General features: G+C 49.8%; 2 protein-coding genes across 2 annotated transcripts; one reads left to right on the top strand and one right to left on the bottom strand.

Annotated features, from left to right (window-relative positions):
- Positions 1 to 31372: 31372 nt before the first annotated feature.
- VPS18 (VPS18 core subunit of CORVET and HOPS complexes) lies at positions 31373 to 45404 on the bottom strand. Its single transcript, XM_054161497.1, has 5 exons — positions 45270 to 45404; positions 37377 to 37518; positions 37114 to 37205; positions 34490 to 36360; positions 31373 to 33451 (listed from the first exon to the last, which is right to left on the bottom strand). The coding sequence occupies exons 1-5, from the start codon at positions 45358 to 45360 to the stop codon at positions 32723 to 32725; spliced, it is 2925 nt and encodes a 974-aa protein (XP_054017472.1). The 5' UTR covers positions 45361 to 45404; the 3' UTR covers positions 31373 to 32722.
- An 11112-nt stretch (positions 45405 to 56516) lies between these two features.
- On the top strand, positions 56517 to 61608 carry RHOV (ras homolog family member V). Its single transcript, XM_054162173.1, has 3 exons — positions 56517 to 56839; positions 60276 to 60334; positions 60671 to 61608. The coding sequence occupies exons 1-3, from the start codon at positions 56644 to 56646 to the stop codon at positions 61109 to 61111; spliced, it is 696 nt and encodes a 231-aa protein (XP_054018148.1). The 5' UTR covers positions 56517 to 56643; the 3' UTR covers positions 61112 to 61608.
- The last annotated feature ends 9053 nt before the right edge of the window (positions 61609 to 70661 follow it).

The raw sequence follows: 70661 nt of genomic DNA, 5'->3' as shown, positions 1-70661 counted from the left end.
TTTCTACTGGGATCACCAAAACACTTTGCACCACGTCTGCACAGTGATTTTTCTGCATGTCAGACACTGGAACAGGTTGCCCAAGGAGGTGGTAGAAGCCTCATCCCTGGAGGGTTTTAAGGCCAGGCTGGATGTGGATCTGAGCAATCCGATCTAGTGTGAGGTGTCCCTGCCCATGGTAGGGGGTTTGGAACTGGATGATCCTTGAGGTCCCTTCCAGCCCTGATGATTCTATGATTCTATGTCCAGTGCATAGCTGCCTTTCAAGTGCTGCACCACATGTGTGCCTAGATACAGCTCTGTGCGGCAATACCAGACACAAAGCTGTGTCCCACCTAGGTTCTCCACTTGGGAACTTCAAAGGTCCTAGCAGCGGCAGGCAGCCAGCAGGAACTTAGCTTGGGAGGGGTGAATGAGCTACAGAAGGAGTGAAGGATTTCCTACCATGACACGGCTGCAAAACGTGCACCTGAGCAGACCGAACCAGGGAGGGCATTGAAGCTGGACTAGGCTTGAGCTGCAGAGTCTATAGGCCCAGCTGCCCCTGCGGCAGGTGACAAGTGAGGCAGAGCCTGGGGTATTTTGTGTGCCTGTCAGTCGTGTGCCATCGCCACCGGAGCAGATGGGACAGGCACGGCACGCAGGGACCTGCCTGTGCGGCGAGTAAATACACAGCGCTCATTCAAGGCGCCTTCCCTGAACGGCTGCCTGCTTCACCCGCAGCCCAGTCCCGCCTGTGGACAGTCGGCAGATTTGGCCTCAGGCCCAGCCTTGAGGCTGCTCTTAACATGCAGCGTGGCTGCGGTGGCAGCGTCAGCTTCAGCCCCGCATCGCTCCGGCCCAACCCGTGCGCAGCGGCGCCGCGGGCTCCCGCTCTGCGGCCGCGCACAGGTCCCTCCGACCCAGCAGCTCTCCAAGGTATCTGCTGCTCGCTGCTCACTCCTCAGAGGGTCGCAATAGCGGGGCAGAAGGACCTCAGCTCCTCCTGACAAAGCGAGCCGCACGCAAGCAAGGTGTTAGCTCCCCCCAGCCCGTGCGTGCCTTCTGAAGAGGCAGACCTCGTCCCGGTGTGTTTATACATACAGAGGATCTGCACCAACATGCCACATGTCTAAGCACATGGGCTCAGCCATATGCACCCATGGATGCAGGCACACTCCCTCCCGTGTGCGTGTGTGTGTGCAGCCCTCTGCCAGCACCAGATTTCTGGCAGGCAGCTCCTTCTGCCCTTGCCCCACAAACAGCAGGCACTAATTCTCCCATCTGCAGGCTTCACCCTATTCCTTGCCTTGCTTTCTTGCCTGCCAGCCAACGTGCACTCTCTTTACCTACTCAGTCTTGCATCCTCCCCACCGCTCCCTAAACCGGTGCGTGTTCATCAAGCAAGCTCTCTGCTGAAGCCTGGTGCCACCACGGGAAGAGGTGGAAGGACTAAACACTGCAGTGACCAGCCAGCATGATGTGCCAAAGCCCATTCACACCTCACCACTGACCAACATCCCAGTGGCTCAGCTGAGCACACCTAAGCACCCCAGAACCACACAACCAGAGTGCACAAGTCCATTTTGCACTGCCTTGGCTTACAGAGGACTGCACTGCATTGAACATGAGCCAGCAGTGTGCCCAGGAGGCCAAGAAGGCCAATGGTATCCTGGCCTGCATTAGGAATAGTGTGGCCAGCAGGAGCAGGGAAGTCATTTTGCCCCTGTACTCTGCATTGGTTAGGCCACACCTGGAGTACTGTGTCCACTTCTGAGCCCCTCAGTTTAGGAAGGATGTTGACTTACTGGAGTGTGTCCAGAGAAGGGCAACAAGGCTGGGGAGAGGCCTTGAGCACAAGCCCTATGAGGAGAGGCTGAGGGAGCTGGGATTGTTTAGCCTGGAGAAGAGGAGGCTCAGGGGTGACCTCATTGCTCTCTACAACTATCTGAAACATGATTGTAGCCAGGAGGGAGTTGGTCTCTTCTCTCTAGCACCCAGCACCAGAACAAGAGGACACAGTCTCAAGCTGCACCAGGGGAAGTTTAGGCTGGAGGTGAGGAGAAAGTTCTTCATGGAGAGAGTCATTTGTCATTGGAATGTGCTGCCCAGGGAGGTGGTGGAGTCACCATCCCTGGAGGTGTTCAAGAGGGGATTTGATGTGGCACTTGGTCTAGTCATGAGGTCTGTGGTGACAGGTTGGACTCGATGATCTTTGAGGTCTCTTCCAACCTTGGTGAATTCTATGTATTCTATATGATACTGTGATACTGAACACAATAGCAGTGCTCCTCTTGCCTAGGGAGGTGGTAGAAGCCTCATCCCTGGAAGTTTTTAAGGCCAGGCTGGATGTGGCTCTGAGTGACCTGATCTAGTGTGAGGTTTCCCTGCCCATGGCAGTGGGGATAGAACTGGATGATCCTTGAGGTCCCTTCCAGCCCTGACAAATCTATGATTGCATAATTCTAAAAAGCTCACAAACCAGGGTGCCAAATCTGCTGAGTTCTCTTTGCCTTTTGTTTTCTGCATTTGTCTCTTCTTAGGTGGTTGTAATTCCACGAAGCACAGCGACGCTTTGGCTCGAAGCCAAAGGCAGCAGTGTTCAGAGGCAGCTGATTATAAGGTTAAAAAATTGGGTTAATACCTTTTAAAAACCAGCTTCAATATTAGGTGGTCATCTGCTTTCCCTATCAGATCAGCCTTCTTAACCTTTAGCTATGCTATTTAGCTGTGTCCTATTCCTGCAACTTCACAGTTCTTTGCAGACCTGAGTTCATCCCAGCTCTTCTCTGTTACGTGCTTCAAGAGACAGCGTCACCCACTGCAAAGATTAAACCCTCACAGAGGACCGAATTAGGTCTGATTGAAGTGGAAATGCAGTTACATCTTCTCTTCCTGACTCTTCACCTGAGATTTTTTAACTACCCTATCACAGAATCACCAAGGTTGGCAGAGACCTCAAAGATCATCAAGTCCAACCTGTGGCACCAAGTGCCACGTCCAATGCCCTCTTGAACACCTCCAGGGATGGTGCCTCCACCACCTCCCTGGGCAGCACATTCCAATGGTGAATGACTCTCTCAGTGAAGAACTTTCTCCTCACCTCCAGCCTAAACTTCCCCTGGTACAGCCTGAGACTGTGTCCTCTTGTTCTGGTGCTGGTTGCTAGAGAGAAGAGACCAACTCCCTCCTGGCTGCAACCTCCCTTCAGGTAGTTGTAGACAGCAATAAGGTCTCCCTGAGCCTCCTCTTCTCCAGGCTAAACAACCCCAGCTCCCTCAGCCTCTCCTCACAGGGCTGTGCTCAAGGCCTCTCCCCAGCCTCGCTGCCCTTCTCTGGACACGTTCAAGTGTCTCGATGTCCTTCGTAAACTGAGGGGCCCAGAACTGGACACAGGACTCCAGGTGTGGCCTAACCAGTGCAGTGTACAGGGTCACAATGACTTCCCTGCTCCTGCTGGCCACACTATTCTTGGTGCAGGCCAGTATACCATTGGCCTTCTTGGCCACCTGGGCACACTACTGGCTCATGTTCAGCTTACTGTAAACCAGTAGCCCCAGGTCCCTTTCTGTCTGGCTGCTCTTCAGCCACTCTGACCCCAGCCTGTAGCTCTGCCTGGGGTTGCCATGGCCAAAGTGCAGCACCTGGCACTTGGATTTGTTGAATGCCATCCTGTTGGACTCTGCCCATCTGTCCAGTCAGTCAAGGTCCCTCTGCAGAGCCCTTCTGCCCTCTAACAGATCAACATCTGCTCCCAGCTTGGTGTCATCGGCAAATATGCTGATGACTGACTCAACCCCCTCATCCAGATCATCATTGATGATATTAAAGAGGATGGGGCCCAGCACTGATCCCTGAGGGAGACCACTAGTGACTATGGGTCTCAAACTCAAGCTGGGGTGGATGTTTGCTAGGGATGATGGCTCACTTTGTGCCACGTCCAAATGAGAAGGACAAACTTGAACCCAAGTTCTGCAACGTTTGTTTTGACAGCACTGCTGCATTCAGAAAGCTTGAAAGGCCATCCTGGTGTCTGTCCAAACCACCTTTGTGTAATTGTATATAAATCTTTCTAGCATCTCCTCCATAAGAAAACCAATTGGACAAAAATGAGAGGCAAAAGGGAAACAGAGCATGTAGCTGAGGGTAAGTCTGCAATTTTGACTAAAAGCATTCTAACAACAAATGCAGCCCCAAAGCTGGCCAGCATGTCTCTCCTACATGTTTTATCCCTCCTAAATCCTTCCTAGGTTGTGTCATTTTAAAAACCTGCAAGCTGGGACATCAAAGAGAGCCTGGGCATAGGAGGAAAGCAAGCACAGAGGCACTGTAAGGAATTAATACACAAAGACCTGTGGGATTAGTGGCTAGAGATTTAGGTCTGCACACACACAGTTACAGAGAAGACTGTGCAGACATAGCATGCAAAAAGATTTGCCTTGAACATCAGAATTTCCTGGCCAAGTGTTTTGCCAGCTTTGCCGTGCAGAACAGGGAGGCAAAAGCAGCACAAGCAGACCTGTGCTGAAACCACAGCTGAGTTACTGCCCCAACAGCACATCCTTTCCTCCCAGCCAGGGCTGTCACACAGGCTGGTGTGGCTTTGTTGGGGCAGGTTGGTTTGGGTTTTTTGGTGGTTTGGCTTTGTTTTTATTTTGGAAGGATGCATCCTTGTCCCTGGGATTATTCATTGGGTTTGGTTTGGGTGTGTTTGGTTGGACACCCAGCGTTTGGGGCGATGCCACAGATTCCATCAACGCGGGAGCCGGCTGCGCCTTTCCTTTCTCGCCCGAGCGCCCAGCCTGCGAGGCCAGCACGGTGTCTCCTGAGCCTGCCAAATCAAATTAGGAAACTGGGCTGGGCCCACCGGCATCTGCCCTGCGCCGCACGGAGCAGCGCTGCGCAGAGGGCACGTCGGCTGGGGAGACAGAGAAATGCAGTTTCCTCCCTGAATTAGCTGTGCCACGCTGGCTCCAACAGGGGTCGAAGGGAGAACAAGAGAAGAGCCACTGTCTGGTGAAAAGACCAGCCCCTGACTCACCAAAGGAAGCTGGATATCAGGCCACGCCGCAAAACCCTGTGACAGCAGCTCAGGGGATTTGCTCAGTCCCGTTTCCTTAGCTCAGTTTTTACGGGTGCCTTCAAGCGAGCAAGGAGCCCTCTGCTCCTCTGAGGAGAAAGCGAGGGGAGGATAGACCAAGGGGACGGAGCGGAGGGCAAAGCAGGGCACGGGGTTGTAGCCCCAGCTCCGTCGGTGCCTAAAGTGACCTTGTGCAGAAGCAGGAAGGGTTGGAGGCCGGCAGAATGCAATTACTCCGGTTGGAAAGCCGCCAAGCTTGTGGCATTAGCATCCCCACCGCCTGTACAAAGTGCCACAGGGCCAGAACTATAGATTTCTCCATTGCTGGAAAAACAGCACTGAAGAGGCAGAGGAGCCTGCAAGCTTTGTGGGCAGCGTGAATTGGGATAGTGGGGGTTGCAAATGCAGTTAGGCTTCCCAAAGAACTCTCTTAATTTAAAAAACATGGCTACATTAGAGGGAAACAAGTGGATGACTCCCCCCCCAAGCCCCCATCTAGGAAAGAAAGAAGAAATTCCCACAGAATTGTGGCAGGCACATTCTGGTGCAAGAGCACACAGAGATTATGTGTGCCTGCACCAGATTATTTTTTTCCCCCTCCCCTCTCTTCCCCCACCCTCGTTGCCTTTTGCAAATCAATCTCACCCAGGACAAAGTCTATAGCAGACAGAACAACACGCGATGCTAGCACCCATCCTGACACCAGATAAAGGCTGAGAAAAACAAAAGGTGAAGCTCCTTTTTCCAAGCACCTCCTTCTACTTTGCTGCAGCTCAGGGGAAGCCACGCTGAGCGCCCCACACTTGCCCAAAGCTTTAACAGCCCCCTCTGTAGAGCAACACCCCAAAAGCAGAGCATTGGGTCCTGCTGGCTGGAGCTTCATTGCAAGCAGAAACAGTTTGTACCACCAGGTGTAGATGCTTCCTGTTCAGGCCTTCCAAATCCAAGGGCCCAGAACGTTGCCAGAGGAGGGGAAGGGACATGCTAGCACAGCAGCTGTACTGGATTATACTCACAGTTCTCAGAAACACTTTCCAGCATGCGATCACTTGCGTTTCAGGATTAGTTTTGAAAAGGCAGAAGCAAACACTTCCCTTTCCTGGCACTCTCCCCCTTGTCCCACAGGGGATCAATCAGCTTGTAAACTGCAGAGGAAAGTTTGCACACAATAAAGATTCATTTTCAGATACAGCATTTGGCAGGGGCTCGCTGGGGGGGTGGGGTGGGTGGCACTGCTTTAGTCAGGGAATGGCATTAATTTTTCTTCTTGCAAAAGGCAGAGCATATCACTTACACAGAAACAGGCATGGAGGTTTGAGGAGTGGGGGCTCCCACAGGCAAGCCTGAGGAACGCCTGAGCCACGTGGCACCATCGGGTACTGTAGAATCATAGAATCAATAAGGGTGGAAAAGACCTCGAAGATCATCAAGTCCAACCTGTCACCCAACACCTCATGGCTACTAAACCGTGGTTTCAAGTGCCATGTCCAAGCCCCTCTTGAACACATCCAGGGATGGTGACTCCACCACCTCCCTAGGCAGCACATTCCAGTGGCCAATGACTCATTCTGGGAAGAACTTTCTCCTCACCTCAAGCCTAAACTTCCCCTGGCACAGCTTGAGACTGTGTCCTCTTGTTCTGGTGCTGGTTGCCTGGGAGAAGAGACGTGGCTACAACCACCCTTCAGGTAGTTGTGGAGAGCAATAAGGTCTCCCCTGAGCCTCCTCTTCTCCAGGCTAAACAACCCCAGCTCCCTCTCCTCACAGGGCTGTGCTTGAGGCCTCTCCCCAGCCTCGTTGCCCTTCTCTGGACACGTTCAAGTGTCTCAATGTCCTTCTTAAACTGAGGGGCCCAGAACTGGACACAGGACTCAAAAGAGAGAGGCTGAGGGAGCTGGGGTTGCTTAGCCTGCAGAAGAGGAGGCTCAGGGGAGACCTTATTGCTCTCTACAACTACCTGAAGGGAGGTTGTAGCCAGGAGGGGGTTGGTCTCTTCTCAAGCAACCAGCACCAGAACAAGAGGACACGGTCTCAAGCTGTACCAGGGGAGGTTTAGGCTGGATGTTAGGAAGAAATTCTTCATAGAGAGACTGGCCGTTGGAATGTGCTGCCCAGGGAGGCAGTGGAGTCACCATCACTGGAAGTGTTTAGGAAGAGACTGGATGGGGTGCTTGGTGCCATGGTTTAGTTGATTAGATGGTGCTGGGTGATAGGTTGGACACGATGATCTCGAAGGTCTCTTCCAACCTGGTCTATTCTATTCTATTCTATTCTATTCTATTCTATTCTATTCTATTCTATTCTATTCTATTCTATTCTATTCTATTCTATTCTAATTTGAGGTCATTTCCTCTTGTTCTATCACTTGGTACTAGGGAGAAGAGACGATCACCCAGCCTGCTACACTCTCCTTTCAGGTATCTGTAGAGGCCTTCCCCATCTTCGTACCCAAGTCAGATGAAAGAAATGTTTGCACAGATATTTGGTGGAAGCACATTTCCTGCTTTTTGTAACAAGAGAGACCAGGAGCAGAATGCCAAACAAAAACAACTGCCAGTGACTCACTAGGTGCTTTTTCTTGTGTGGTCCCAGTCCTCACAGCAGAATCCCTCCTTCCGCTGTCTTGACTCACTACAATTGCTTTTCACCTGTAGCATCAGCCTACACTGAAGCACAAACTATTGTGTATGCCAGAGAGAATAGTTCTACTGGACAGATTTGGGTGGGGGGAAAGAGAACAAAAGGCAGTCATGAGATGCCTCAGAATATGCAAGATGGTGCCATGCTGTAAAACAAAAAACCATCCCAAGGAGAAGACAAACAGAAGCTCGAGTGGACAGGGAAGCAGCAAAAACTAACCACAAGCTTGTACTTCTGGGCTGGGAAAGGGAGCTGGGCTGGTGTGGCATTTCAGGACAGACCAACATCATTGCAAGCACAACACATTGTAAATGATGAAACAGAACACTTCATGGAAGCTCTGCCTTCCTTAGAGGCACTGTGTAGGTCCACTGTGCAGGCTGCACAGCAGCAACATAGCTCCACTCTGAACTCCCTAATCCATAGCTGAGGGCAGTTCAATAATCACTGCAGGAGAGGTGCTGCTGTTACAAACAGCAACGTTCAAGGACTTAAGCACATCATGATCAAGAGGCAGATATGCCATGCATCTAGGGGAACAGCAGCAGCAATCCATGAGACACTGAATGGGTGTGCTGTCCCAAGACTGCAGCCTTTCAAGCACTTCTCAGTACCAGGGGAATGAAAAGCTACAGGAAGAGCAGCAAGAAAGCACTGAGGTGCTCACAGTTAAGGTCACTGGATGGCAATGTGATGCTCCCACTGGAACAGCAGGAAAGAGTATTTTCTGTTTTAGAATGCCCACAGACTGATTTTCTGGCCTCTCCATGCATGATTGGAGGTCTCACATTTCTGGATGATCTGGATTAGTGTGACTTTAATCTGTTGCAGCACTCCTTCCAACACCAGCTCTGGCAGCAATCCAGGCAGAGGACTGAACACTCCATCCCCCCCCACCCCCATGCTGTCTTTGGGAGGCTTCCTTTCCTCATACCCTTCATACACTCAGTGACAGAGCTTTTTCTGACTCAAAAACAAGCCTGCCTTATAGTCCTATTTCCTCTGAGAGCCTGAAGGAGTCATGCAGGCATCTGCCACAGGTATCATTCTTCCCATTTTATCACATCTCCATAGATCCATTACATCACTTGCAGCCCAGAAGGCCCATGGCATCCTGGGCTGCATCAAAAGAAGTGTGAGCAGCAGACTGAGAGTGGTAATTCTGCCACTTTACTCTGCCCTGGTGAAACCTCACCTAGAGTACAGTGTTCTGCCCTGTAGCCCTTAGCACAAGGACACAGACCTGATGGAGAAAGTCCAGAGGAGGACCACAAAAATGATCAGAGGGCTGGAACACCTGATGAGGATTGCTGACCTGATGTCTCAGCTGGCAGTCCTCACCAGTGCAGCTATCTCAATCTGCTGCCTATGCATTAGCTGCATCATCCCTGCTCTGCATCTTATTGTGCTTACCCAGAGCTTCTGAGCACTGAGAGGCTTATGGAGCATCCTGCCTCACCCCAGCCTGTTCAGAGTGGAATGCTTTGTCCAGAACCCAAAACCTTACACCATTAGTCGAGGCAATGCTTCCTAGCTCTTAATGAAGAGAAAGATTTGCCCCTGCAAGCACCCAGTCCTCTCAGAATTACCCATCATGTCACAGACAAAACATACTCAGATGCATTCCAGAGCTGGGGCTGCTATGAAAGAGTCCCTTTAGAGATAAACTAAAAGCTTGCCATCTGTAAATAAAACAATCTGCACCTATGAAGCCAGACATCTTCACTCAAGCCAAAGGCAATAAAATACCTCAGTAGGACTGTTGGAGTTTAAATTCTGCCTTTGAAGTACCACACAGGACTGTTGTTATGTGTGCTAATGAATAGCTCAGCATTCTCAGACTAATTAAGCACTACAAGGAATCAGAGGTGCCATGTGCCAGCCACTATTTTCTGTGGAGCCACTGGCAGTGCTTTTGCTGTAGTTTGACCCTCTGAAGCCACAAAAATGGCATTGCTGAGGGTTTCCACAGGAGGAGGGAAGAAAGAGAGTGGGAACAGGTGTACTGGGAAAAGAATGAAACCTCTGCAGTTTATTTCTGGGGAAAGAATTAAAAACTCTGCAATTCATTTCTGAAGGGTGCTGAGTACCAGTTGCAGCAGCAGCTAACTCAAGTCTTCAGCAGCACTCTGGGATAAGCACGTGGCAAATGAGGATCAGACAGGGGCATGTTAGAAATGTGAGGTATCTATCCTCTAACCCCTCTTGCTCCTCTTTGTTTTGCTCATTTGAGAAAGCATTTAGGTGTACTGCAATCAATAACAAACAATTCCTGTTGAACATAAAACCCTGCACCTCTATGCTGTCTGAAGAAAACAGACTGTACAGGACATCTTTCACAGGAGGTGCAGGCTATAACCAGGTGGATCAAAGCCAGGAGCCAAAGCCAGGATAACAGCAGAGAGAAAATAACTGTGATAAGCTACTAACAGCAGCTCAGTGGCTTCTAAGCTTAGCCTCACATTTGCCAGCAGAAAAGGTTCTGGAGACAGCTTCATTGAACGTGCTGCCTTAAGCAGCACAGCCTCATTCATTTGAGCATCTGCTTCACCTGCTAAAGAGCAGCATTTTGGGTCTTGTATGGGCTTGAAGTGACATCACACTACACAGCAGTCTTGAGAACACCTTATGGAGAAGGATGTTCCTAAAGATACTAAAGCCCCTCTGCTCTTGTTTCTTTACTCTAGAGGCAGTTCTCTTGCCTCCTAAATGAACCCTCACTCTCCATTCCTTGGCTTGAAAAGCTTGTGAAGCTTTTGTGAAGCACTGCAACTTCACATCTTGTGAAGCACTGCAACCAGAGGGACAGCCTCAACCTACATGTGGTCCCTAAGAGTTCAGTGGCAGGAACTGCCCTGCTCAACCTCCCTCAGCAGGAACCAAGCTCAGTAGCTTTACCCTCTACCAGCAGTCAAGTGCCTCAGCTCTACCAGCTAACAAATCCAACTGTCTTTTGGAAAGATGGACACAGTTCAGATTCCAGCTCTTCCCCTCAGAAATCCTTCCTTCCACACACACAACCTAACCCAGTTAAAGAAGTTCTCTTTGAGAACCAGGGGTACTGCTCCCTAGTCTCTGCTCTGCAGCCTGTGCTGTTGCCATGTGCCAGGTGGCCTGTGCAGACTCAAAACAGCAGCGCTGCTGCAGGGTGCCCCAATTTCCCATGGCACAGCATAGTTAACCCTGCGGCAACTCTGCACCTTGAAGTCTGCTGATTACCCAGAATCACAGCACCACAGCACAGTAGGGGTTGGAAGGGACCTCCACAGATCATGGAGTTCAACTCCCCTGCCAAAGGAGGATCACCCAGGGTAGTCCACACAGGAATGCACCCACGTGGGTTTTGAACATCTCCAGAGGAGGAGACTCCACAGCCTCTCTGGGCAGCCTGCTCCAGTGCTCCATCACCCTCGCTGTAAAGAAGCTTCTCCTCATGTGGAGGTGAAACCTTCTGTGTTCAAGCTCGTACCCATTGTTCCTTATGTTATTACTGTGCACCACCAAAAAGAGCTTGCTCCCCTCCACTTGACACCCACCCCTCAGATATTTATAGACATTGATCAGATCCCCTCTCAGCCTTGTCTGCTGCAGAACTGCACCGGGCACGTGCCTGGGTAACAGCAAAGAAGGAAGAAGTATTAGCACACACTGCTCCTTGGGAGAAATGTAAAAACTACAACAACAAAAAAACCCCAGCCCCCCCTCACCCCCCACCCTCACAGCCTTGTTTGTGCTTACACTCTGCTCGGTTCCAAGAAGTCTGTTTTTCACCCAGCATGCTGCTGTCAGGACACACACAGTCTCACAGTCGACTCCCATTTGTCAGGATTATTGTTTCCACACAGAGAGATCCTGCCTTTGGAATACATGTTCTCTTTACATAGCCAAGCTCTCTGCAGTAAACTAAACAACTTGCCATCACCACAAGATGAAGGTCCTTCTCCCTTTTCCCACCTCTTCCCTCCCTCCACGCTCCTTGTCAGGTCTTACTGCCTGCCGGGGTCATCCACGAGCCAGCAGGAAGGAATGCCGGCTCAGGCGCAGGTGAAATCTCTGCCTCGGAGCTTTTCTCCTTCTCTGCAAGGCTTCTGGGCACAGCCCAAGTTAATCAGGGGTCACCTGTTCCACAGAACGCCTGAAAGCTCCTGTCTCTCTTTAGAAACATGGGTTTCACTAACACAGCAAAAGGCTCGGTCGTTTCCTGCCCAGAAAAGAAAGGGAACGCGTTAGCAGGGGTCTCACAGGCACCTGCAAGGGTGAGCAAAGTTGTGGCGGTGCTAAATAAGGTCAGTCACAGGCAGTTTCTGAAGAGTACAAGGAGCTTGGTCCCATTTCCACCCCACACACCCCCCCCAGCAACTGCAGTGAGGAGCTTTCACAAAGAGCTGCAGAAGCCAGGTTGGAGAAGATGGCTCTTACATCAGCCACCCTTTGCACTCACAGCCCCAGCAGCAGGTGAGTTTTTCCTCTGGCCACAGCCTGCTGCAATTTTTCTTCCACAGGGATTCTCTGGTGTCTCAGGCTTTGAGCATACACCATGGGTGCTGTCTATGGAGCCACAAACAACAGCCACTCCCCATCACTTGCTTTCAGGGAACTCACAGGAAGCCAGTATCTTTACAATGTAAGTGTCAAATAAAATCACACTTGGCAAACAGATCTACAAATGGTAGAGGGAAAACATAGACACAGAGAAAGGGGGGGAAAAAAAGGATAAACCAAATGTGCATGAGCTCAGATGCCCAGGCCTTGTTTCCTTAGAAACCAGACTAAAGACAGGAAAATCCTGTAACCAACAGCAATGTCTGTAGCAGAGCATCAAGATTTCATAGTAAAGCTTTGTGCTTTAGAGTATAAGCTCAAAAAAAAATACCCCCCCTCCCTTCCCTCCAGATTATACAGCTGCAACACACTGACAGGAGTAAATAGTGCTTGCCTTGTGAGGTTCAGACACTGAAATTATCAGTGACAAGTGCATGGCTGTGCACAATACTGATGGGCTTGTGGCAACCATGAGCCTTCCAGAGAACTGGCAAGGGGTTGCTGTGTTATCAGCACCCAGGGCAAAAAAGAAAGGACTCTCAGAGAAATTATCTGCATTTACTGTTCTGTGGAATCAAGGGAAAAAGAAGAAAAAAACAAACTCCATCTAGGTCTTGAACAAACAAAGGGAATTCACAAAGCAAAGGGGCTTGGTGGAAACTCCTCCACCACATCTACAGGCCCACCTGTGGAATAGCTGGAGAACAGCCCACCAAGAGCACCAACGTGCAGCACACGTGCAAGGCTACATCCTGAGAAGCCAGATCCTTTGCCAAAATTCACTGTTTATAGTACAAAGACAACTCTGGGGTGAGTGTTGCATGGCTTGCTTCATATAGGCATGGTTACTAATGGAAATTAGAATACAACTAACCAGGTTGGAAGAGACCTTCAAGGTCATCAAGTCCAACCTATCACCCAACACCATCTAATCAACTAAACCATGGCACCAAGCTCCCCATGCAGTCTCTTCCTAAACACCTCCAGTGATGGTGACTCCACCACCTCCCTGGGCAGCACATTCCCATGGCCAATCTCTCTTTCTGTGAAGAATTTCTTCCTAACATCCAGCCTCAACCTCCCCTAGCACAGCTTGAGTGGTCAGACTGCACATAGACTTCAAACAGCAAAAATCCATACTGCAGCTCTAGCATAGCATAGGAAACCAGTGAGATATCACAATATCACAGAACATTAGAGGTTGGAAGGGACCTCCACAGATCATGGAGCCCAACCCCCCTGCCAAAGCAGGATCACCCAGGGTAGTCCTCACAGGAATGCATCCAGGAAGATTTTGAACATCTCCAGAGAAGGAGACTCCACAGCCTCTCTGGGCAGCCTGCTCCAGTGCTCCATCACCCTCACTGTAAAGAAGCTTCTCCTCATGTTGAAGTGAAACCTTCTGTGTTCAAGCTTGTACCCATTGTTGTGTTATTACTGTGCACCACCAAAAAGAGCTTGCTCCCCTCCACTTGACACCCACCCCTCAGATATTTATAGACATTGATCAGATCCCCTCTCAGCCTTCTCTTCTCAAGACTAAACAGCCCCAGGGCTCTCAGTCTCTCTTCATAGGGGAGATACACAAGTCCCCTAATCATCCTCATGGCTCCCTCTTGGATCCTCTCCAGCAGGTCTCTGTCTCTCTTGAACTGAGGAGCACCAAACTGGATGCAATATTTCAGGTGTGGTCTCACCAGGGCAGAGTAGAGGGAGAGGAGAACCTCCCTAGACCTGCTGAACACACTTTTCTTGATGCACCCCAGAATGCCACTGGCTCTCTCGGTGACGAGGGCACATTGAAACATGAAACATGTAACTCCAGGAACACTGCTGTACAATATGCCAGAGAAGACTTCTTCCTGCAAGGACTCAGGCATAGTTTTAGATATACATTTGTATGTGGATGTCTCAATATGCAAAGCAGAAGAGATGGGTTGAAGAACTCCCAAACACATGGAAGTAGGAAGTTGTTTTTTTCCAGACTAGTCCTTAGACATTGCAAAGGTGATGCTGGTCCAAGGGAGCCAAGGCTCTTCCCTCCTCGTGGTGGAGCTAGGGAAATTCTGTCTCAGAAAAAAAGAGAAGGAGAAGTGTTTCTGACCACATTGCTTGGCCAGAGGTCTTGATCACAAGAGGATTGAATGGTCATTCAACAGGGTCTGGAGCACAAGCCCTATGAGAGAGGCTGAGGGAGCTGGAGTTGTTAAGCCTGGAGAAAAGAAGGCTCAGAGGAGACCTTATTGCTGTCTACAACTACCTGAAGGGAGGTTGTAGACAGGTGGGGGTTGGTCTCCTCTCCCAGGCAACCAGCACCAGAACAAGAGGACACAGCCTCAAGCTGCACCAGGGGAGGCTTAGGCTGGATGTTAGGAAGAAGTTATTCATAGAGAGAGAGATTGGCCATTGGAATGTGCTGCCCAGGGTGGTGGTGGGGTCAGCATCCCTGGAGGTGTTGAAGAAAAGGCTGGCTGAGGCACTCAGTGCCATGGTTTAGTTGATTAGTTAGGGTTGGGTGATTGGTTGAACTTGATGATCTTGGAGGTCTCTTCCAACCTGGTTGATTCTGTCATTCATTCCTAGCACTGGGCACAATCTGTGACTCTCTGGATAAAATCTTAACTTGTCAGGGGTGGAGAGTATGTGCATCTTCAGAAATCCTGGCAGTGGCTGGAAGAAAGGGGTTCTGCCACTACTATTTCTTTAACTCAAGAGAAGGTGCCTGGTTGCCTGACAGTGCAATCCTCGAGCCAGTGGAAGCAGAAAAAGCCATGAAACCTGTTCACAAGCTGATTATTATGCAGATCAGCAATCGTTATCCTTTCTCTCATTACCTCGAATGCTTTCTGCCATCTGTTGGTAACAAACCTGCATCTGGCAGATTACCAGAGGAGCCCTAATCAATGGGTAATTGGGGTGGAGGATTGTGTGGACAATCCTGGCAATGAAAACACAGGAAAACTTACAGGGGGGGGAAAGAAAGTTTGCCTGTTCACCAGCGTGAGATCCCACACTCAGTGTTTGTTTCTCCTACCATTTTGACTGCATTCCTTCTTGCTGGGAAGAGCTTGGAGGAGTGGGGGGACACACACTCACAGAGATTTGTCTCAGGCAATGGGATGAATTATATCAGCCTCTGTAACAATACCTCAAGCAAAACGTCAATTTCCAGCAGCTTCTGCCAGCAAGTGCTGCCAGGAGAGGCACAGAGCAGAGCAAGCACCAACACGCACGAGGCTGCGCTTCCACGGTTGCCTCTCAGAACCATCTGTTAATGAGACACAGAGGATGCTGCTGACTCTTTCAAGTAATGGCTCCTAATCTAGTCATTTAGTGCCTTCTGATAAGGAGTGATCAAAACACGTCCCCTGCAGTTTTTCCTCTCTCCAGACATGCATCCAGGGTCCTGCTCCATCCCACGGAGTCCTTCCAAGTCTTGATTACAGCAGCTTAGATAAAACATTTGTGTTATTCCTTTGGCTTCCAAAGGAAACAAAGCTTTTTTTTTACAATCACACTTACTGGTGCTGAGCTCCCAACAGAGACATAATGACAGATTTTCAACTGCATTTCAGAATGAGACAGGGCCTCAGAGTAACCAGATTTCTACGTGTTTCGAGGAAAACAGCAGTTGGGTAGGACAGAGAAATCCAGGCAGTGCCTCCACCCAGGGAAAGCAAAGGGGAATTTGTGGCTCTGCATTCCCTTCATCAACTTTCTGGTCAGGCAGAAATGCTTTGAGCTGCCCTGCACACATGGAGCTGTCAAGTGACTCCCTCTGCTGCTGTCCTCCTCTACCATGAGTACCTGGAGAGTAGGAGATGGAAGTTTAAGTGGCCGTCATAAAGACCTCTGTAAGAGTCAGACTTTGATTCACCTCTCAAAGAATGAATCAAAATAAAGGCCACTCACATCCTGGCCTGCATCAAAAGCAGCGTTGCCAGCAGATCCCGAGAGGGGATTCTGCCACTTTGCTCTGGTGAGACCTCACCTGGAGTACTGCATCCAGCTCTGGAGCCCTCAACACAGGAAGGACATGGACCTGATGGAGCAGGTCCAGAGGAGGGCTATGAAAATGATCAGGGGATTGGAAGACCCCTGCTACAAAGACAGGCTGAGGGAGTTGGGGCTGTTCAGCCTGGAGAAGAGAAGGCTCCAGGGAGCCTTCCAGTGCCTGAAGGATGGAGAGAGACTATTTACAAAGGCCTGTAGTGATACAATGAGGGGCAATGGTTTCAGAGAAAGTAGGTTTAGATTGGATGTTAGTAACAGGTTCTTTACCATCAGGGTAGTGGAACACTGGAGCAGGTTGCCCAGGGAGGTAGTTGCCATCCCTGTCAAGGTGAGGCTCAACAGGGCTCTGGGCAACCTGATCTAGTTGAGGACGTCCCTGCTCACTTCATGGGCATTGGACTGGATGACCTTTGGAGGTCCCTTCCAACCCAAACCATTCCATGATTCTATAAACCCAGCAGTGTAGTGGTTTTGAGAGAGTCTATCCATGCTGTCTGCCCTTCTGCCACTCTGTATAGACCCACAGGAAAATTTCAGCCAGAAAAAATGTTCAAAGCATTTGACCCTTTCTAATCACATCATGATGGTGCTCGAGATGTCAGGATAGCTGAGTTTAACAATGACACAACGAAGCAACAAGGCTAAGGGATGCCCCAAAACTAGGCTGAAGGGGGCCAGAAAGGCAGTGGCTATATACCTACTAAGAGACTCTGTGATAGGACAAGGGGTAATGGATGTAAACTACAGCACAGGAGGTTCCACCTCAACATCAGGAGGAACTTCTTCACTGTGAGGGTCACAGAGCACTGGAACAGGCTCCCCAGAGAGGTTGTGGAGTCTCCTTCTCTGGAAACTTGCAAGGCCCATCTGGATGTGTTCCTGTGTGACCTGTGCTAGGTTCTATGGTCCTGCTCTGGCACAGGGGTTGGACTGGATTCTATGTATTCTATGGATGATCTTTGAAGGTCCCTTCCAATCCCTAGCATCCTATGATCCTATGTTTTCACTGTGCCTTGCAGGCCACTGCTGTGTTCTACCTGCTTGTACTGGCCCCAGCAGCTGCCAGGCTACACACATGAAGTCTGCTGCCCAGACGCCACGCTGGGAGTACTGCATTTGTTGAGCCATGGGAGGAACAAGGAATTCTTGTAGTAAGAAGTGGCCCAAAGAAAAGAAGGAAGTAGAAATTCCTATAAATATCCAAATGCTGCCAGTGCCCACACATGCCGGGCGGGGATCCAGAGTAACTGCTCTGGGGCGATAAGAATCCTTGTTAGGCACCTGAACAAGGGAGAGGAGCACCGACACCCAAGCTAGGATGTTAACGAGGTCGTGGCACAAAACCAACAGCCCCAAGTGCTCTAATACCCAGGCTGCTGTGTCTCAAAGGTGAGAACCTTCACTGTTCAAAGGGGCTAGAAGGAGACAGAGGAACGCAGCTGAAAGTTGCTTTCAGAAGTATGTTCCCAAGAGATAGAGATCTTGTTTCCTTCCTGCTATTAAAGGCAAGGGATGACTTTGCTATGCACTGGATTACATTAGGGCAGGGAGAAACATCCCCATTTATTCAAATCCAACAACTGTTTGGCTTTATTTATTATTTCTTCTTAATTCAGCATTTCAGGGGCATTGCTGAAATCTCCACCTGACAACCACAGCCTGCAGGCTTGGTTGCATGCACAGCCCCACAGACAGGAGGCATCTGGACACAATAACTTCTTCTAGGCTACCAACTTGGACTGCTAGCAAAACCCAAGGGTTCCATACAGTTTGTGACCTAAATTAGATGACCTGAACCTTTCAGAGAGGGAGCAGAAATAGAGTGGGTAGAGAAGATTTGTCACACTCCTTTTTGGGAGGGTTTGGTTTGAAATGGGGATATTGTGTGATCTCCATCTTGAAAGGGGAAGAACTACTCAGTCTCTTCAGTGCAAGATTGGATAGATGTTTGTCAGTGGAAAGAATGTTTTCTCCAGCCTTCCTAAGCCTTCCAAACTCATGAATGGCATTAGTCAGCAAGAAAGGGACACAGCTGAAAGCCAAACCTCCTTCAGATGTCATTTGTGGTACCAGAAATACAGTGGAAAACATAACCCAAACCAAACCCAGACTCAGTTCTTCAGCATGACCATGCTACTAAGGGCAATCTCATTAGATTTTAATCTCCAGCTTTGGTTCCTGTTGCTTCACTGCTTAGACAGCTCTGAACAGCTATACTGAGCAAGGGAGGGGTGGCATTCATTCAAAGGCATGACGATTGTCCTGCTGACACCTTAGTAGTGACTCATCTGTGTAAGCGTGTAAGAGCGTTTGAAGGATCCTCAGTCTTTCAACATACAGACAGGTTAGGTTAGCCAGAGATGACACTCAGCAGCATCTAGGAGAGCTGTTTATACAACAGTAACCCTCCTGAATCCAAAGCAAGCTCTGTCTGACTCTATAGCTCCTCCTTGTTCTACCAATATAGGAGAGGTTTGTAGAGCATCCTCTGTCTGTTGCAAATCTAATATCTGAGATGCCGTTTCCCTCACAGCCTTCTTTCCTGTCTCTGACTCTGAGAACAGTAGTATACCCTTCAGGAAAGACAGACTGGCCAGAAGCAAGAATTTTCACAGCCTGTACTAACTCTGCTATCCTGGACAAAAGACTGCAAGCTACATTTATCACACTACTTTGGCATGGCTTTGGTCTGTGTCCCATAGCTTATCCTACTGAAATCTGGAAGTGATTGGCCATTGGAACGGGCTACCCAGGGAGGTGGTGGAGTCACCATCACTGGAGGTGTTTAAGAAGAGACTGGATGAGGCACTTGGTGCCATGGTTTAGTTGATTAGATGGTGTTGGGTGATGGGTTGGACTTGATGATCTCAAAGGTCTTTTCCAACCTGGTTAATTCTTTCTATTCTATTTCTTGTTACACTCTCCATATAATTCTCTTTCTTTCTCTCTTTCTTTCTCTCTTTCTTTCTGTCTTTCCTTCTTTCTCTCTTTCTCTCTTTGATAGCTTTCAAGCTTAGTGGCAGGGACTTTCATTGTTCACCCCCTACTAACCTTTCCTGTATTTAGTATTTGTGTCAGAACAAAACAGTTCTTTGCTAGAGCAGTGAGCAGAGAAGGAGAAAGAAGTGAGCAGGAAAGAGAGGTGGCTGCTGAGCTGGTGCCTGTCCCAGGACAGAAGAATGAATACAAAACAGTACATTATGTCATGCATCACAAAAAAAAGTGGCTCCACCACCACTGTTGGTTCAGTGTCTCACAAAGGGGCAGTCAGCTCCAGAAGTGTTGTGACTTCCAAAGAATGGGATAAGAGAGTACTTTGAACTTCTGCCCAAGACATTACCTACAGATATTGGCTGACTTCTGCAGAGCACCCAGCAAGCTTGCTCTGGCCTAGCAGTATGCAGATGTGTTGAAGTACTGACAGCAACACCTAATGTTGTGTGCAGAAGCTCTTGCTACTTGCTCTTTTAAACCCAAGTTCAGGCTGAACTTCCCAAGTTGTTGATTTTTCTCCAGAGCATAACACAGGGCAGCACAAGATGCCTGGCAGGCAAATAATCCACACCTCCACTTTTGGCTCAGGTGCCAAGTGAGCAACTTGCTGTAGCTCAAAGCTGCTGAAACATGGTACTGAATCACTCAGCTCCAGGTACCTCTCCATAAGGATACAAAATTCTTCTGAAAGCTCCCTATTGCTTCTGGTTTTCCTCTGTAGCATGGTTACACAGCTTTCAAGGAGCAACCTCTGACTCTACACCAGCAAAGAAACGATTGCCAGAGTTGAGGCTTGCTGACTGCTGAGTACTGCTGTACGTTGCTCTATTCAGAGTCTCCTGAAAGCAGCTGTGTACACAAATATTAGCAGATGAAGAATCAAAGGCATTTCTCAGTCAACAGCCAATAACCAATTCAAGAAGATGCTACTTATAAACAGAAAAGTCCACATTACCCAATTTACACCCACCAAGGCTCCCAGAGGAGACCATTTCTGTGCTTCATGTGCTCCTTGAGAAGGCTAAGAAATCAAAAGGAAGTTACTTTACAGTTTATACTTAGTCACTATGAATTTCCAACGGAATGAAAACAAACTCTGGCTTATTATGGAATGGGTTTTGTATGCTCTGCTTTCATTAGATGTTTCCTGTAATTAAATATTTCATTATTTTTTTTCCCCTCTGGAAAACTTGCCACTGCAAGCCTTTGAAGCACATAGTGAGGATTACCAAAAGCAACCCTTCAGAAGAGCATAGCTGCAAGACGACGTGGTCCCAGCGAATCCATTAACCGGGCCGAGCAGGCAAACCTTTGCCACAGACCGCAGAAGGTACAGAAGTGCTCCTCTCCCAGAAAGGCTGCTCAGCCCAATGCACCACTGCAACACAAACACAGCTGTTGCTCTGAGACAGTCATGCTGTGTCACACAGGCAGATATTAAACAAAGAATTGGGACGTGGAGCAAAGTAAGCCCTCAGCACTGCTCCCTCCTCAGCCGGCAGCGTTCTGCTCAGCTCTTGCCAACAGCGTGAGCTGATCTAAGCTTGCAGCTCTGTTATCAAGAATGGCAAGATATGGTTCAGCTGCACATGGAAGATTATTTCATTTAGATCAGCTAGGCATATTAATGTTATCCTGAGAAAAAAAGTGGACAGCAGCTATTTTGTAGAAGCGTGCTGATTAGCCAAAGACCAAGGATTTTTGACTGCCCAGGCCCCGACCAGAGAATGATTATCTTGTTCGCACTGTGAAAGCATGAAGCAACCATCAAAACCAGCTGGGGCAGCTGAGAAGATTTGTCATGTAGAGAAAAGTCTTAAAAAACTGATCACAGAAACATTCAGGTTGGAAAAGAGCCTCAGGATCACCAAGGCAAACCAATAACCCTACTCTACAAGGGTCACCCCTAAACCGTATCCCCAAGCACCACAGCCAAACCACCTTTAAACACATCCAGGCTTGGTGACTCAACCACCTCCCTGGGCAGCTCACTCCAATCCCTGACCACTCTTGCTGTGAAAAGATTTTTTCCTCATGTCCAGTCTAAACCTACCCAGACACAGCCTGAGGCCATTCCCTCTTGTTCCATCACTAACCACCTGTGAGAAGAGACCAGCACCAGCCTCTCCACAATGTCCTTTCAGGTAGTTGTAGACAGCAATGAGGTCTCTCCTCAGCCTCCTCTTTTCCAAACCAAACAGCCTCAGCTCCCTCAGTTGCTCCTCATCAGATTTATTCTCCAGGCCCTTCCCCAGCTTCCTTGCCCTCCTCTGCACTGGCTCCAGCACCTCCACATCTCTCCTGTAGTGAGGTGCCCAAAACTGGACACAATACTCAAGGTGTGGCCTCACCAGAGCAGAGTACAAGGGGACAATCACCTCCCTACTCCTGCCGGACACAGCATTTCTGATACAAGCCAGGATGCCACTGGCTTTCTTGGCCACCTGGGCACACTGCTGGCTCATATTCAGTAGCCTGTCAATTAGAACCCCCAGGCAATGTAGCAGCCTTCATGTCCCTCTTGGTCTGTGATGCTCCTAAAGTGCTGACCTGATATACACACCCTTGTGTGAGAAAAGAGGAACAGAGTTGAAACACTATCTATCAAAACACAGCAGATCTACCCCCAGAGACCACTCTGCACACCTTGCTTTCAAGAAATGTGGGGGAAAGAAAGGAGAATCTAGAGATTAAAATCATCTTCCTCATGAATTCTGTTCCACGGTAATAATGTGGTAGAAAATCCCTTCAGTATGTACACTCAACGAGATGAAAGAAGACTGTTGAATAACTCACTGGAAAACACAGATGGCTGCTTAAGCAGAGTCCAACAGCCTCCAAGTTCGGGCTGTGTCCCAAAGACCACTTTCCACCACCCAGACAGTGGGTTTCAATTGCACAAAGTGGAGAATTCCTGCTTTTGGTGACCAAGCCTTTTCATGCAAGCCACCACCTGCAATGACCAATTCATGATGGACCATGGAAGGAGGGGGTGGCTGTGGTTCAGCTTCCCCTGAATGATTTCATTGTGAAAACCTCCCCCAGCAGTATTCTGTGGCAGTTTTAGGCTGTGCCTAGGAAAATTTTCCACAGATTGAGCAGAAAAGGTGGCAGAATGCAAATAAATTACTATTGGATGGAAAGGGGAAAATAATGATAAGGTCTAAATAATCCTATTGGGCTGATAACTAACAAAGTGAGTTGTATAAAGTAACTCTCTCTCTTTTCAGCTTCTTTGCTCTAGCTGGTACTAGCTGGTGCCTTTGCCTGGCTGTTGCTGACCTTGGCTGTGTCCTTGTTGTGGCTAAGTGCCAATAAGCTCCTCTCTGCTCCTCTCTCTCTCTCTTTTACCTTGTGTAAGGTGGGGGAAAGGAGCAGGGAGGGGGAAGGTATTAGTAGCCCCCTGGTATTGTGTTGATTATAAACTGTAAATATATATAAATATTGCATCTTTTGTACATTTTCATTGCATTTCATATTTCTAGAGTGTGGTTTTGCTTGTAAATACAGCTTCATTTGCTTCCATCTGAGCTAGTCTGGATATCTTATTTCAGCCCACCACAGCAAACTACCATGGCAAACAAAAGGGTAGATCATAGTGTCATAGTATCAGTCAGGGTTGGAAGGGACCACAAGGATCATCTAGGTCCAACCCCCCTGCCATGGGCAGGGACACCCCACACTACATCAGGCTGGCCAGAGCCTCATCCAGCCTGGGCTTAATCACCTCCAGGGACGGGGCCCCAACCACCTCCCTGGACAACCCATTCCAGGGCTTCACCACTCTCATGGGGAAGAACTTCCTCCTCACATCCAGCCTGAATCTCCCCACCTCCAGCTTCATTCCATTCCCCCTAGTCCTATCACTACCTGAGATCCTGAGAAGTCCCTCCCCAGCTTTCTTGTGGCCTTTCAGTATCTGAAGGGGGCTTACAATTAGGTCACCTCAGAGGCTTTTCTTCTCCAGACTGAACAGCCCCAACTCCCTCAGTCTGTCCCCATAGGAGAGGTGCTCCAGCCCTCTGCTCATCCTCGTGGCCCTTCTCTGGACACCTTCCAGCACCTCCATATCCCTCTTGTCATAGGGGCTCCAGAACTGGAGGCAGTACTCCAGGTGGGGTCTCCCCAGAGCTGAACAGAGGGGAAGAATCACCTCCCTTGCCCTGCTGGCCACACTTCTCTTGCTGCAGCCCAGGATCTGATTGGCTTTCTGGGCTGCAAGTGCACACTGAGAGCTCCTGTTGAGCTTCTCCTCCCCCAGCACCCCCAAGTCTCTCTCCTCAGGGCTGCTTTCCAGCCAGTCCCTGCCCAGCCTGGATTTGTGCCTGGGATTGCCTCGACCCAGATGCAGGACCCTGCACTTGGTCTTGTTGAACCTCCTGAGGTTGGCTTGTGCCCACCTCTCCAGCCTGTGCAGGTCCCTCTGGATGGCATCCCTTCCCTCCAGCCTGTCTGCTGCACCACACAGCTTGGTGTCATCAGCAAACTTGCTGAGGGTGCACTCAGTGCCACTGTCCATGGCACCCACAAAGATGTTGAACAAGCCTGGTGCCAGGACTGATCCCTGAGGGACTCTGCTTGTCCCTGGCCTCCACTGGGACATGGACCCATTGGCAGCCACTCTTTGGGTGCAGCCATCAAGCCAGTTCCTTATCCATCTAGTGGTCACCCATCAAACCCATGTGTCACCAGTCTGGAGACCAGGATGTGGTGCGGGACAGTGTCGAAGGCTTTGCTCAGGTCCAGGTAAACAACATCAGTTGCTCACCCCTCAGCTATTAATTTTGTCACCTGTGATGAAATCCTCTTCTGAAAGCCACCCAGCCTACAGCCAACACAGGAGCACAGCAGGAATAAATGAAATCCAGCAAAGCAGGGAAATGCCAGAACTCCAACCCAGCAGGTAAAGCCTGTCCATCCCTTTCTATAACGAGGGTCTTTATGAGCCGTTTGGAAGTGTGTGCTGGAAATGGAGCTGGCCTGATGTTGTGCAGATGCATCATCTCTTCTTACCCCAACGCCAGCCAAGCTCTGCAGCTCAAGTGCTGAATTAAAACAGCTCTACAACCATCATCACAGGGGCCATGAAGCACTGCAGCAAGTCTGAACCCAATACTGACTTGCTGCAAGTTGGAAACTGTCCTCTGCTGAGCTGCCCCACAATGACAGAGTCTGTATGATCAGTTATAACTGTGCTTGTAACCTCAGAGTGCTCCTGTAGCTTCCTAGTTCCTAAGCAACCAGTCTTACTCAAACAAGCTGCCTCCAATACCTCTGGCTATTAGAGGAAATGCCTTAGCCCCTTTTCTCTCCATCCCAACTGGTTTCAACAGGTAGACTGAACAAGTTTGTTTAATCTTTCTCCCCTCCTTCCACCTGAAGGCAGCTGCAGGCCAGGCTGATTTAAAGCTTATACACCAAATAAGTAGCTTGATGCCCATCCAAAAGCTCTGGGAGTGAAAAAACCCAAACACTGAGTTGAGGGGAAAGCATGATGAGTCTTCAAAATGACAGCGAGGGCACAAAGCTCAACTCACAGAGAGCTCACAAGGTATGAAACCTGGCCTGGGCATGATCAGAGACAGCAGAGAGTTTGGGAGATGAACCCACAGAAAGACCACTGCAAATTTAAGGCACCCCTGTAATGTTTACACTTTCAAGCCCAAAGCTCTTCAGTTTTACCAGCATTCCTATGCCAGAGGAAATGAGCTCTTTCTTCTGCAGCACCTCAGTGAGAAAAGGACAAACCAAACAGTGTCACAGTTCTGGGGAGGATTCTCTGCAGCAGATGCATAAACTTCAGCCAAATTCATAGAAACCACCATTCTCTCTCCTTCCTAGGGCACACCATCCTCTGTGTCCAAAAAGGAGAGAAGGTCCTGACCAGCACCTCTCTGCTTTGAGGATGCCATAAGATTCTCTCCTAAACACCAGTCAGATGGTACTCCATTTATTCTGGAGAAAAAGCCTTCATCTGTCTGCATTAAAAACAATAATAATGGGGGGAAAAAAATCAAACATTCCCTAAGACATGTGTATTTCAAATTTCAGCTCAGAATCACAGCATCAGCCAGGTTGGAAGAGACCTCCAAGATCATTAAGTCCAACCAATCAACTAGACCGCAGCACTAAGCGCCTCATCCAGCCTTTTCTTCAGCACCTCCTGGCACATGAACCACACCACCTCCCTGGGCAGCCCATTCCAATGGCCAATCTCTCTTTCTGTGAAGAACTTCTTTCTAAGATCAAGCCTAAACTTCCCCCTGCACAGCCTGAGACTGTGTCCTCTTGTTCTGGTGCTGGCTGCCTGGGAGAAGAGACCAACCCCCACCTGGCTGCAACCACTCTTCAGTTAGTCGTAAACAGCAATAAGGTCTCCCCTGAGCCTCCTCTTCTCCAAGCTAAACCGCTTGCTGCAAGGAAGAGGCCCATTAGCAGTCTGATTTCCCACATCTCAGCACAGGGTTGATGGGCAAAATGATGGAAGGAACAAGAGACATTGCATGAGATCCCACTGGAAGTTGTGCGCGCGCTCTGGTAAACACAGACGGCCTGCACACTGACAGCGACAGGCAGCTGTCAACAGGAACCACCCATTCCAAGAACCACATGCTGATACATGACTACAGTCTGAGTCAAACTACATCTCCTTTTGATGGAGTACAAGATGTTCCTCCTCCCACTTGCCCCCATTTTGGGATCATGCCCCCACAACTTGGAGACAACAGCAAATCTCTGTTCATGCATGCCGGTGTCCGGGGTCATGTTGCAAACCCAGCTTCACTGGCGCTTTGAACAACAAACACTAGATGTGAACTCTGGCAACTGAGAAGTTGCCTTAAAGCTTCACAGAGAGAGAGAGATTGCCCATTGGAATGTGCTGCCTGGGGAGGTGGTGGAGTCACCATCGCTGGAGGTGTTTAGGAAGAGACTGGATGGGGTGCTTGGTGCCGTGGTTTAGTTGATTAGATGGTGTTGGATGATAGGTTGGACTCGATGATCTTGAAGGTCTCTTCCAACCTGGTTGATTCTATTCTATTCTTTCTATTCTACTCTATTCTATTCTATTCTATTCTATTCTACTCTATTCTACTCTATTCTACCATCTCTGACACTGGGACAGGGTGGGGAGAAAGCAAGCAAAACTGGCCAGACTCGAGGCCACCAGATCTTGCAATTCCAAGCCAGTGGAAGATCTCTCCACAGGTTACCAAGTCGTCTGTGTAGGGACTTACCCTAGAATGCAATTAAACAATTTGCCAATACTCATTTCATAGAACCAATTAGTGTTGGAAGGGACCACAAGGATCATCTAGTTCCAACCCCCTCTGCCATAGGCAGGGACACCCCACACTAGATCAGGCTGGCCAGAGCCTCAGCCAGCCTGGGCTTAAACACCTCCAGGGATGGGGCCCAAACCACCTCCCTGGACAACCCATTCCAGGGCTTCACCACTCTCATGGGGAAGAACTTCCTCCTCACATCCAGCCTGAATCTCCCCACCCCCAGCTTCGTTTCATCTCCCCTAGTCCTATCACTACCTGACATCCTGAGAAGTCCCTCCCCAGCCTTCTTGTAGGCCCCCTTCAGATACTGGAAGGCCACAATTAGGTCTCCTTGGAGCCCTCTCTTGTCCAGACTGAACAGCCCCAACTCCTTCAGTCTGTCCTCACAGGGCAGAGTAACTCCAGCTTTTCATATTCGAAAGCTGAAAAACAAGTGCTCTGCAACCCAAATTTGCCTTTTAGTTAGATACAATTTTGCAAGCATCTTTGCCTCCAATAACTACCTCCCAGGTCTGCCTCCGCCCTCCCCCTCCAAAGGCACTGACAATCTGCTTCAGCTCCTGGCTGTTGTGTGCCATTCTTTCTTCTGCTATACAACACTATGTCTAGTTCTGGGCCCCTCAGTTTAGGAAAGATGTTGACTTGCTGGAATGTGTCCAGAGAAGGCCAACGAAGTTAGTGAGGGGTCTGGAGCACAGCCCTGTGAGGAGAGGCTGAGGGAGCTGGGGTTGCTTAGCCTGGAGAGGAGGAGGCTCAGGGGAGACCTTATTGCTCTCTACAGCTGCCTGTAGGGAGGTTGTAGCCAGGTGGGGGTTGCTCTCTTCTCCCAGGCAACCAGCACCAGAACAAGAGGACACAGTCTCAAGCTGCACCAGGGGAGGCTTAGGCTGGATGTTAGGAAGAAGTTATTCATAGAAAGAGAGATTGGCCATTGGAATGTGCTGCCCAGGGAGGTGGTGGAGTCACCATCACTGGAGGTGTTTAGGAAGAAACTGGCTGGGGTGCTTGGTGCCATGGGTTAGTTGATTAGATAGTGTTGGATGATAGGTTGGACTCGATGATCTCAAAGGTCTCTTCCAACCTGGTTAATTCTATTCTATTCTATTCTGGACGTTTCAGAATGAAAGAATTGAGGATTTTTTATATTCTTTCCCTTGACATTTATTATTTGTTAAACACCTTGAGCCCGGCTGCAGCAAGCCTCAGAATTTAGATGGACAGCAATGACATCTAGTGGCTCGGTAAGAATTTGCCCTCCTGAATTTCCAGCCTGGTCATTTAGAGACTAAACCATCTCTCAGTGTTTCAGTTTGCTGTTTCCAGCTACGTCTGAGACTCTCTTCAAACTACTGCTGTCTCCTTCACCTCACAGCAGATCCCCAGTCCCTCACCTCACAGCAGATCCCCAGTCCCTCACTTGAGCTCTAGGAGAGGTAGTAGGCACAGGTTTGCTTTTGGCATTACTTGCACAGCTAAACTTCTTTACTTTGTGGGTTTGACCAGCTGAAACCTGGACATTCCAGCATGAACACAGCTGCAAATACTTGTTCTGGTTACACAGGGCTGGGGCTCCCACCCAGCCTTCTGGTTACACTGTTCTCTAGCTGCGTTAAACTAAAGGGTAGGGGTGACTCACTCAAACAAGGACAAGACCTAAGGACAAGACCTAAGGCATTCGTCACAGCTGGTAACAAGTTTATTCAGAGCTAATAAAAAACCCACATAGAACTTTGATTTCCAAAACCCATCTGTGCTGAAATTGCAAGGGGAGAAGATAAAAATGCTGATCTGAAAGCAGAGAGGAAGAGCTCTTGCAGATTGGGAGTGACCTCACAGATTAGATTTATAGGAAACCAGCAAGCAGCTCACTTCCCTCCATTCCCCCCCACCCCCAACACCCTCTTACCTTTATGACTGCTGCTGCAAAACTGTCCAGAAGCACAGGTGAGTGGCTGCTGAAACTTTTGAAGCCTGTGATGACATAAGGAAAGTTCAGAAGACCTTGATGTAGCTTCCTGCACCACTGGCACTAGTCACAGAATCACTGCTGGGGTCTCTGCAGGCATTAAGACTCTCCACAGCCTTGAGAGCAAAGAAGCTGAAGGATTTTTCAGCCAACAATGGTGTACCTGGTGCACCAGCCTGCAGCCCTCAGAGAATGTGGCATACTTGTCATGAAAAACACCCAGCCTAGTTCTAGTTTTGTTAACTGAGACAGGTACTGACACCCAGGACTGCAATCAGTAGGTTCTTGAAGTGCCTTCCTCTACCAGCCCACCCAGGCAGACTTGAGGGGTTTATTTACTTGCTGTGCCTTCATTCCCACAGACACAGGCTTCTTCCAGTCTCAAGGATGAGCAGATCTCCCTGGAATGGTCTGTAGGCAAATAATATTGCTACTCTTCAGAGCACAATTAGTGATGTGATTGCTCTGTAGCACTAAGAATGAAGGACTCTACTCACTCTAACACACCAGGAAAGCATCCTGTAAAGCCCTCACAGCAGAGAAGTGGAACAAAGTATTACCACCACCTCAAAGAGCATGCCTTGAAATTATTCCCTGCATCACAATGAGCTGCTCCTTAGGTTTCTGATGAAGAGCAGAAACAGCTACAGGTTTGGGCTGGGGGCTACTGCTGGAAGGGGCCTCTGGACACCATCTAGCCCACCCCTCCACCAGGACAGGCTGACACAGAGCAGGCTGCTCAAGATGGCATCCAGGTGGGCTTTGAATGAATCCAGAGGAGACTCCACTACCTCTCTGGGCAACCTGTTCCAGTGCTCCACCATCCTCAATGTAAAGAAGTTCCTCCTCATGTTTAGATGGAACTTCCAATGTTCAAGTTTGTGTCCATTACCTCTTGTCCTGTCACTGGGCACCAGTGCAGAAAAGGTGGCTGTCAGGAGGATGGGGCCAGTCTTAAGTATTTAGAAACATTGGTAAGATCCCCACTCAGTCTCCTCTAGTTTAAAAAGCCCCAAATCCTTTAGCCTTTCTTCATAAGACAGATGTTCCAGATCCCTAATCATCTTTTGTAGCCCTTTGCTGTACCTTCTCAAGTAGTTCCATGTCCTTGAACCGGGAAGCCCAGAACTGGGCACAGTACTTCAGATGAGGCCTCTCCAGGGCTGAGCAGAGAGGCAGAAGAACCTCCTTATTCCTGCTTGCCACATTCTTCTCCATGCATCCCAGGATACCATTGGCTTTCTTGGCCACAAGGGCACATTGCTGGCCCATGATCATCCTGCTGTCCACCAGGATTCCCAGGTGTTTTTCCACAGAGCTGCTTTTCAGGTGAGCCCCCAATTTGTGCTGATGCATAGGATTATTCCACCATAGGCACAGGCCCCTACACTCGCCCTGGACAGGCCACCCTCTGCCCAGCTCTCCAGCCTGTCCAGGTCACACTGGATGGCAGCACAGCCTTCTGGTGTGTCAGCCACCCCTCCCAGTTTTGTGTCATCAGCAAACTTACTGAGGGTACACTATCCCCAGGTCACTGAACAGGACTGGACCCAGCACTGACCCCTGGGGGACACCACTTGTTATGGACCTCCAATTAGACTACCACTGACCACAACCCCCTTGAGCCCTTTCAGCCAGTTTTCAATCCACCCTACTGCCCATTCATCTAACCCACACTTCTTAAGCTTGCCTGTGAGGATGCTGTGGGAGACAGTGTCACAAGCCTTGCTGAAGTCAAGGTAGACAATGTCCACTGCCCTGCCCTCATCCAGCCACCCAGTCACGTGCTCATAGAAGGCTATCAGTCAGATATGACCTCCCCTCGGTGAATCCATGCTGACTGCTTTTGATAACCACCTTTTCCTCTACCTGCTTTGAAAGGACACCCAGAACAAGCTGTTCCATCATCTTCCCAGGGATGGAGATGAGGCTGACTGCCTGTCGTTTTCTGTCTTGTGTCTTGCCCTTTTGGAAGGCTGGAGCGACACTGGCTTCCCTCCAGCCTTCAGGCACTCTGCCTGCTCTCCAGGACCTTTCAAAGGTGATGGAGAGCAGCCCAGCAACATTGCTTTACCAAGACACAAACAACCTTAAATATCACACTGCTTACACGAGAAGATGATTCAGGAGTGGCCAGTCGGAACAGGTTTAACGCTGAACTTCAAAAGGCATCACATTTAGTTTTCATCACAAATTCCTCTGGCAGAACCATCGACTTCTCCAAAGCAAAAGGCTCTCCAGAGCCAAAGAAAACTACAGCACGTGGGGTTCTGAACCACTGCTTAATGGAATCACTGAAACAGTGGTTTCAGATAAGCCTGCAACAAACACTCCCAGGTGGTAATGAGACTGCTGGTCCCGTGGTTCCAACAATGAAACGAGGATTTCAAAGCCTTAATTCTTCCTGCTGTCAGCTCTGGCACTTTATTACTCATGTTACTTTACACAGATAAAATTGATTGTTTCCAGGCTCCCAATGAACAACCAAGGATTTTTCTGGAGCTCTCAATGGTTATCAAAACTTTAAGGTCAACTCCTTAAGGAAGCTAATTCATATTCTCTTTCAGTTGTGTGGAGACCCATTTCTACAACCCTACAGAGAAGGTAAGTGACTAGCAGATTGAGACAGGTACTGAGGGACAAGCAGGTACATCTATATGAAAGCACTGAAAATGCTTTTCAGAAGACACTGTTTTCTATCACCTTAAGTACAAGCAGCACACTTTGTAATTTAGATCCCACAGAATCACATTAGGGGCTGGGAGGGACCTCAGAAGATCATCCAGTCCAACCCTCCTGCCAGAGCAGGATCACCTACACCAGGTCACACAAGAATGCATCCAGGTGGGTCTTGAGTATCTCCAGGGAAGGAGACTCCACAACCCGCCCTGGGCAGCCTGTTCCAGTGTTCTCTCACCCTCACAGTGAGATCATTCCATTTCAGATCATGCCATTCTTCTGCCAGTTACCTCTGAGATTCAGCCCCAAACAGCAGGACTGCAGTGAAATTTCAGTTTCTTCACAAATAAATCAAGGAAGCCTTGCTAAACTGCAAAAGTAATTTATTTGTTCCCTCAGCCACAATGCAGTGATTGCCACCTTCTGGGAAGAATTTCCCAAGCCAGAGTAACAGACAGAAGCACTGACCTGCAGCCTCCTCCAGAAAGCATCACGTACTGCCAGCGAGGCAAAAGGCTACCTGGGCACAAGGTACTCCCTGCAGATGGCAAAGCAGATTGAAGGCTAACAGAGCTGCTCTGTAGTCTGCCCTTGAGAGAACCTATGAGCAGATCCCTACTATACTGTACTCAAGTGCAGCTTGAAGAGGACCACAGCAGGACAATACAAGCAGGCTGTGCTCCTGCTTGCAGAGTACCAGATGAAACCTTCTGAGTACATGTATCAGCCTGGGTTTGAGGTGAGGGCAAAACCAAGACACACTATACAAAGCCATGGTAGAAACAGGATGGAGAGAGGGAGGCAGGGGTGAACAGGCTGGGAAGCATTGCCAGAAACAGTACTTAGAGAGAATTCAGATGTACAGGCTTGTCTGTAAAGCTTGGGGGGAAAGAATTATACACCTTGAATTGCAGGCAAATGACTTCAGCACATTATGAGACACTCCTGCTTGAGAAGGATGCACATTCTTGTGTTACATTGTGTAGAAACATGTATTTGTGTAACATGATGTTTACAAAATACATATGCGAGAGCATTTGTTCTTTCATGTTCTCTCCATGTACCTGGTTGCAGACTTCCAGCCAAACGGAAACAGAAGGCAACTCTAGCTTTGAAAGTGACGAATGAAGGTTACACTGCTTAGTGCTCCTCACTACCTTCCCCTTTGGGCTTGTCTTAACCAAAACAAACACCACACAACAGACAAATCACAGGCTGCTCTCAGCTCCTCCTGGACAACAAGGCACACCATTAGCTTCACACGGAGAACCTCAGAACTGCAAGCAGCAAATGTCTGCTAAAGGTATTCCATTAGGTTAGCTCTAACTATTGCTCAAATTCTTAAGACAGCCATAGCTGTACCTCCCCATTTTTTCAAGACTAGTTCACTGTCACCCTGATGACAAGACCCCGCTGCTCGTGCCTCAGAGTTTCACAGAAGCTACCGTGTTCCTGCTTCTGGAGGCTACATCCCCACCACAGGAGCTTCCCAAGCCGTGACCAGAAGCACCGTGGCGCGCTGGCAGGGGCAGGTTTGGAGGCTTACAGCCAGCTCTGCATCTCCTCTTCGTATTTGTGAGGGTCAATGAAAGGTTTGTCGATGGAGCGGATCATCAGCTCGCCGCAGTACACGCACTCGGCTGCCACGATGTCGTCGATGTCGGCCTTCACCTGCTCCCGGCTCTGCTGCCCCTTCCCCAGGCTGGCGCTGTCTGCCTCCTTGGGACGAAGGTGGCTCTTGGAAGGCTGACTGGTAGCTGCCAGCTTCTTCTGAAGATCTTCAAGTTTTGCCTGCTTATAGGCAGGGAGGTTTGGGAAAACAGCCTGGAGGAGGCAGTCATAGTGAAACATGTGACCACAGAGGAAAAGGTAAAAGGGGCGGTTGAGGAGGGGGAAGTCACAAGCGGCACATTTCTCCTGAGGCTCCACGGAGCCATACTTGTTCCTCATCTCCTGGATGTCCTCTCGGATTCTCTTGGCGCTCTGCGTGGCTTCCTCCATCTCCCTTTTCAGCTCCTCGATGTGTTTGTTGTAGTCCTCCAGGGAGTTGCAGATTGCCTCCTTGAAATGGTCAATAGTGACAAAGTCTGGAAAGAAGGGCAGGACGTCTTCGATCTTCAGCAGGGCACAGCTGGAGAGGCAGGCCATGGCCTTCTTCACGTCCTTCTCCTCCTGGACAACGTGGCGAGCAATCTTCAACCACAGCTTCTTCCGCAGCTCCTCATCATCTTCAGGCAGATCTGCACAGGACTTTGCAAGATCAACATCCACCTGCACGGTGGAAAGACATGGAAACCGAGTTAAGCTTCCCTCTTTGATATCCACCGCTCAACTTAAGAGCCTCCTGTCCATTACAGGCGGCTCCAATAGCTTCTCCTGCCTTCTCACTGCCTGGGGCTGCAGTGCTGGCTTCCTCTCCTGTCCTCTCCTCTCTACCAGTATTCCTCCCCAAAGATTTGCTTGCTACCCAAAGAGACCAACAAAGTTCAGCACTACAATTAGGGCAAATCCATGTTACAGTAACTTTGCTGGCCACACATTTCAGCAAAGACACAGCAATGCCAAGAGAAAAAAACCAATCCCACATCTCCCTGAGGGTCAGACTAAGCTGACAAAGGCATGGTCTGATAATTATCACAGCCAGGGATAGGAATTAAGAATCCTGGAAAATGGCTAGACAAGTTCTGCACCAATGCAGATATGTTGAAGGTATTTTATGTTAGAGACTAAGCTCAGCCAGCACTTGTCCTTGTGTCTCCATGCCCCTACCCTCAATTATGGCTTGTCACAGTCAGCTCTCTACTTAAAACAAAGTGCAAAAGCACAGAATTACGTTAAGTGAGGCAGGTCTTTCCTCCCAGACTCAGCAGCACAGCTCTTGCACTGAGGAGTCTGTCCATCTCCTCTCAGTGCTCATCTGTTCAGGATCACAGAAACACAGAGTGGTTCAGGTTGGAAGGGACCTCAGAGATCATCTACTCCAACCCCCTGCCACGGGCAGGGATGCTTCTCAACTAGACTCAGCTGCTCAAAGGCCACATCCAACCTGGCCCAGGGGGGAGACATCCACAACCTCCCTGGGCAACCTCTTGCAGAGTCTCACCACCCTCATACTGAAGAAAATCTTCCTAAGATCCAGTCTAACCCTGCTCTCCCTCAGCTTCAAACCATTCCCCCTTGTCCTCTTTCTAGACATCCTTGTGAAAAGCCCCTCTGCAGCCTTCCTGTAGGATCCCTTCAGGTACTTGAAGAAGGCAGATCCCTTATAAATGACCACACACAGGCATGGACACACACACACACACACACCTGCAAGGCAAGATCCACGGCCTCCTCGTACAGCTCCATCACCTTGTAGATGTGGACGCAGGCACGGTGGTGGCCGTGCTCCGCGCACAGCCGCAAGGCGTACTTCAGGTCATAGTGGATGCGGTTTGGGTTGGTTCCTGCCTGCTCCAGGTAGGAGAGCAGTGAGTCCGGCCGGCACAGGGCGTAAAGAGACAACAGGTAGTTGTGAATGGCTTGCTGGGTTTCCTCCAGCTGATAGACACAGAACTCCATATACCTAATGGCTTCGTTGATCTGCTGCGTGCTGGCACTCTGGCTATAGTTGACAAGGGCTGGAATGAGGTTCCTGGCATCCAGTCTAGAGCCCATAGAAATCCAAGCATCAACTACCTTCTTGGGAATATGCTGGATAAGGACTGGAGAGAACTTGTAGAAGAGCTTCTCGTCCCTGTGCCTGGACAGCACGTTTAGAGCTTCGTCGTACTCATCGTGCTGGCAATGATGAGCCACTACACGCTCGTAGTCCTGCATGATGACCGCAAAGTAGACCATGTGCTCAGTGTCCCCGTGGCTCGCCAGCAGCTCGTAGATGGATGCCCTGTTGTTAAACAGACACTCCTTGTTCCTAGGGCTGCCCAGGAAGGTGCGGAACTTCTCCCGTGTGTCCAGGTAGAGAGTTCGCTGCGAGGGATCTCCCTCCAGTATGCCCAGCCAGTTCAGGTACAGCTCCGTTAACCACGTGGTCAGCAACGTGGTCTGTGTCTTCTCAGAAGGCTTTAGGTTACTTAGCTTCTTAAGCAGGAACTCCATCAGGGCCTCCTCTTGCTTGGCTTCAATGAACTTGAGAGCAATTTCCTCGAAGTAGTTCTGGGTCAGCGCGTAGCATTTGGCGCTCTCTAGGTACCTCTTGTTCTGGAAGCAGTGCTCTGCCTCCTTTGCCAGCACGATATCCAGGCACTCCGGACGGTCTTTGCAGTACTCCTTGGCTAAATCAAATTTGTTCATGTTCATATACATCTTCCACACGTCTCTAGACTCCCGCTGGACGTGGTAGCGGAACACTACCTTCTCCGTGTGGATCCATATCTGCTGGACCGTGGGATCTTTGATCATGCGTGTCAGCAAGCCAAACTTCTCCAGGAAGAGGTCCTGGAAAACCACCTGCCCGTTCAGGGTGCACACAGCCTTCACCCGGTCGGGCAGCAGCAAGAGGAAGTGGAACTGCGTGAGCACGATGGAGATGGGCTTGTTGACGGCTACGTCGATATCCGAAGGGTAAACCCAGACCCGCTCATCGCTCAGGATGGAGTCGGGACGGCTGTAGTCCAAGGTACCGTACAAGACGCCGTTGCCCATCATCCAGGCAAAGGAGCGCGGGTTGGAGCGCAGCTTTGGGGTGTAAAAGGCTATCTCACTGAAACCCAGGTTGGCTGGAAACTCCCGGAAGCTGGGCAGATGGTCAGCGTGCACGGCAAAGATGGAGCCGAAGCCTTGCTGCTCTGTCCCTTCAGGTATTTTGCCAACAAACTGGAAGAGTCTCTTTCGGGTGGTGGCTATAATAAAGAATTTCCCTTCCAGCCCTCGCTCAATCTCCAAGCAGCAGACCGGGGCCGGTCCTGACTCCTCCTCCAGAGTGTAGACCTGGCGGAAGTACTGGTCGGGATTAGTGCTGAAGAGGCTTCCCTCGCTGACAGAGATTTCAGCCTCGAAGATCTGCCCCTGGGCTGTCCCCACCAGAATGGGCCCAGTGTTGGTCTCTGAACCAAGGAATTTGTTCCAGCCCACGCTTTCAATCAGGTGGCCCTTCCAGCGGGAGAGCGCTCGCACCTTCTGAACGCTTCTGTTCAGGTAGAGGCATTCACTGGTGTTCAGAGCAATCAGCAGATGAGAGCCTGCCAGCGGGACAGGGGCATGGGAAGGAGAAGGAGAGAACAAATTAAGCATGTGCCTAAGCAAGCCAAGTCCCTGAGGTTTCTAATCTTCACATTTGATAAGCTCTGATATCAACACACTTAACCCAAGACTTTCCCAGGCATTCAGAGGAACGTGGGGGATTTCCACACATTCCACACGCTGCAATTTAAATGCCTCATCCCAGATGCTCCAGCAGGCAGGTACTCCTCCGTTTCAGTGAGTGTTCTAAGGATAAACAGTTCCCAGAGCTCTCTCCCAGCACTGCCAAGTGGTGACAGGTATGAGTATCTCTGCCCAAACATTTGGTTTGCCTTTTAAAATCAGTCAAGGCTGCAGCGAGCTGCAGGTGTTTCAGGGTCCACTGTACAAATTCTTACACACAGAGCACAGGCTGACTGCAAAGATTCCCTTCTGCTGGTTTGAGCAGCCCTGCTCAGAACAGCCCAGCTGCACACATTCGTTTCAGACAGCTCAGAAGCAGCAACACGCACACAACGAGCCTCAGCCAGCTCAGAAGCAGCAACATGCACACAACGAGCCAGGGCTTTTCCTACAGCACAGGGACAAATCAGCAGGCAGGGACCCTGGGCAATGGAGTCCTGCCCACTGAAGAACCACCAGTTCTTATTTACAGCACAGAAAGAGAACTCCCTCACCAGGGCTTGCTATGCACGTTCGATCGCATCGGCTGCCAGGCACTGCCTGTAAACATACACAGTCCATTGTCTCACCTGTGTGGTCCAAAAACATCTTGTAGACTTTGGCTTCATCTTTGCGTCCCAGCTCTACCTGGTTAGGTTCATCTGGCTTCCCAAGATCAATCCTGCAAAGGGAAACCATGAAAGCATGCTTCCAACAGAAGTTCATGTAGGCGTAATTGCTTACTGTTTTCCATACTCAGTTCATGACTTCTCATCCACTTTGGAACTGCAAGCTCTCTGACAACAAGGCAGGGGAAAACAAGCAATAACTTGAAGGCTTCTGGCAACATTACCTGAGAAGGGTGTCTTTCCCAAGGCTCATACAGAGCTGGTTAGAGGAGACCACCAAGCTGTTAATTTTCTCAGGAGGAGAAAAATCAATCCTTTGCTTGTTAAATATTGGTGTTTCCTTCTCCAGCCGTGCATTCACATACCCTGGGGAAAGAACACAAACATCTAAAGCCAAAGCAAGACAAAATCCCACAACAATCACCCCACACAACAAAAAAAATCTAGCCTAAAGGACTACAAGGACCACTCTCTGCTCTAACTGAAAAGGGAGTGAGCTCCACAGAGCATGAACACACAGAGCAGTACTCACAGATAGAATAGAATAGAATAGAATAGAATAGAATAGAATAGAATAGAATAGAATAGAATAGAATAGTGGTCAAGAAGCTTTTAAGAGAAGTGAGCCTGTGACATCATGTGGCAGCACAGAGAAGCAGCATGGCAGATGTAGTTTTTATTGAAGATGGGCAAACCTCTGCAACCAAACACATATCTTAACATCTTCATTGATGATCTGGATGAGGGGATTGAGGCAGTCATCAGCAAGTTTGCAGATGACACCAAGATGGGAGCAGTTGTTGATCAGTTAGAAGGTTGAAGGGCTCTGCAGAGGGACCTTGACAGGCTGGACAGATGGGCAACAGGATGGCATTCAACAAATCCAAGTGCTAGATGCTGCACTTTGGCCACAGCAACCCCATGCAGAGCTACAGGCTGGGGTCAGAGTGGCTGGAGAGCTGCCAAACAGAGAGGGACCTGGGGGTGCTGATTGACAGCCGCCTAAACATGAGCCAGCAGTGTGCCCAGGTGGCCAAGAAGGCCAATAGCATCTTGGCCTGCATCAAGAATAGTGTGGCCAGCAGGAGCAGGGAAGTCATTCTGTCCCTGTACTCAGCACTGGTTGGGCCACACCTTGAGTCCTGCGTCCAGTTCTGGGACCCTCAGTTTAGGAAGGACATTGAGACACTTGAACGTGTCCAGAGAAGGGCAACAAGGCTGGGGAGAGGCCTTGAGCACAGCCCTGTGAGGAGAGGCTGAGGGAGCTGGGGTTGTTTAGCCTGGAGAAGAGGAGGCTCAGAGGAGACCTCATTGCTCTCTACAACTACCTGAAGGGAGGTTGTAGCCAGGAAGGGGTTGGTCTCTTCTCCCAGGCAACCAGCACCAGAACAAGAGGACACAGTCTCAAGCTGCACCAGGTGAAGTTTAGGCTGGAGGTGAGGAGAAAGTTCTTCAACGAGAGAGTTGTTAGCCATTGGAATGTGCTGCCCAGGGAGGTGGTGGAGTCACCGTCCCTGGAGGGGTTCAAGAAGGGATCGGATGTGGCACTTGGTGCCATGGTCTAGTCATGAGGTCTGTGGTGACAGGTTGGACTTGATCTTTGAGATCTCCTCCAACCTTGGTGATACTGTGATACATGAAACTTGCAGAGGCCATGGCATTCTCTTCCTAAACATGGAGAGCCCTCATGTGCTCTTCCTATGAGGGAGAAAACTACAGAAGAGCTCAGATACTCCAGTGAGCTGCAAAGCAAGGAGGCATCCATGTAAAGCCCAAACCAAGTGATGATGCTCACTAGCAAGCTGCTGGAACATCTTATCACAGAGTTCCATCCCTATCTGCCCCACGAGACAAGTTTTCCCAGCGACTGAACTCCCCATATGCAAGAAGTGTTACATAGCCCTCTGACAAAGAAAACAGCAGGTAACCTCAGTCTGACCACACCACCTCAAGCTAGGAAGCAAGACAGGTTGATACACTGCGAGGGCAACCCATCCGCTTCACTCCACAGGCAAGCGACAGAGTCTAAAGCAAGCAGATCCATGCAACAGTTAGCCTGGACAGGAAGATTAAAACTGAAAGAGATATAGAAAGTTAAGGCCATTCATGGTCAAAGTAGCTAACTAGGAGTACATAAACATAAAAGAAAAAGAAACCTGAGACTGTATCTCAGATGGGGAAAAAGACTGCTTCCATCTTCCATCCACTTGAACGTGTCCAGAGAAGGGCAACAAGGCTGGGGAGAGGCCTTGAGCACAGCCCTGTGAGGAGAGGCTGAGGGAGCTGGAATTGTTTAGCCTGGAGAGGAGGAGGCTCAGGGGAGACCTCATTGCCCTCTACAACTACCTGAAAGGTGGTTGTGGCCAGGAAGGGGTTGGTCTCTTCTCCCAGGCAACCAGCACCAGAACAAGAGGACACAGTCTCAAGCTGCACCAGGGGAGGTTTAGACTCGAGGTGAGGAGAAAGTTCTTCACCGAGCGAGTCGTTCATCACTGGGATGTGCTGCCCAGGGAGGTGGAGTCACCATCCCTGGAGGTGTTCAAGAGGAGATTGGATGTGGCACTTGGTGCCATGGTTTAGTCATGAGGTCTGTGGTGACAGGTTGGACTCGACGATCCTTGAGGTCTCTTCCAACCTTAGTGATACTGTGATACTGTGATCCTGAAGCGCATAGGCCCTGCACTCACTGGACCACTTCAAGGCACACTCAATAGCTATAACCTCTCCCAGATCTTCCTGAAAAACTAATTTCAGCCCTCTTGCTGCTGAACAAGCCACTGTGGTAGTGGGAAGCAGCCTGCTAACACTGCAAATCCTTTGATAGAATAGAATAGAATAGAATAGAATAGAATAGAATAGAATAGAATAGAATAGAATAGAATAGAATAGAATAGAATAAACCAGGTTGGAAGAGACCTTCAAGATCATCGTGTCCAACCTATCATCCAACACCATCTAATCAACTAAACCATGCAACCAAGCATCCTGTCAAGCCTCGTCCTGAACACCGCCAGCCATGGCGACCCCACCACCTCCTCAGGCAGCCCATTCCAATGGGCAATCTCTCTGTGTAAAACCTCCTCCTAACCTCCAGCCTAAACCTCCCCTGGCGCAGCCTGAGACTGTGTCCTCTTGTTCTGGTACTGGTTGCCTGGGAGAAGAGACCAACCTCTGCCTCACTACAACCTCCCTTCAGGTAGTTGTAGAGAGCAATAAGGTCACCCCTGAGTCTCCTCCTCTCCAGACTAAGCAACCCCAGCTCCCTCAATCTCTCCTCATAGGGCTTGTGCTCCAAGCCCCTCACCAACTTTGTTGCCCTTTTCTGGACACGCTCCAGCAAGTCAACATCCTACAATAGCCTACTGCACCAGTGCCTTCTCCATGCCTCTGCCTCACCACTAGACCTGCTAGAGGAACTGTAACGGATTCTTGCTTTAGAGGAAAGATCCACATGCTGGAACAGACAAAGCAACCACCGTCTGAGCAGGCAGCCTTTAGCTGGGCACACTTTCTTACACACTGATCCACACCTTAAACATTAGCCATTTATGCAGATGTGTGTCCCCTAATTGCCAGATAAGCAGAACAGGCCTTCTTCGTTTGCGATTAGGCAGCTGCAACGCCGTGCTTTAAAGGCGCTGGTCTGGATCGTGGTTCCACACACGCAGACAAAGCTCCCAAGCTGCAGGTTCACATGATGTCCCAGCTAACCAATGAACACAAATGCACATTTACAGGCAGAGGAAGGATTACTCTGATGGGAACAACCCTCCTACCACATTCACTCAGGCTACCTTGATTTTTTTTTTTCAGGTTGCCAGCAGGCCAAACAAGGCTGAGGGAGACAGCAAGGAAACCCAAACACAGGGAAGAAAGGGAACAGCTGCCCCCTACACACAGGGAGGGGGGCAGAGTTGGGGTGGGCTGTTTTGTGTTGGGGTTGTTTCTTTCTTTCTTTCAATTCACAGGTCAAAGCCAGGGGATTGGATTCCAGCATTCTGGGCTCTTTAAGACTGTACCCATTATAACTGTAGGATCATATTCACTGACATGAGGATTTTAATTAGCACCCATCCCAGAAGGATGAACCTTTAAACTCACAGTTCTCTGTACAAAGGAGATGCCTATTTTATAACACACACTCCTTTCAAGCACTTCCCTCTTTCACTCTGACCCCAACATATCATAGTATCAGTCAGGGTTGGAAGGGACCACAAGGATCATCTAGTTCCAACCCCCCTGCCGTGGGCAGGGACACCCCACACTAGATCAGGCTGGCCAGAGCCTCAGCCAGCCTGGGCTTAAACACCTCCAGGGACGGGGCCCCAACCACCTCCCTGGACAACCCATTCCAGGGCTTCACCACTCTCATGGGGAAGAACTTCCTCCTCACCTCCAGCCTGAATCTCCCCACCTCCAGCTTCATTCCATTCCCCCTAGTCCTATCACTACCTGAGATCCTGAGAAGTCCCTCCCCAGCTTACTTGTGGCCTTTCAGTATCTGAAGGGGGCTTACAATTAGGTCACCTCAGAGGCTTTTCTTCTCCAGACTGAACAGCCCCAACTCCTTCAGTCTGTCCTCACAGGAGAGGTGCTCCAGCCCTCTGCTTATCCTCGTGGCCCTTCTCTGGACACCTTCCAGCACCTCCAGATCCCTCTTGTAATAGGGGCTCCAGAACTGGAGGCAGTACTCCAGGTGGGGTCTCCCCAGAGCTGAGTAGAGGGGCAGAATCACCTCCCTTGCCCTGCTGGCCACACTTCTCCTGATGCAGCCCAGGCTCTGATTGGTTTTCTGGGCTGCAAGCACACATGCCCCTCCCACTGTTCAGGTGAGATTCTACTGCAGCATTTCCCACCCTGACTTCTGGGCATATCTGCCTTTAGTCTGTCCCAAAATCTCAGCTCATCAGCATCAGTCAAGTCTAGTGGGCCAGAGTAGGTCTTTTCATGCTGGAACTGCAGTACTTAAAATTTACAATACGGCAGTACTTTAGGTTGGCCACAAAGACACTGCTTGGGTTTCCACAACTTTCAGAAACACTGCCTGAAATTCAGCAAGTACAGGGAACAACTAACTGCAACAGGGGAATTTCCAACCAAACCTTAAGGGCTGCTTTCAGGATGTTAACAATTTATTTCCATCTTTTTCCAAAATCAATTTGCTTGAACTTCAGGTTGCCCACAGCTTCTACCAGCCCCCATTTAGCTCAAAATCACCAATGTGGTCTGATCTAAGAGTACTTGAAGTCTTGATTAGGCTGGGCCTTTGCCATCAAGCAGTTTCCCAAGCTTCCCTTGCCACCAAACGGGCAGATTTCTCAACTCTAAGACAGTCATGACTGGAGACAGTGTTGCAGCAACCAAGAAGAAAAGCTGAGCCCTTCAAAATTTATTTTCAGTAACATGGCTTTTCCCAGCAGCCATTCAGGACACTCATTCTTTATCCTCCATTGCCCAAGAAAATAATTGTGCATGTTAAACACAGGTAACATACCCACTTCAGTGCCTTGACTCAGAGTAACTCTGTGTTTATACTCAAAACCGAACTTAAGTGTGACAGGATCCATTAATTCTTACACCATGTGTAAACCTCAACACCTGGCTCCCCCAAAGGTTAAAAGGGGGCAGCACTGCACATGGAAAAACTAACTTGAAAGAATGTCTCCATGCACTTCCAAACTTGTAACTAAAATGCCAGCTCTGCAGAGCAGCTGGGACTGCTACGACGGTACCAGGTAGCTGGCGGCCAGGCACTAGTGCTGTGCCCCAAGGATCAGTGCTGGGCCCCAGGCTCTTCAACATCTTTATTGATGATCTGGATGAGGGCATTGAGTCCATCATCAGTAAATTTGCTGACACCAAGCTGGGGGCAGGAGTTGATCTGCTGGAGGGTAGAGAGGCTCTGCAGGGCTGGACAGATGGGCAGAGTCCCAAGGGCAGAGTCCAAGGGCAGGAGATTGAACACATCCAAGTGCCAGGTTCTGCACATTGGCCACAACAACCCCATGCAGTGCTACAGGCTGGGGTCAGAGTGGCTGGAGAGCAGCCAGGTAGAGAGGGACCTGGGGGTGCTGGTCGATGGTAGGCTGAACATGAGCCTGCAGTGTGCCCAGGTGGCCAAGAGGGCCAATGGCATCCTGGCCTGCATCAGGAACAGTGTGGCCAGCAGGAGCAGGGAGGTCATTGTGCCCCTGTACTCAGCACTGGTTAGGCCACACCTCGAGTCCTGTGTCCAGTTCTGGGCCCCTCAGTTTAGGAAGGAGGTTGACTTGCTGGAACGAGTCCAGAGAAGGGCAACAAAGTTGGGGAGGGGTTTGGGACACAGCCCTGTGAGGAGAGGCTGAGGGAGCTGAGGTTGCTTAGCCTGGAGAAGAGGAGACTCAGGGGAGACCTTATTGCTCTCTACAACTACCTGAAGGGAGGTTGTGGACAGGCAGACAGGCAGCCAGCACCAGAACAAGAGGACACAGTCTCAGGCTGCACCAGGGGAGGTTCAGGCTGGATGTTAGGAAGAAGTTCTACACAGAGAGAGTGATTGCCCATTGGAATGGGCTGCCTGGGGAGGTGGTGGAGTCACCATCATTGGAGGTGTTCAGGAGGAGACTTGATGGGGTGCTTGGTGCCATGGTTTAGTTGATTAGGTGGTGTTGGATTAGTTGATAGGTTGGATGTGATGATCTTGAAGGTCTCTTCCAACCTGGTCTATTCTACTCCTTTCTAAGAATCCTCTCATAACCTACATCTCTTTGCCACACTCAACAAACCTTGTGGGGTAGCATCTAACAGGGAACAGTTATTGAACTGAATGTTTAATTTATTATGGAATATACCTGCCATTTGTTTGCTTTCCCTCACATGAATGAAGCAACTGTCTGGTCATCACACTGTGGCTTTCCATTGATTCTACACTTCCCTGAATAGTATAACAAAGATTCAAAGGCCTTTGCAGGCAAGTTTATTTAACAGCAACACAGGTTGCTTTCTTGGTAACCTTCTTCAGTGCTAACCTTGCCATCATGTAGCCAACCTACAGGAACCACTCTAGGAACTGAAGTCTTTGGTGAACTGTCCCTGGGTTAGGAAACTAATCCCATGGAGGTACAGCTGTGCACACAGCCAGGAAGGATATTCTAACAGTTGGGTTCCTCAGAGAAGGGAGGGGGCTGAAATAAAGGAAGCAAGCTGCTGAGATGTTCTCAGACAACTGCCACAGCTCTGAATTGAATAGTACTGAGGTGTGGCTGTAATTTGTGACTACGCAGGCACGCCACTTCACGTACACGTGTTTCCACCACACACCACTTCATGGCACTGGAGCTATGGCCTTATGAAGCCCTCCCACAGACAGCCAGCACCTAAGCTTTGCTAAGGCAGCCTGCATCACCTCTGAGCTTCATCAGGAACCGAGTGTCCCCTGTGTCAAAACATTTCGCACAGCAAACAGAGAAACAAACTGCAGCTGAATGTTATGCCACGTACCCAGCGATACACCTTCTCCTGGAAGCACTCCCCACAGCCTGACGTGCCCTGCTTCCCACACCACCCCAAACTAGCAGGCTACCATCACAGGATCACAGGATGTCAGGGGCTGGAAGGGACCTAAAGAGATCATAGAGTCCACCCCCCCTGCCAGAGCCATACAATCTAGCTCAGGTCACAGAGGAACACATCCAGACAGGCCTTGAAAGTCTCCAGGGAAGGAGACTCCACAACCTCTCTGGGCAGCCTGTTCCAGTGCTCTGTGACCCTCACAGTACGGAAGTTCCCCGTTGCGTTGAGGTGGAACCTCCTGTGCTGCAGCTTACATCCATTGCTCCTTGTCCTATCACAGGGAGCAAGTGAGCAGAGCCTGTCCCCTCCCTCCTGACACCCAGCCCCCAGGTATTTATGAAGCATCTTGCCTCCCGCCCTCTGAGCAGGAAAAAGGCCAGCGGGGCTCCCCATACACCGAAGGCCCGGTCAAGAAGCTAAAGGTGCTAGCAGGCCACCAGACAGACACCGAGCCTAGCCCTCCACTGTGAGAGCTAAGCAGTGCTGTAACCGCAGCGCCGCTCTGCCCCCGGGGGCCGAGCCAGGCCGCGCAGAGGGGTGCGTGGGCGCCGCCGCCGCGCACCTACCAGAGTGTGGGATGCCCACGCTGGCGCGGCTCTGCTGCACGGAGGCGGAGCGGTAGAGGGAATCCTCGTACTCGTCCAGGATGGAGGCCATGGCCGCTACGGTCGGCGGCGCCGCAGGCCGCGCCGGCCGCTTCCGGCAGCGCTCAGCTGACCCGCCTCACGTGGCAGCGCCGCGCCTGCGCCGCGCCCGCCCCGCGCCCGCCCCGCGCCCGCCCGCGCCCGGCGGCTCCCGGCCGCGGGGTGGCAGCGCTGCCCGCCGCGGGGACGCTTGGGGTGCAGCGCGGAGCCTCCTGTCCATAGGGATACCCTGGAAAGGGCTAATCAGGAACAGTGTGGCCAGCAGGAGCAGGGAGGTCATTCTGTCCCTGTACACTGCACTGGTTAGGCCGCACCTTGAGTCCCCTGTCCAGTTCTGGGCCCCTCAGTTTAGGAAGGAGGTTGACTTGCTGGAACGAGTCCAGAGAAGGGCAACAAAGCTGGGGAGGGGCTCGGAACACAAGCCCTATGAGGAGAGGCTGAGGGAGCTGGGGTTGCTTAGCCTGGAGAAGAGGAGGCTCAGGAGAGACCTTATTGCTCTCTACAGCTACCTGAAGGGAGGTTGTGGACAGGCAGAGGTTGGTCTCTTCTCCCAGGGAACCAGCACCAGAACAAGAGGACACAGCCTCAAGCTGCACCAGGGGAGATTTAGGCTGGATGTTAGGAAGAAATTCTATACAGAGTGATTGGCCATTGGAATGGGCTGCCTGGGGAGGTGGTGGAATCACCATCATTGCAGGTGTTTAGGAGGAGACTTGATAGGATGCTGGTTGCATGGTTTAGTTGATTAGGTGGTGTTGGATAAGAGGTTGGACGCAATGATCTTGAAGGTCTCTTCCAACCTGGTTTTTTCTATTCTATTCTGTTCTATTCTACACTCTGGGCTGTGTGCAGACGCATCAAGGCTTGTAGGTCTAGTGTGCCGCCTGCATCCCTGCCATCCTGTTTGCAGCCATATGCATGATGCATCTGGAGGTGTTTAAGAGGAGGCCGGATGAGGCACTTAGTGCCATGGTCTAGTTGATTGGATAGGGCTGGGTGATCGGCTGGACTTGGAGGTTCCTTCCAAGCTGGCTGATTCTGTGAATCGCCCCATGAGCACATCATCATGCTCTCCTGGTGTTGGAAAAGATTTACAGATTTTAATTAGCTTGGGTAGCTTGTGCCAACTCAGCAATTGAGCCACACCCTTATTGAATCACAGAATTTCAGGGGCTGGAAGGGACCTCGAAAGATCACCCAGTCCAACTCCCCAGCCAGAGCAGGATCACCTATACCAGATCACACAGGAATGCATCCAGGCAAGTTTTGCATATCTTCAGAGAGGGGGACTCCACAACCTCCCTGGGTAGCCTGTTCCAGTGCTCCATCACTCTCACAGTGAAAACACATTTCCTCGTATTTATGTGAAGCTTCCTATGCCTCAACTTCCACCCATTGCCCTTTGTCATTTGGCACCACTGAGCAGGGCCTGGCTCCAACCCCTCAGGACTCACCCTTTGCATATTCAAGAACATTGATGAGGTCACCTCTCAGTCTCCTCTAAACTAAAGACTCCCAGCTCCCACATTCTCTCCTTGTACGGAAGATGTTCCACTCCCTTAATCTTCCTCATGGCTCTGCCCTGGACTCTTTCAAGTAGAATAGAATAGAGTAAAATTTAGAATGGAATGGAATGGAATGGAATGGAATGGAATGGAATGGAATGGAATGGAATAGAATAGAATGGAATTAACCAGGTTGGAAAATACCATTGAGATCATCGAGTCCAACCCATCACCCAACATGATCTAATCAACTAAACCATGGCAACAAGCACCCCATCCAGTCTCTTCCTAAACACCTCCAGTGATGGTGACTCCACTACCTCCCTGGGCAGCCCATTCCAATGGCCAACCACTCTTTAGCTCACTGTCTTTCTTGAACTGAGGGGCCCAGAACTGGACAGAGTATTCCAGGTGTGATCTCACCAGTGCAGAGTAGAGGGGGAGGCGAACCTCTGTCTGCCTACTAGTCACACCCCTTCTAATCCACCCCAGAATGGCATTGGCCTTCTTGGCCAGAAGAGCACATTGCTGGCTCATAATCATCCTTCCATCCACCAGGACCCGCCTGTAACTCTGAAGTACCACAGTATCACAGTATCACCAAGGTTGGAAGAGACCTCAAAGATCATCGAGTCCAACCTGTCGCCACAGACCTCATGACTAGACCATGGCACCAAGTGCCCCGTCCAGTCCCCTCTTGAACACCTGCCATGGTGCCATGGTTTAGTTGATTAGATGGTGTTGGGTGATAGGTTGGACTCAATGATCTGAAAAGTCTTTTCCAACCTGGTTATTCTATTCTATTCTTTTCTAGTTTAAATGTGTAGAAATGATGACAATGGCATTAACATAAAGACTAGTCTCTTGTATAACAATATTCAGTTTCATCATAGATAAAATGACTAGCAATGTACGTGTATACACTATATGTATACTATATCCTATGTGTATAGTATATATTGGCTATAGAATCATAGGATTATTCCAGTTGGAAAAGATCTCTAAGATCGTTGAGTCCAACCATCGACCTAACACCACCCTGGCTATTAAGCCATGTCCTGAAGAGCCATATCTACACATTTTTTTGGACAACCTTTCTGGAAAGAACAAATAAGTGTTGTTCCACAGGGTATAGGACAGTTTACAACACAGAGGGATCCGTTACAAGACAGAGGAGGTCTTTCCAAACTCAGCTTGCACCTCAGGTGGCAGTGAGGGACCACCTGTAGCAGTGGCATGTAGTGGCACGATGCTACATCTTTTTCTCTGCCATTTTACTGCACAACTCACCCCCATAAACTAGGGCTCCAGTTTGTGTCTCTCAGCCTGAGGCCTTCTCCCCAGCACTGAGCCAGATATGCAGGTCCCATGCTAGCTGGATCCTGGAGGTTCCCACAGCACTCCTCCATGGGGGTCACCTCTACCTGTTTTGCTGAAAACATACGGTGGCTCTTCCTGACTCAGCATGCCTGCAAGCACTGGCAGGAACTGAGACCCAGCCCCAGCCACTGCTGTTTACCCTCTTTACGTGGCAGCTGTGAGCCAAAACATCAAAACCACATTCCTTTGCTCTCCCATCATCCTGATCATCATAAACAGCAACAGCTCTCTTTCAGCTTCTCCAACGGCACACACAAATTGCTTTAGGTTTAGGGTAATGAGATAGGAAGGGACTTCTTGGACTATCAGATCCATTCTCCCACTCTTGTAGATACCACATCATATAGGCCTTTCTGTATTCCTATCAAGCTCTGTCTGGAAGCGTGGGTATTTCCCCCCCCCGACTGCTCCAGCTCATACCTGTTCCAAACGCTGATCATTCTCACGATTTCAAGCTTCAATTTCCAGTCTAACGTGAGCTGTGGCTAGTCTGAAGCCTTTTGTTCTTGTTCAAAGGCTGTCCTTTAGAGCACAGGGCATTTTGGAGTGTTAGTGTCATTTGCAAAACTCATCACCAATCATTCAGATAGACCAAATCCAGAATTTACCAAATCCAGAAGGTCCTGCTTTTCCCCTCCTGAAAAGAAGAGGAGGCAATTGGTTGCCTGGAGCATCTGAGTAGTTCTCTGTATGGGATGCAGCTTGAGTTCATGGTTATGGAACAGGGGTGTGCATAGTTTGACCCCTCATTTCAGATGAGGTCTCCCCTTGTTGCCTTCAAGAGCAATGTTTATACTTCTTCTCTTTATAGTCACATTTTTATCAGTAGGAGACTGAAGTGTTGTTTGGTAAGGGGGAAATAAACTGTCTCAAAATATATTGCCCAGGGAGGTGGTGGAAGCCTCATCCCTGGAGGCTTTTAAGGCCAGGCTGGATGTGACTCTGAGCAATCTGATGTAGTGTGAGGTTTAAGTTAAGGTTCAGTTTAAGAAGGACATTGAGACGCTTGAGCATGTCCAGAGAAGGGCAACGAGGCTGGGGAGAAGCCTTGAGCACAGCCCTGTGTGGAGAGGCTGAGGGAGCTGGGGTTGTTTAGCCTGGAGAAGAGGAGGCTCAGACCACCTTATTGCTCTCTACAACTACCTGAAGGGTGGCTGTAGCCAGGAGGCAGTTGGCCTCTTCTCCCAGGCAATCAGCACCAGAACAAGAGGACACAGTCTCAAGCTGCACCAGGGGAAGTTTAGGCTTGAGGTGAGGAGAAAGTTCTTCACAGAGAGAGTTGTTAGCCATTGGAATGTGCTGCCCAGGGAGGTAGTGGAGTCACCGTCCCTGGAGGTGTTCAAAAAGGGATTGGACATGGCACTCAGTGTCATGGTCTAGCAGTCAGGAGGTGTTGGGTGACAGGTTGGACTTGATGATCCTTGAGGTCTCTTCCAACCTTGGTGATACTGTGATACTGTGTGTCCCTGCCCACGGCAGGGGGGGTTGGAACTAGATGATCCTTGAGGTCCCTTCCAACCTTAACAATTCTATGATTCTATGTCTGGAAATTAATTTCAGCATCAGTTTTAGAGATTAGCTTTAGGAAACTCACTTGAAATCTGTGCCCAGATTTCTCGGTGCCCAGCTCTGGGGGGGGGGTTTCTGTTCAACGCCAAAAATCAGGACATATCATTAGGATTGCAGGCACCATTGCCAGCTAGGTCTGATGCCTCCTGAGAAACCTGTGTCTGATTTCAGTGTGATTGCATTGGAAGCCAGATTCTCACCTTATTTGGACATGAAACATCAGCCTGCTGCTAATCTGGGCCCACAAGCCTGCTCTGTCCATCTTCACTGTCATCTGCTGTCACTATTTAATTTGCAAACATGTGCAATAATTACAGCCCTATGTTCACAGGCTTGATGTTCTGAAAAGAAGGGGAGAGCAAGAGTTGCAGGCAAAAGACTGATCAGCTCTTTGAATCACCAGGAGCGTGTGGAGATTTAGATGATTGCATTTTGTGTGTGGTGGTGGTGGTGTAAGTCTGTAAAAAGGGAGAGGATTAGTGATTGTGGCGATGTGTTTGGATTGGAAGCTTAAATCCTGGTCTTGGATTATGTATGGCTGTGGTCACATTTACAGTAATTTTTGGCTTAAACAGCATTTTCTCCAAGCTATGGACAGAGCTATCAACATCTAGATGCTGTATGACGTGCTGAGCAATTCAGCTGCCTCGAGGAACAGATTCTAGATAATGGCATTAACAAACACATACTGTGTCCAAGGTGCAGATTCCCAGCAGATTAAGCCTGTCTAAATCTGGGCTTCCACAACAGTGTCTCTGTCATTCCAGCTGCCCTGTCCAGCCCACACTTTGTGCCAGCATTGGCCTGTGTATGACTGCAGGGTGAGACAGCTTATTGCCCTGAAGCAGATGACCCTGTGAGCCACCACTTAATCACAAGTGCTGGTGCAGAAGACAGGGCAGGAAGACATGGCTGTGGGAAGAGGTAAGGGCAGAACTAAGGCAGGTCAAGTTTAAATTACTTGAACTGTCCCTGAGGTAACCTAGTGAGACAGTTAACAATTTGAATCAAACCCTGGGCTTCCTCACAAATTTCCGCTACAGACATGGTGCTGATCATCACTCCACCTCACTGTATACAGAAGGAATATTCTTATGTTGATCTTGACTATGATCAACATAAAGAGGACACTGCATTCATAAAAGCCCTGGGCAGATAGCTGTATTTCCCCAAGTGCAACACCCTCTGTAACACCCCAGCAGAGATAAAAGGTACACACAGGTACCTGTTGGGAGGAGAGCGCTGTAGATACCCGTGTCCCCCACCCAACCAAGAGACCATCTGCCAAGAGTGACACTTCCCCACTGACAGGCAGTGTCTTTGAGTGACCACCTGAATTTTTATGTACAGATTTCCTACAGTAAAAGAAGGTCCCGTGGGTACACAGCCCGCTGTTACCCATGAGAACCTAAACTGGAACCTACATGGGAAGCCATACAACAATTATCATTTACACTGGAAGAGATCAAAGCTCAAAATGAGTTTACCAGAGCCCACCCCGAATCATTAACCAACCTCCCAAGCTCACCAAACTCATTGTGAGAAGCAGACTTCCTGCAGACCAGCAAATGCTGGGTGGGACTGTATTATGCCAGAGCAGCAATCACAGACCTGCTTACCACAGCTCCTCTGACACCTTAAGAAGTTTTCCCACAAAGTGAGCTCTCAAGAGCCTGCTTCCCTTCAATGAGCACACAGCGTGCCCTCGTTGAAACTATCAGCCCTAGAATGAGCGCACAAGAACCAGAGGGAAAGGACAGGAAGATGCTTTTACAGCGAGAAGAGCTTTTTCCCATCACCTGTGGCTAACCCCTCACTTCAAGTCCTCAGGAAAGATCTATAAAAGATAAGCTTAAGAACTGGAACTGGTAACCTGGCGGAGGCAGTGGTCTTGCAGCATTTTATGGTTTCCCCTGGCGATCCGTTTTCAACCCATCCCCTCACTGTTCGCTGTTAACTGCCTGCCTTTCCCTCTTTCACATGGAGGATATGAACCTTATCACCTTCCTCTTGCTAATTCCCTCACACTTCCAGTTAAGCGTTAACACCTCTTTTCGAGTAAAGTGTCTATCTGATTAGCATGACGCAATTAACCCAGAGCATTGTCTCCCAGCCTATCCTTACTTGGCAGCTCCTGTTTCAGATGCAAAGAAAGGGTTTTGAGTGCCTTAAACCTTGCCCACTTTTTCACACGCGTCAGCTGATTTGTTAAAAGATGTGCTTTCCTCCAGCAGATGGCAACGTGCTTCTGAAGTGGTTATAGACCATCTGAGCGGTAGGACTCGCTCCTGTGCGAGTCTGACAGGAGATAAATTCGTCTTTGAGAAAAGAGCCGGGTACAATAGAGGTGCTTATCTTCCGTTGGAACTTCAAAGAAAAGTTCAATTCTTCCCCCCCCCCCCCCCAAACCACAGCTAACTCAGTCAGAGAAGCAAAATGGGAAAGGGCTGTATTTACAAGCAGAATGAAATTAAATGAATATATACCCAATATATCCCAATATACTCAGTATTTACAGTATATACAAAAACATACAGGAAAGAACGTAGCACAGAAAACCTCCCCCCACACACACCTCGATAGAGGAGTTTCCCCCTTCCTCCCAACCCCTTTTCCCCCTTCCTCCTTTTTTTCCCAAAAAGGGTTAGAGAGGAAAGTAATTCTTAAGGGAAATTTTGTTAGCTCAAAGCCGTTGTTAAGGGAAGAAAAACTTCGATATTGTTTTCACTCTTTGCCTCTGCACGTAGCAGAGGGGCAGTGAACAGCTGAACCAGAACGCCTCTGTCCACCCTCCCATGGCATTGCTTTTATTTCCAAGGAGCACTAAAGCAGTACAGAGGCCAGGATAGTTGGAGCTGTGTTCTCACATTGTTTCTCTCCTTTTTTCTCCCCCCCCAGTCTTCCCAAAAGGTGTTTCAAAAACACCTGTCTCCAGTGCTCGCCAGAAATACCCATTAGCTGCTGGAGATCATAAGGCGTTTTTATTGCCGTGTGGACTAAGAAACTGCAGAGCTCCTATCAATCAAGAGCAAATGCTAGGATCTTTCTTCCTTTGATTTCAGCTGTAGTAATTTTTTTCCACGGAGTTGTGCGTTGAGGCTATTTCTGCAGCCCTGCAAGGCTGGTAGAAAAAGATAACAAAGAAGCATTTGACATCACTTCCTACAGGCTGCAGTGTGACTAGACGAGGCACACCGCAAGGGAAAATCAGACTCAGGCTCTTGTCTTCACCCTTTTGTCTGTCAGTTCTTTAAAGTGGTAATTACCCTTGATTTTTCCCTGGGAGGATGCACACTCAGGTGCATGACCAAACGCTGGGTGACTCAGACCTGGTTGTCTCATTGCGATTATGAAGGCACCGGCCGGGAATCTCGGCTTCTTCAAGTGTAGCTCTTGGCATCACAGGATCTGGTTTGCTCTGGCACCTGCACCCCAGTTTAGCCCCCCTCTCAGTCTAGATCCCCACCCACCTGCCCCTGTGCGTGACGACATTGTAGCCTGTCCTCATCATCCCCTCGTTTCTCCTTCTTCCATGTCTCCTCACACGTAGCACTGTGAAAGGATGCAGGAACGTGATCCAAGGGCATCGTTTGCGAAGGGAGTGTATGGACACACGCAGCCCACTTGTACAAACGCGGGTAAAGCTGAGGCTGGGTTTGCTCAGGGCCGTGTTAAGAGCAGCTGATAATTTTTCCTCTCTGCCCTGATAAGAAGGGAGCCCTGCTATTTTTAAAACCGAGGTCTGCCAGCTCCCACAACTTGCAATGTTTCTCTGAAGCAATGTGAGTCGTTTGAACAGCTTTGCTAAAGATTACGACGGTGGGTCCCACCCTGTGACTGCAAATTGGTCTGTGGCCACACATAATTATGAAGTTCCAAATGAGATCAGCCCAAAGGGTAACGAAATGATGCTGTCAGAGCTTCTGTGTTGCTCAGGAGGTGGTGGAAGTCAGGACCACGAGCTGCAAAATATCCAAGCATCACAATGTCCCAATATTGTAACACTGCAATTCAGAGGGGAAATTATGTGGAGTAGTTTGAGCTGATCCATAGCTTTGCCCCCACCACAAGAGGCAAGCCCCAGTTCCTTCATTATCTAAACTGACTCAGTTGTTGGGTTTTAACTTAGTCCTGAGACTTCTTCTGCTGTAATTCTACAAATGTATGGAGTTGTTTGGTGCTGACACTCCCACAACTGCTTGAATATATGCATTGATTTCCACTGTGAATCTCTGTGTACTCTAATGGATCAGCTTCCCTCTTTTATTCAAGAGGCTACAGATGATAGCACAGCCCATCTGGGTAACAGCTGAACACTAGGAGTATCTGAGATCTATATTTGGCCTGCCTGAAAACAGTTTGGTCTTCTGCACGGAATTCTCAGTGAATGGGAATTCACATCATGAGGAATAATGTCATAATTGGTCCTAATTATAATTTCTGGGAGAGAGGCCAAACATGGCCTTGCAAACTGGTATTTCCCACTCACGAAGAGAGCTGGTCTTGGCCAAGGAACACATCAAGGAGGCAGTGCAGGATGGGGCTCTCTGGCCATCCCTGCTACTGACAGATGCAGAGCCTGTCCCCACAACTGTCAATTCAGCAGCTCTGGGAATGGGACAGACTTTCACTGCAAAAAAAAAACACCCAAAACTCTTGCAAAAACCCCCAAAATCTTGCAAAACTAAACTGTCTGACTCCTCACTGTGTTGTGAAACTAAACCTGTGTCTTCTCTTAGCTGTAAGGAGCAAGGCAAGGCCTGAGAAGTGAAGCCGTGGGAACTGCCCTATTTGTTTGCTTAATCTCTTAGTTTAAATATAGATTAAAAATCACTTAAGCTCATCCACAAGTTAAGTGAGTGTGTCAACCAACGGCTGCAAGAAACTGCAAGAGGGGAAAAAAAAGAACTTAGTCACAGAAGGAAGAGATTTTAGAAAGGGAATGAGGGAAAAGGAGATTCAGTCCTTGGAGAGAAGCAGTAATGTATCCATTGCTAAGTCAACAGCATATAGGGAACATGGGCTGGCAGAACTTCCCCCTGCTACTGCTTGATAACAGAGAATCATTTGGTGAATAAGCCCTCATTTAAATTCATTTCTTCCAATCAAATGCAAATGTCATAGTTCACAGAATGTTAGCCCACGCCTGAACGGCACTAAAAAGTCTCTGCAGGACCCTCACTGGCCTCGCTGCCTGCCCTGGCTTTGCTGCCTGCCCTGGCTGCGCCATAGCACGTCCTTGCCAGTCCCGTTGGAGGCAGAGCCACACCTCACACGTTAGGCTTGTCCCGGCGCTTTCTGCCTCTTCTGGAGCACTTCAGCTGTCACCTGGCTCTGAGCTAGCCCGGGAGAGCATGCCACTGGAAAAAGGCAGACTAATGCTAGTCAGTCACCAGAGTTAGCAGCCACTCGCTGCTATCTGGCACGCCTTTTAGCTGCAGCCTGCTTTGTAACACCATCCTCATTTTTGTAACACCATCCTCATTTTTGTAACACCATCCTCATTTTTGTTACTATAGAAATTCACGGTTGTGCCATTAAAAACACTGAAGGGGTTAATTAAAGAAAACTGATAGAGCAAACTGCAGAGAAAATGCCTTCTTGCTGTTCCCAGGAAGCTTGAAGACTATCTCCAAAGAGCAGACATTCTTAGTCCCTTAGACCCGAGGGTCTGCATTGATTGTGACCTTCTGTCAGCCACGGGGAAAAGCATTTTAGACTGTGCCTGGCTTCGAGATGTCTTCTCAATTTTAGCATCACTATCGGGGAACCCCCTGGGTAACTTCTCAATGTGGATGCAAAACACAGTGAGACACAGGCTCGGAAACTGCTCATCAGCGGCTCCTTGCAGCAGGAAGCTGTCCAGTGCAGACAGGTCTCCCATGCTGAGAGCATAATGAAGGACATCACTTAACTAAATTCCTCCAGCAGGAGTGACGTAGCAATACTAGGTGTCACATGCATTAACACCTTCCCTCCATGTTTTCAGTCATTTGGTGGTGTTATACGGGGGTGCAAGGGTTGCTGCTGTAGCATGGCCACATTTCTCTTTCTAAGTGGTGTGGTACTACTCTGCTGTTTGCATAGCCATGGTTCTTTAGACAGTAAGCTCCCAAGGGCAGGGATGGAGCCACTTTCCCAGCTGCCCAGGGCACAGTGTAGTCTGTGAACTACTGGAGGTGCACATGGAGAAAGGGAGATGCCTGGGAACCTCTCTACATGTCCACCCGGCTGGGAAAACACATTCTATGGCTTTTGCCAGCGTGCAGCAACAGCTTGGCTAAGCCAAAGGAACTCAGTAGTGGCAGCCACATGGCTAAGAGAGGGGAAGAGCTTCTGTCCTTTGCTTTCTGTTGTCCCTCACCACTCTGGTCAGCACTGCTGCCAACACTCCCGTTGTGCCAGGAGTCCCAGATGCTCCAGGTGGTCGATGCAAATAAAAGCATCAGCGCGGCTTCTTTTGAAAGGAGAAGGTGGTGCGTGGGGGCACCGCGGCTTTTCCCTCTGTATGTGAAAGATGGAGTGCTGCGAGGCACCCTGGTGCTTCCCAAACCCGGAGAGCAGGCGCTGCCCGCGCTCCCAAGCCCGGAGGAGGCGGCCGGGCTGGGCCGGGCTGGGCTGGGCCGTGCTGTGCCGGGCGGGGCGAGGCGGGCCCGGGGCGGGCCTAGGGAAATGGGGGCTGGTTTTGGGCACCGGGCGGCAGGTGTAGCGATGAGGAGCGGTGCGAGGCGGGCCGCAGAGGGTGGCCCCGCACGGCAGCGCCTAGCCCCGACAGCAGCTTGTCCGCCCGGGCATGGCAGCAGCCCAGCGCTGAGCTCCGCCGAGCCCCCGGTGCCGGTGCCATGCCTCCTCAGGAGCTCCTGGACTACTCTCCCGCCCTGCGGAGACACAGCCCAACCCGCGGCAGCGGCCCGGAGCTGGGCATCAAGTGCGTGTTGGTGGGCGATGGCGCCGTGGGCAAGACCAGCCTGGTCGTCAGCTACACCACCAACGGGTACCCCGACGAGTACCAGCCCACCGCACTCGACACCTTCTCCGGTAGGCGCCCGCCCGGGCTCCGCGGTGGCCCAGCCGGCCGGGATGAGGGGGGCGGCGGGGTCAGCCCCTCGCCGGGGAGCGCCGTTCCCGGGGAGCGCCGTTCCCGGGGAGCGCCGTTCCCGGGGAGCTGGCCAGCGCGGCGGAGCAGCCTCCCCGGTGGGTGAGGCGGCTGCTGCTCCCACGGGGGCACTGCGGGTGTGGGTGAGCGCTGCCCGTGGCTCGGAGCACAAGGGAGCTTTGTGCAGCCCGGAGCGAGTCCCTCGGGCGTTTAGTGAGATTTAGCAGGTAGAAGTCCTGCTTTTTGCAGCTCTGTGTGTCAGCAGGACGTGGGGCAGGTGGCTGTCAGTCACAGAACGGCTTGAGTTGGAAGGGACCTTGAAGATCATCTAGTTCCAGCCCCGCTGCCACGGGCAGGGACACCTCCCACTAGACCACTCTTTGAAACTGGGCACCTTCCTGGTTTTGTGGTGGTGTTATGACTGAATAGAAGGGGGCTTAATTTTGTGGTGTTGATGATGGGTTTTAGTTTCAGCTGAATGTCACAGCCTTGCCCTGTAGCTTCAACCAATAATCAGCAAAAAACGTCCTTTTCTTCACATGCCCGCTGAAGTTAGGACTGAACAGAGGTTGTCGAGAAGTTGAATAGCTTTACAAGCCTGGCTGGAATTGCCTCCCCCATCAGCTGATTAGCCCTCATTACTTTTCCCTTTTGTAAATGCTATCTTCGTTCTTGTTCTCTACTCTTGTTCTTCTGGGCTCCAGTTTCTAATATCATCCCCAGGAAATTACAAAGCCCTTTGAAAGATTTCTGATCTTCATCTGATATGAAGAAACACAACAGTACCTGACAGTATACGATGGTAGATTAGAGCTGGGCTCAAGTCAGACCAGGAAAGAGACTTCTAATGTGTCACTGTCTCGGGGGTTCTTAGAGGGAGTGCTTTGTCTGTCTGAATGTCCACCAGTTGCACACTCTTACACTGGGAATTGTTGATTTGCCTTGACCCTCTACAAGCTCTTCCACTGTCACTTGAAGGAAACAAACTGGGAACATGCTGCTGTTCAGTGTCCAGCAGCCCTTTGGGAACAGATGTGAGGAGACCTTCAGTCCTCCAAAGGACTGCTCTGTTCTCTTCACAGAGATGTGTGCAGTCTGCACTAAGAGAGGCTTGACATTAACCTCCTCATTTTTTGCAAAGGCAAACCCACAGTAAAATGATCCAGAAAGCTGAAGGCAGTATGAGTTCAGAGACTTTCTGATCAGCAGACAGTAATGTGAAGATAGCTGCATGTGGGTTCAGCCCCACTCTAAGGGTCCAAATACCAAGCCTGACTTCTAGAAGTGCAAAGCATTTGGAGCTGAGGGAGATTTAAAAAACATTAAAAATGGGTATTTCAAAGTACATTTTCTGCTTATTGAGAGGGAATGGGAGAATAGAGAAGCTTCCCTTCCCACCCCTACTCTTAACCTGGATAAACTCGGAGAGAGTCCCTCCCTGGATTCACGAAGCACAGTCTGAGATCCATCAAATTCTCTGCACTCTCTTGGAATACTTGCAGATGAGACTGCCAGCACAACTGAGCGTCACAGCTTACACCCTAACCCCAATTCCGGGCAATGGGCTGTAATGGGAATCACAAGACAGGGGGAAGCATCGAGTTATCAGGGGAAGGATCGGCTCTGGGACTGTGACCCAGCCACATGGTGCTACCTCCTGCTGGGTGTCACTGCCACGTAGAGCAGCCATGAGTGAAACACGTACCCAGTGACCTTTCTCCACCAGGCTATCCTGTTCTGCCAGCCCCTTTGCTATTGTACCGAAATCCAGCCTCATCCCGAGGGTGTGGACCTTGTGAGGGCGGAATTTGGAGGGCTGTCGCAGAGTCGCTAGCTTTGCTTAGGCTAGCAGCAGCTACAAAAACCCTTGTGCAAGCACTGGAGCAGCAGGTAATATATGTGATGCCTTTCCTCTGAAGACTGCAAAACATCTCAGATGCTAATTCCTTCTCTCAAGGCACTCGGGAGACAGAAGAAACCAGATACTAGAAAGGCAAATGCCCAGTGCCTTGAAGATCAAGTCAGGATCTGGCAGGTTCTTTGATCAGGAACAGGTTTCTCTTCCTCCTTTGGGGCAAAGATATGGTAACAACCCAACCTTTCCCAGTCACAAGGAAGCAATGACTTTTAGCTATGCCGCGAGGAGTGGCACTGTGGTGGGAACATCCCCACCCCTTCGTTTTTCCTTCAGTCTCAACTCTCTCACCAAACTTCAGTTCACCTTTTGTCTCTTTCTCCCTCGCCTGCTTTCAGAGAGGAGGAGTGCTCTTCTCCAAGAGATCGTCTTAAACTCTCCAAGTCCGGTTGTTTCTATCACTTTTCTCACCTGCTTAATTACTCCAAGACTCACAAAAGACTGATTCTGTTTCTGTTTTGGGGGCTTGTTTGTTGTGTTTTGTTGTGTTTTCAACAATAAAGCCTCCTCCTGGGCACAGGGAGGGCATTTAGCTAGCTTCTGTCAAGTGCCAGCCATTGTCACCTTAGCCAGGATGTCTGCCTCTATTCACCAGAGCACAGCCCCTCCACCCTCAAGACTTCCAAGTGGTTTCCAGCTCCCCTAACCCCTTTCTCCTTTTCCTTGGTTCCTTGCCAGTCTCTTTGGTGTCTGTGCACTTAGACATCTAACAGTTTCATTCCAGATTTCCATCAGAGGTCCTGCCAGCCCTCAGTCTGAGTCAGCTGATACCACATGAAGGCTTACTGTGATTAGGGAGTGAAGTGGGAGCAGACCTTACATGTGTAACTCAGCAATTTTTCAGCGTGTGGATAGCGTCGGAAGGGGACTTCACTCATCACTGTTTCCTTAACAGCTTCTTCATTACAAAGCTGGGGTTAGGTCTGTGCTTTTCCTTAGCTAGGACACTCACAGAAATACTTAAGGCCTAATTTCTGGTCTGGATGGAAAAGAGAAAAATCTCCAGTAGCTTGTTGAATAGAGACTGATTTGAACTTCCACCCTTGGCCAAGAAACTGGGAGCAAGCTGCTGAAGTTCTCAGTTCGAGTTTATCCTTACCTGCTTTCTGAGGTTGTGGAAGAAGAGCAATGAAATGTTCTCAGGGTGCCATTTGACTAAGGACTCTTCTCTAGGGAAGCAGTTGTCCAGTAATATGCAGCTGTACTGGGGAAGAGCCCAAAAACACCTGAGGGCTCACCAAACCAGAAAGTCTATTGCTGGTCTCATAGTGTTCCCAGTGCAAGCTTCAGCTGTCTTAATAAGGTTTGGGAGATTGCTCAGCAAGGAGGACAGACCTGAGTGATTTCAACAAGTCTGTTCAGTGGGATACCAAGCAGAGTGTTGTGGGGAAAAGCCTGTGTGAGTGTACCTGTGCATGCTGGACAACTCCCTTAGGCACAGCCTTATTCTCTTTCTTTTACAGTGCAGGTCCTGGTGGATGGAGCCCCAGTCCGGATCCAGCTGTGGGACACTGCTGGACAGGTAAGCTCTATCAAAGCAGCTGTCAGCTCTAGTCCTGTGGGAAAGGGGCTGTTTGCAGGCTTTTGAGGAAGGCAGTGTTTAACTGGGAAGGAAGGAAATGCACTATGCCAATGTCAGCCCTTTGCTGGTGTGGCAGTGACAGGCAGGTGAATGACAGACTCACTCAGCTCTGAAACTTGTGCCCGAGCCATGGCATGACCACAAGGTCAGGACGGTGCCCTGTCTCTGAGGGTGTTGGTGGCCTAGTTAAAGTGTGAGAAAGCCACTGCAGCATCATGTTGTCAGCAGATCAGTCCAGTGAAGACTTTTTTTCCCCCCCTCATCCATTTTCTACAGGAGGACTTCGACTGTTTGCGCTCGCTGTGTTACCCCGACACTGATGTCTTCCTTGTCTGCTTCAGTGTGGTAAACCCAAGCTCCTTCCAGAACATTACTGAGAAATGGATCCCTGAGATACGAACTCACAACCCCCGGGCACCAGTGCTGCTAGTGGGGACGCAGGCAGACTTGAGGGACGACGTCAATGTCCTCATCAGCCTGGATCGCTACCACGTGAAGCCTGTGCCTCGGCCTCAGGCAGAAGGTCTAGCTGACAAAATCCGGGCTGAGGCCTACCTGGAATGCTCAGCACTGACCCAGAAGAACCTCAAAGAAGTTTTTGACATGGCCATTGTCAGTGGTGTTGAGCACAAAGCACGTCAGGAAAAGAAGATGACTGCCAAAGGCATCAAAACTCTCTCCAAATGCCGCTGGAAGAAGTTCTTTTGCTTTGTCTGAAGCTCCTTTGAGGAGGGACAAAAGGAAACACCAAATGCCAGTAATGGCTCTACACCTTCTTGGAGTGACTGCTCCTATGGCCTCAGCAAGGAGGGCATGATAAGCTGCTGGGCTTGGAAACCTGGCTCTTGCTGGGTTACAGTATCAGATGCCTAGGAGACATGAACTGGATTTCCATTGTGCTGGGATGTGGAATGGTCCAGGCAGCTCTAAGTACCTGCTGGACACGTCTGTAGCATCCCAGATTAATGGGAGCCTTTAACACACCAAGACTCAGTACCCCAGAGCAGGCAGGTTCCTTACATTGCTCGAAATGACCAGGTTTCTGTCTGAAGCTTTGAGTCCTGACACAGCATAGTAAATGTGGGGGACTTGTGAAGTCTGCCTACGCTTGGCTGATTTACAGGCTTGGCAGAGAGCAAGCAGGGGCAGTTACAGGTGACTGCAGTGTGGTCAGACATGGGCTGCAGGGTTTGTAGCATGAGACTTGGGGTCTCTCTCCCATCTGACTTTTCTTAAAGGCTGTCTTGTGAGTACCCTTGAGAAGATTTTTCACAAGTAAAGGCAATTAGCAGGATGAAGAGAAAATGCACTGGGAGCTACAGTAATTCTTCAAGCCTGATGTTCTCTGAGAGGGCTCCACAGTCTAGTGGGTTGCAGTCATGAACTTAGGGACCTATTTTGAAAGGCCTTTTGTGGGTGTGCTGTTTTGAGAGAAGGAACACGTGAGGAACAGTGATGAGTGGCTCCATCTTCCCAGCAGAGACAAAACTCTGTCAGTGAAGGGTTTGTAACAGTACCAAGGGGTGAAATGTGGATGGAGAGCCATGCATGTCATGAAAGGAGAAGAGAGAAGGCAGAAAAGACAGGAAATAAAAATGAAAAAGAGATGGAAGGGGGAAAAAGGGAGATAGGCAAGGAAAGCAGAATGAACATTGTTAAATGAAAGCTGTGATTCTACTTAGTTGAGATGCCAATATTCAGGGAATCTTCTAGGGACTTGGGAGATTTACTGGTGATCTCGATTTCAGAGAGTATAATATTGTCCATACCTTAAGTTCTGAATCAAAAGGAGGACATTGTAGTGAGAGAGAGAGAGAGAGAAATTGTTCCTCTCAGTCAGCAAAATCCTCTGTTTCAGATCTAGAATGGAATTTACATTTTGCTGTTTTTCCTGAGGCTGCAGAACAGGAACAGAGGGCGCAGGGCTTCTTTCTGTTGTGCTTCCTTAAGTCACTGCTTGATCTGCTGAAATCACAAGCAGAGGAAATCCATTCAAGTCCTTACCAGCCAAAAATGTTTGCTGTCTTTGCTCTGTGCCACTCTCACCTCTTTGTCTATTCAGATTTTATTACAGAACTTGCATCAGTTTCCAAGACTTCTTTCGCAGAGACATTTCGTTCTGGTTTATGTAGCAGAGAGCGGGACAGGGCTGTCAGGCAATGCTTTGAATAATCAGGGGGTTCTCTGCATCTGGCCAGACCCTAGCACTCTGGGGACACTGGAGTGATGTGACAGGTGTTTGCCCTGCACCAAAAGCAAGCATACCTGAGCTAGCAGGCCTATAAAAACCAAATGCAAGTAATGCAGCATGGCTCTGGATCCACGCAAACATCTCTCACAACCATCCCTCTTTGTGGCCCAGCTCATGTGAGACAAACCTGCTGTCTCCCTGAGTGGTATTGCAGTACGAAAGAGGGCAGGCAGATCTTGCAAAGAGAAGTGGCCTACAGCCTTGGACCTATTTTCAGGGTAAGGCTTAGAGCTGAATGGTCAAAGGACTCCTCATCAGCTGAAATGCTGTCTGTGTCCAGGGAGGAGTCCTAAGAGATGGAGAGTACAGAGGCAGTAGCTGAAAGTGACATGTCCTACCTACCTCTAGGCAGGGCACCACTTCCTGAGCAAAGCTCTCACTCAGCAGTGCATCCCTGTGTGTGTTTCCTACCTGTACAGGCACCTTTGCTGTACCACAGGTTCAGTTTGTCTGTTGGGTCTTAGGTGCTTTTCTTTAGCCCGTGAGACTGAGGGCTGTGGGGTGACCTGCCAAGGAGCACACCATACCCCCACGGAGCACGCCCACAGGTGGAAAGAACACCAGTCTTCTTCCTGCCAAGGACAGCAAGGGTTGTCCTGCAGTAGCTTGGTATGAAACAGGGATTTCATGTGGGAAAAGAAAGTGTACTGAGAGCTGCTTTCTTCCTCTGTGATTGTGTCTAATATTTGTGCAAATAAATGTCTATGTCTGCAGTTTGTGTATGTAATTCTGTCAGGGCACAGTAAGCTGTGCTTTAAGAAGGAGTTATCCTGTTTCACTGACAAGTAGCACAAGAGAGAAATTGCCTCTCTTCTCCCTCCACATTGTAATCCCCCACACTGTCAAAGGTAAAAAACAAAAACACACCTCAGAGCTTTAACCTTCCAAGATCCTTCTGTTGCCTCAGTTGATTTGCCTCACCCCTCAGCAGCTGCTCAGGTTGGATGTAACTACTGAGGGGCATGGAGTAGCAAACATGCAAGACTTTCAGTGCCTCTCTCCAGAAGCCACCATCCAGGGACTAGTCAGGAGGCCCTCCCAACATTCACTGAGACAAGCCCTGGTAGGACTTGCAATTGAAGCCTTAATAACTGCACACTGCTCTGTCATTAGGCTGGTGGGTAATTTAGTGACCAGCTTTAGTTACCTTGGCAGCTAAACACTGCTCAAGTGCTGAAAACCTTTAGCCATGCCACACAGGACACAAAAGCTCAGAGGAATCAGCCTTTTCTTTTTGGCCTTATCATCAGCATCAGAGGTAGGTCAGGGCTCCTGTCTGTCTACATTAGGGACCCCACAGCCACTCCAAAGGCAGAGGGCTGGGAATTGAGACTGCTGGGGATGTTCAGCAGAGAGGTAGGAAATAAAATGGACAGACCCCACAGTGTAGCAGGGGTAATGACAAAATGTGATTCAGAAACAAGAAGGGAATAGGAAATTACTGTTTGAGAAAGCTTGAGACAACACTGTCCTCCTGGAGTTTGCTGCTTGCTAGATGTAAAGCAACCTGTGAGGTTTATTTGGAGGCAGCTCCCAGCTTTGCAGCTTCCCAGCATTAAAGCTTCCAGAAGAGCCTGTGAATGGAAATAGCAGCAAAGTGTGAATTAACTTTACAGGGGGTGAGTCACCCCACTGAGCCATATCCTGTCATGTACACAATAACCACCCTAAAACTCCCTGAAACTTGTGAACAAAGCTGAGCTCCTGGGGGTGGGGGTGAGTTCATCTGCCATCTATCTAAATGGAGTGTCCTACCAAAGCCACCTGATACACTTTTAAAGCCTTGCTCTAGTCCTAGCTGTAGTGCAGTGCTGGACCTGTGCTACTACCTGGCTTTGGTACAGTTTGGGCTTGCTTCTGCCTTGCAGTGCTGCTTGACCAACCTGTATTTTCAGGTGGTGCTGAGAGCACAGGAGAGTTCCTGGGAGACTGTTGCTAACACAAACCACCCCACTAGGCTGGATGAAGCTAGCCAAGCCCATTACCAGGCCAGCACAATTTCACACAAGTGCCACTTACTTTAATGCCAGAAAGAATCTTTATGGTTAGTTGATCTGACTTGCTCCATAGTGCAAAGCTCAGCATCAGATGCTAAAAAAAACCCCAACAAGCCAGCAGTGTGCCTCCAGGGTGGAAACTCCAGTGCCTTCTCTCCTGCTCAGCTCCCTGACTAGGATCCTGGTCAACAGAATCCTTTCCTAGTCCTGCATCCAGGAGAGCAACTCCTCGGGGCTTTGCAGCAGCAGAAGCAGCCCTACAAGTGCTTTGGTACAGGTACACACCACCTTGTGTAATTCTGCGTGAAGCTCGTGTGCTAACTGCCACTCAGCTGCCATCTCTGAAGGAGCTCAAAGGTTAGCCATGGTTGGAACATGGTGTAGAAAGGCCCCTTTTATTTCCTTTCTGTGTTGCTAGCACACCCTAAATGGGCTTAGCTGTGCCAAGAAGGTTCCCAGCTGGCAACACTTTGCCAAGCTTCCCCTGAACCCAGCTGGCAACGCTTCTCACTGAGCCCTGACTGGGAATTAATCCCCAAAATAATACCAAGTTTCGTCTGACTCAACACAGCCTCCTTCCAGTGCCAGAAGGGCAAGTTTGAAAGGTCCCATTAGGACATCTTTATGCCCTGTAGATCGTGTCCTATTTACTTAAAAGGGACAGGCTGAGCTATTATTACCCGTGCAGGAGCCCACCCAGTCCTGCTTCAGGAACCCAGCGGTGGTTAAACCCTGCTGAAATGCAATTAGCTGGGAATGGCCTCATCATTTCCTGAGAGGAGTATGATCACCTTAACAACCTTATCACTTTCTTAACAACCTCCAACTGAATCCTCAGGTGCTAACTGACTTTTTTTTTCCTTCAGCTTGCTCTGAGTTGAATGCTGGTTATCAATCAGGCAACCATTTCCAGCCTGGGAGCAGAGTCTGGTTTGTCTTTTCTCAGCTGTAGTAGCAGCTGAGTAGTCTTCCACTTTGCTCCTAATGCCTTCCTGCTCCTGGTTTGGACTAGCCCGGTCCCCCTCTGTGGTCCTCTCTGTGGCCTTGCAAAGAGTGGCATGGGAGCAGTGGAGGAGCAGGAGTGGGCAGAGGCACTGCTCAGACGGGCACTGGCACCACGAGAAATATTTGTCCTCTCTCAGCCTGTACTTCAATCAGGTTGCTGCTCTCCCTGTGCCCAGGAGGCTGTCCTTGGCCCTCTTGCTCTGTTTGAACATCTTGGCTCCCCTCTTCGTCGCTGCCTCTCCTGGAGCCACTCTAAGTCGCTCTCTAGTGGGCCTGGGAGACCAAGTGTCTATACAAAGATGCCACTCGAATTTGACAGTACAGCTCCAAGACTGTCCTCACTGTGCTGGAGGATGCTGGTCAAGATCCAGTTCCCATTCTGCATCTGTTCCCAGAAGAGGAATCAAAGAGCTGGCTCAGCCAACACCTGGGCCTCCTGGAAGCTGCTTACTCATGTCTCTGTGGAGTCCAGCCCTGGGCTCTCCGTTCCCACCGTACAAACACGGCATTGTACTTGCAAAGACCTATTGCACAAGAGAGCAGGGTATGTTTCAACGGGTCCCTGAGACAGGTTCCCTGTGCTGCAGCCCCACGTGATCCCCGTTCCCAGGGTGACACCATGCCCTTTCCAGCTCCCAGACTGAGCCGCTCGGCATCCGAACTCGCCAGACCTGTTCTGGAAGAGCAGGAGGAGATGTGGGTCCCATCCTCCCCCTCCATCCCCTTATCCCCAGCGCTGCCCCTGGGGCAGTGTTGTGAACTGAAATACTCTGGTTTCTGCTGCTATGGAGGAACATCAGGTGCAGGGAAATTTGGCTGGAGGACAAGTTTCACCACGAGTCACTGAGCCAGGCTTTTCTTTCCCATGAGATAATCTTGGGCGGGGCAGACAATCTCTTAAAATTAAAATACAATGAAAATACACGGGCTTCCCAGGGCTTAGGGTAAATCTCCCTTTCCTTGTTCTCTCAGAAAGCAAGCCAGGCACTGCTGAGACCTTCCCCAGGCTGCAGTGGCAGCCTAGGAGCCGAGCCGTGCTTTCTCGCCAGGGTTTGGTACCCACTGCTCCCTCCAGCCCCACCTGGCAGCGGGAGCCCACCCATAGGACCTGGTTGTGCTGGCAATGAGAGTGGGAGAGCTCAGCCTCCCGTGGAGGAGCATCCACAGTCCTGTAGAGGACTGTGCAAGTCAAGCACAGGCAGCAAAGCCCCCTTCCCACAGCATCCCAGTGGCTGTGTGCTGGTGGACCTCGCTAGTGGGGATGGTGCCGATGATGGCCAAGCAGCCTCCCACATGTGAACCCTTGTGCTGATGTCATCACCGCTGTTAAACTCAGGAATGGGGGCACTCAAGTCATGGCCCTGCCCCTCCTCTGGCATGCCTACAGTGCCACAGGATCAGAGGATGTTAGGGGTTGGAAGGGACCTCCAAAGATCATCGAGTCCAGCCCCCCCTGCCAGAGCAGGACCATAGAATCTAGCATAGGTCACAGAGGAACACATCCAGATGGGTGTCTTTTCCCACCACTGAGCTTAATGCTCTGCTTCTCCAGCTTACATAGCTTGGTGGCAACAGGGGAATGGGGACAAGCCAGGGATCTAGCTGGGATCTTGCTGGTGGTGAGCATCAACACTCCAGCCATGCAGGCTGAGGTGGTTTCTCATCCCAAGCGGTAAGTCAGCATCATGTGCTGTAGTGGGTCTGTCGTGGGATCACTCAGTTCTCTTATCCCTGTGGGGCTGACCAGGAGAGAGGCTGGGAAGATGCTGCCTGAGCAGTGAAAATGGGGTTTGGGCAGAACTGCAGAGCCCTGCCTGCTGCCCTTTGCTGGGCTGCCTGCCTGAGGAGCACCTTGTGCCTGAAGACAGCTGGTGCCCACCGCTGCCGGAGCTGCTGGGGTGGCTCTCTGGAGCACTGGGGCAGGCTGGGAGGCAGGAGGAGCGCTCAGAGCTTCAGAAAGTGCACATTCATCGTCCCTGCCAGTGAGCCAGAGAGTGCCCAGGGCAGGCTGCTGACGCATGGCACACCTGAGATCATTTTCATGGGAATAGACCCGTGAGAGACCGCGGGAGGAAGAGTCAGGGAAACTCTCCCAAGCTTCAGTCGCTGTCAGCATTCACAGGGCAGATTTCACAAGATAAACAAAAGCCTTTAATAACCACACTGAAGGGAGGCTTTGAAACCCTGTGAAACCTCTGCCAGGGAAGAAGAGTGGCAGGCTCCTCGCAGAGCACCAGGGCCACCAGCCAGCCAAAGACTCGGGTGGCCACAGAGGGGAAAAAACCAAGGCTCGCAAGAACCAAACAGTGCAGATCCCAGTGTGGGGAGCTGAGCTGCACTCCCAGCTTTGGAGAGTAACACACATGGTGCTATATATAGCCCTGATGAATATTCACTCCTCCTGCACAGGGGTTTTCACAACATGGAGCAGATGAAAGATGTCAACCACCCTGGGATATTATCTGGGCAGCAGTGTGTACACCGAAGGGAGGGTAGGAGAAGTTATCTAATGCTGTGATAGCTTCTGTAGGATGATTTGGTTTACTTCTTGTAAGCCAAACAAGCCTGTAGAATAACAACAGTGACAAACATCCAACAGTTACAAACATCCCACAGTAACGTCTCAGATGTATGAGACTCCTGTCAAAGGATGCTAAGCCTGAAACATGGGGGCTAAGCAACAAAACAAAACCATGCCTTGGGGAGGAACAGGACAGCATGCAGCACCTGCTTGGCTGCCTTATAGGTACCAGGAACAGTGGCATCCAACCTTTCCATGCAGTGCATTTACTCACTATCTCCAAACATCACTTTTCAGATGATGAAGACACTGCATTAGGTGCTGGGAGAGAGAGTGAGTCTAAACACAGTTTAGGTCACCTGGAAACCTGGAAGTGCTAACCCAGGCTTTAACATAATTTCCCTGTGTGGTTTTGGGTGAATGACTTTCCTTTCTCCATTTGCAAAAGGGAGCTCCCTCGCCTCCATGGGGTGTGATGCTCGCTTATTAACTGGTGCTCACAGCATGCCGTAGCAGGGGAAGGGTTATCATAGAATGATAGAGTTGGTTTGGTTGGAAAAAAACCTTCCAGGTCATCAAGCCCAACCATTATCTAACTCTGCCAAGTCTGGTGTTAAACCATGTCCCTCAGCACCACATCCCTCTGTGTTTTAAACACCTCCATGGATGGGGATTCACTCACAGAATCACAGAATCACCAAGGTTGGAAGAGACCTCGAGGATCATCGAGTCCAACCTGTCACCACAGACCTCATGACTAGACCATGGCACCAAGTGCCACGTCCAATCCCCTCTTGAACACCTCCAGGGATGGTGACTCCACCACCCCCCTGGGCAGCACATTCCAACAGCTAACAACTCTCTCAGTGAAGAACTTTCTCCTCACCTCCAGCCTAAACTTCCCCTGCCACAGCTTGAGACTGTGTCCTCTTGTTCTGGTGTTGGTTGCCTGGGAGAAGAGACCAAGCCCCTCCTGGCTACAACCACCTCTCTGGGGAGCTTATTCCAGTGTTTGGGAATCCTTTCAGTGAAGAAGTTTCTCCTTATATCCAGTCTAAACCTCCCTTGCTGCAACTTGAGGTAATTTCCTCTAATCCTGCCACTTGTTACTAGAGTATTGCCAGGAACACCACAGAGCTTATCCCTATAGTTCTCAAAATGGAACAAAAGCTCTGAGATGTGTCCAGACACTAGTATCCATTATTGTCTTCTGTGAGTTTCCAGAGAGACCTGGAAAACCAAACTCTGCAATTGCAGCTCCAGCTCTGGGGTTGAGGCAGCTAAGGGAGACATTCAACATTATTTTAGAGCAAATGTTTCCCACTTTCAGAGCTGCTGAAGGAAACATGAAACCCCACGATCTGGAACAATGTTGATGATTAAAAGGAGACTACATGCTGCTACTTAAATGGTACATACCTTGGTGATTTGGTGGGAGAGGAGAAGGAATGAACATGGCGTGCTCCTACAGCTAGTATTATAAAGTCTCCAAAGGCAAGTTAAGAGGTGGATCCAAAGAGCAGAATGGGAGACATTCCTGTCTGGCTCCACTGCTCCCACTGCTTGTAGCACAGCCAGAATTATCTGAGCACAACCGCAGCCCAGGTGGATGAGGAGGTCTGGAAGCCCAGCAGCAGCAGGAACCATTAGTGAACAGGACTTAGAACAAACTTTACTTATGGGTGGAGAAACAGTATCCCACCTTGAGTCTATCATGTAGTAGGATGGGGAGAGGAGGAAGAGGTGTTCTGACTATTGAGAAGCTTCTGCATAGTTTAGCAGAGAAGGTCAACCAGGCAGGAGCAGCACACATTTCCAAGGCCAGCTCTCTAGGTAAGCACCTGATGGCCCAGGCAGGCATGCCCAAGCCCATGCTGATGTCTGTGCAGCTGGGCTGTCATGGTACCCAACATGACTGGATGATGCTAGCTCACCATCACCAAGCTCTGATCAAGCTTCCTAACTGAGGTGCAGACAGACTTCCAGATGCAAAAGGATACCCCTGAATTACTTGAAAGCCTCCTGTTGCCACTTGCTACCAGGAATATCATAGAATGATAGAATCAATAAGGCTGGAAAAGACCTCAGAGATCATCAAGTCCAATCTATTACCTAATACCCAACACCTCATGACAACTAAACCATGGCTCCAAGTGCCACATCCAATCCCTTTTTGAACACCTCCAGGGACGGTGACTCCACCACCTCCCTGGGCAGCACATGCCAATGGCTAACAACTCTCTCAGTGAAGAACTTTCTCCTCACCTCCAGCCTAAACTTCCCCTGGTGCAACTTGAGACTGTGTCCTCTTGTTCTGGTGCTGGTTGCCTGGGAGAAGAGACCAACCCCTTCCTGGCTACAACCTCCCTTCAGGTAGTTGTAGAGAGCAATAAGGTCTCCCCTGAGCCTCCTCTTCTCCAGGCTAAACAATCCCAGCTCCCTCAGCCTCTCCTCATAGGGCTGTGCTCGAGGCCCTTCTCTGGACACATTCAA

Source organism: Dryobates pubescens, chromosome 5, assembly GCF_014839835.1.
Source record: "Dryobates pubescens isolate bDryPub1 chromosome 5, bDryPub1.pri, whole genome shotgun sequence".
Taxonomy (NCBI): Eukaryota; Metazoa; Chordata; class Aves; order Piciformes; family Picidae; genus Dryobates; species Dryobates pubescens.
This window is presented reverse-complemented; position numbering and strand designations above follow the sequence as displayed.

Excerpts from the sequence above, each read along its gene's own strand:
- RHOV (XM_054162173.1), top strand. The coding sequence starts at position 56,644 with ATGCCTCCTCAGGAGCTCCTGGACTACTCTCCCGCCCTGCGGAGACAC. Across the intron at positions 56,840-60,275 it reads CGCACTCGACACCTTCTCCG|TGCAGGTCCTGGTGGATGGA; the intron begins GTAGGCGCCCGC and ends TTTCTTTTACAG. Across the intron at positions 60,335-60,670 it reads TGTGGGACACTGCTGGACAG|GAGGACTTCGACTGTTTGCG; the intron begins GTAAGCTCTATC and ends CATTTTCTACAG.
- VPS18 (XM_054161497.1), bottom strand. The coding sequence starts at position 45,360 with ATGGCCTCCATCCTGGACGAGTACGAGGATTCCCTCTACCGCTCCGCC. Across the intron at positions 36,361-37,113 it reads GATGTTTTTGGACCACACAG|GCTCTCATCTGCTGATTGCT; the intron begins GTGAGACAATGG and ends TCCCGCTGGCAG. Across the intron at positions 33,452-34,489 it reads CCGTGGATCTTGCCTTGCAG|GTGGATGTTGATCTTGCAAA; the intron begins GTGTGTGTGTGT and ends TCCACCGTGCAG.